Source organism: Toxorhynchites rutilus, chromosome 2, assembly GCF_029784135.1.
Source record: "Toxorhynchites rutilus septentrionalis strain SRP chromosome 2, ASM2978413v1, whole genome shotgun sequence".
NCBI lineage: Eukaryota > Metazoa > Arthropoda > Insecta > Diptera > Culicidae > Toxorhynchites > Toxorhynchites rutilus.
Window position 1 is genome coordinate 54,622,902 of NC_073745.1, and position 72,089 is coordinate 54,694,990.

Genomic DNA, 72,089 nt, shown 5'->3' on the forward strand with positions numbered 1-72,089 from the left:
TTTTGGAAAAAGTCATTTTTGGAAAAAAGAGGAAAAAGTTGATTTTTCGGACAACCCTAAAATGGAAATGGTCTTCCTACTGAAAAAATAAAACAATACGGGTCTAATGTTTTGCGATAAAGAACAAAACTACCACTTTTCAGGAAAATCTGAGAACCACTATATCGGTTTGGCATGGAATAATTGTATATAAAGATTGGTAATTTAAATTTCAAACAAATCGCGTCAAATACAGGCTATCTGTAATAAGAATGCAGTGTTCCGTACCCGCCGAAACCCTTTGGCACTAATGTCCCAGGGGAAACTTAATCTTCCAAGCATAGTATCAGTAAACCCGCCTTAACTGTGTTCTGAGTCACAGTTGAATGGAATCGCTGGCTCTATTAATCGGTAAACCGTGGAATCACCCAATTTAAAATTAAAATTCAATTTGTGTCATTTGTAAACATATCACCCTTCGCAACGAATCAATCACCATACAAAATCCGTACGGTAATTATGGCGGCAAATTGAACCTTTGTGAGATTAATATATAACCTGAGCCACTGTCCACTGTTACTTACTGCTGGTGAAAATGAAACTACTTCTTCTCGCGCTCCTGGTTTTGTCATCGGCCTGGCAAATAATGGCCAAGGTATGTGCAACAAAAAAATCCGGAAATCTTTTTCAATAGCTGAAAATCTTATTTTTTGTTTATCAGGTCATTGATGCTCGTCCAACAGCGCCGGGAATGTTGGTAAGCTCATTGATATACGCATATTTAAAAAGACGAAGTTTAGTTATAATTATCACCAAGGCGCATACAAGTATATCCTAAGGTGAGGTTTGTTGGTTAGGAGAGCGGCATATGGAAACAGTACGGAAGAAAGCAGAAGGGGAATTATTTGCTTGAAGCGTGACAGACAGACAAACTGATCACGAGCGAGCTTGGGCACAAGCGTATTGTGTTTTGTTTACATACAAAACACAGTAGACTTCCAAGATGACTGAAGAGTGGTTTTAGGAAGTTGGCCCACCTTAGGATATACTTCTAGGCGCCTTGATTATCATAATATAGTAAAACCTGTTTTTGTGCGGTTTTTTTGAGCGAATTTTTTATGCGATTTTTTTGTGTGTGGTTTTCTGTTCTTGTGCTTTTTTTGTGTGAAAAGAAGCATGTTTGACGTAGTTATCGTCCATTTTGTTTTTTTCGATGGTTTATATGCATTTCAGTGCGAAAAAAGCATATTTGCGTCTCAATTATCCACTTCTGAAATAATTCCCCTCCTCCCATCAAATGCTCTGAGTTTTTCTAAGTTTTTGCATGACATGATATGTAACAGCATCACGTTTCGACATGCAACTAAAAGCACAAAACAGCCACGCGCAACCGAAAAGGCAAATGTCCCATCGCAAAGCAGGGAAACAAAAGGTAATTGAACGGTGAACGGCGTGGATTTGAGTTATTTTCTAGGGGGAAACTTTTTTATGCGGTCCCTATCTACCGCACAAAAAAAGTTTTATCAAAAATGTGTATTTAACACGGCTTTTTAAAACTACTGGTGAAGTGTTGCACGATTTTTTTAATGCGATTTTTCTATGCGGTCTCTATCCCCCGCACAAAAAAAGGTTTGCCTGTACCGTGATTTGTTTTATTGTGTGTTGCAATTGATCCTTCATCACAGATTGTGGTAAAACGATCGCCCCCAATGAAGGCATGCATGATGAACCCAATCTGCATTGGGAGTAAATATCGGGTCGCATTTGGAGTGATTATTTCATAAATTCATCTCATTCGGCTTCGCGAATCGATATTTCTTGGCTACATGTTGAGCAAAGGTAATCTTCTTGATTATTTCCGATGCTGAATAATGATTGACTGGAATACTTGAAAACTTTTGGACGATTGCAACGAAATTTACTCTGAAACTGATCAAACCGATTTTACATCATATTGATTTCTATTCGATTGAAACCGTAACCGTCCACTTTAATGGTATAGATGTCTATACTTCATTGATCCTTATTCTCACATAATAGCCATTCCGGATGATTGTGACGCAACTCTTGCATCTCTTAAGTTTTCTGTTACATTCAGAAGCGGAGCTTAAAAGCCGGTGATATGGAATTTCGGGGTTTCCAAGAACCTTCAATTTATGTTGTTTCTAATTCGAAATCTTTACTCATTTCAGCATATCAGCAAGCGACAAGTGACATGCGACAATTATCAATGTTGTGATGATGAAGGCGAATGTTTTAGTAGAATCGATTGATAATCTCTTGCTGCTTGATTATCTTAGTTAATACAGTGAAATACAAACATTTGTGAGATGTAAATAAATTTTGTACATTTTCTCGATCAAATTTTGAAATTTTTCGAATCCTACTGGCGGATGCTAGTGCTGAATATATTATGTTGACGGAAATAAAAACATTATCTCTCTTCATTTCTGATATGACTTTGTCCCAAAATATGGTAACCAGTGCAGTGTTGCGAGCAATTTCAACAGTCTTTTCAAGTTTCCGCCTCGTAACTGATCAAACCGATTTTATATCAATAAAATTTATTGAATTCTATTTGATTATAACCATAACTGTCCACTTCAAAGATATAGCAACAGATGAAAAAGTCTATACTTCATTGATCCTTACCTTCAATGGACCCTTGGGATGATTGCGACGAAACTCATGGATCTCTCACGTTTTTGTTACTTTCAGTACAGGAGCTAGAAAGCCGACCAAGAAATTTCAATTTATGTTGTTTTTAATTCGAAACATTTATTGATTTCAGCAAATCAGCAAGCGTTCGGATCCAAAGATGACACGGCGAAGGATTTCAATGTTGTGATGTTAAAGGCGATTATTTTAGAATAGTAATTTAAATAATCGATTGCTGCTTACTTGTCTTAGCACAGTGAAATACCACATTTGAGGTACAAGTAAATGTTGTACATTTTCTCGAAAGTCCCAATATTGACTGCACACTGCCACTGTAAAATGAGAAAACTCACTGAAAATTTGCTTTTTCACATCAGCTGTAGCCAACAAGTTGTAAACTCGATTTTCCATGTCTCCAGGTTTCAAGTAGTTGTGAAATAGCAGCTATTAGCTTCGAACAATACATAGAACCACAAATTTTAACCCCCATACCCTATTTTTAATCACGATTTTAGTAATATTGTGCGAATAATATTGAAATAATTAAACCGTCGGTCGTTTTTCAAACAGAACGAATTTATTTATGTTGTGGAATGACAGATGGTGCTACATCGAATTTTCATCCACACATTCGCAAGTAACCTCACTTCGTCTAAAGCCAGGCGTATCGCCGGCGAGCTGGAAGTATTTCTGAATGAGCACAACGAATTATTGAAATACTTCAAATCACACTTGCTCGGTTTACAAAATGACAATCACATTATTGTCATCAATTGTGATAAAACATCTGCTGGAGAGCACGTGTCTAGATTCAGTGCGCAAGCGTTACCAAAATCATGGAAGGTGTCTGCACAATGATGCGAGAAATTATGATTCGAGGGAAAAAAACAATATTCTGGAATCCATCGTTAACGCACATTCATACGCTTCACTCCATGTTCTTCTTCAATAGCACTAACGTTCCCAATGTTCGCCTTCTAATCGTAGTATTACTTGCATCATTTTTAGTAGTACTTAGTTGAGATTTCTATACCAAACAATATGCCTTGAATGTATTCTGAGTGGCAAGTTCTAGAATGCGTGTGACCACAATACAAGTCAGAAGAAATATCTTTGACGAAAAATGCCCGACCGTTCTGAAAGAACAAGATAAATATTGCAAAAAACATTAGACAACGCGATCCTGCCTTAGGTAACTAGAAGGGGTACAGTTATTCTGCTCGTTAACTGGGCTGACTTTTTGAACGTCAAAAATACCATAGGGAGCGTCAATGGATGCACTCAAGAAATAATAACTGAAGAATATGGAAGTGCAAAATAAAAATAGAAACAGAAACACTTATTGCATCCTAAAACCTCCACATGCAAAATTTAGTTTCGCTTGCTTGATTAATTCTCGAGTAATGCAGAAATTTGTGTTTCATTTGCATGGCAGCCCCACCTTAGAGAGGGGGAGGGGTCTCGAACTGTCATAAGAACCTTCCCCGACCCCAAAAACCCCTACATACAAATATCGATCGGTTCTGTAGTTTTCGAGTCCATAAGAATCAGACAGACAGACAGACAGACAGACAGAAATCCACTTTTATAGATATAGATTTATTTTTTGACGTAGAACAACGTTTTCATTAAGGGTGCCAAATCAGAAAACAGGTCACGTTTTTATGAAATAAAGTTAACGTTAATAACTATTTTTGCCACGAACGGACTTTAGCGATTTACATACCAAACGAATCGGAAATTATCTAAGATTTGCTTGATATGCTATACATTATAATCCCATATTCTGTATATGGTTTAAGTTAATGAAAATTGGAAGCATTCCCATTTCCTCATACATTTGTTCCGTCCATTTGTGTTCTTTCCCGAACAGAGCTGTCAATAATGAACAACTTATAGACGAGCAACTAAGGGGAAATCGTGAGATGAAAAGTCTCCGTGAACAAAGGAAAAGAATAAGAACGAAGGGGAATATTTGCCTAGAGTATAAACAGTGGATCTCGCTGAGGCAAGCTTTCATTCTTCGTGAGGAAATCGACTGAACAACATCGTTGCTGGGCGAGCTGGATGGCGAGGGATCGAATGACTGTCTCAAGGCTATGGGGGTGGAGGAGGAATATAATGGATAAAGTAAAGTGTCCAATGGCCTTTTTGAAGGTTACAGACGAATGAACTGAAGAAGCTTAAAATATCAAGCAAGGAAGGAGGGCAAACTTTCAGTACCGTTCTGTATTCAAAGCAATGAATATCGCTTGTTCTTCCTTGTTTTGCGTCATCACATGTCTCCGTTTCGGATTGAGCTCTGGATGCGACCAAATTACTCACTCGCTGATGTCTCTGGCATTGCAATCAGGAAAACTCTCTCCACAAAGGATGACAGCTAAGCTAATCTAGACTGGCAATATTAACAGAAAGGGCTTCTGTTGAGAAAATGTTGAGCTATGATTGACGATTGTTTGGAGTTACAAATTATGCAGTCGTAATGATAAACATAGGAGGGGAGATAGCGGGAGGAAAATATTTACGCTAGGGTATTGGTAATGAATCTCTGCTGAGGCATATATTCAGCCTTTTTCCAGGCATTTACATTTATTTGTTTTCTGTCATCAGTGCATTGAACTGACGCTATGGTGAAGCAGGTATTGAGGTTGTGCACCAAAAAATTATTTGGGGAATACCAAGTTATTCAATAAGTTATATTAAGTTATTAATTTATTTGGGCTCGCGTGCCAGTCGCAAAGCTGCTTTTAACTAGGATTGCATTTGCGCTAATCTTGATCATAATGAAGCAGTGCTACTCTTTTCGAGGTTGTTGAGATTAAGAGCTAGAGTTTATTTCGTTTATTTAGTCACCAAGAAAGTGAATGTCGTACTGAAATGTTGTATGAGATTTGGTTTTGCTTGCCAGTAGCAAAACTTTGTCCACTAAGGATGACAGCTGCGCTTATCTCGAGCATGTATTGTTATGTGAGCACAAGAATGAATTATCAAACAATTATCGTCAAATGGTTCTACAATAAAAAACAATTCAGGGCGACCAAATTGGTAGAATGGTTATTTCAAAATTTTCGTAGCATTAAAAAATAATATCCGCAGTTATAAACAAGCGACTTGAATTAAGCTACAGCACAGTTCTACGTCAACAATGCGGTCGTGTCTTGAACACAACCTCCTTTAATTTTTCATGTTGGATTGGCTTTCTGCAATGAAAAAAGAAAAAAAAACTTAAGTCCAATAAAATATTGAAAAAGTTTTTCTTAGAAAAACTTTTTTGCCTTAAATATGCACAAGTTGCAACGTATGGAAGAGTTGCAGGGCACATATTTATCTACCATGTTACCAGTGGTTAGCGTCTCACATTATCATGCCGGGTGTTCGGGTATGATTCCCGTTCTGGCCGGGGGATTTTTTGTCAGAGAAATTTCCTTCGACTTGCACTGTGGTCACGCGTATTCTAGAGCTTGCCCCTCGGAATACATTCAAGGCGTGTTATTTGGCTTAAGAAATCTCAACTAAGTATTAATAAATGACGCTAGTTGATGCATACGTTGAGACGGCAAATGTTCCACAGGGAACGTTAACGCCATTCAAGAAGAAGATCTACCATTTCATCAAAATCTGAGATGAACATTTTGAGAAAATTGACTTGTTGATTTTTTTCAGTGCAGGATTTCAAAAAAAAAATTCAGTATGTTTTACTGAAAACTCAATTATTTTCCTAAAACTCTTCCATAGATCACTTTTTTGTAGGATTTACCATTTAAGAGTAAAGAAAATTTATAAAAAAAATTGTCAAAAATATTTGGCCCTTTTCCATATGTTAGTGTAGATAAAATTTCGGAAAACTAAGTATGCCAAGTTGCTTATTTAGGTAAGGTCTTCACGCCCAGAAAGTTTCATTAAGTTCTGAGAGGGTCATGCCAACATCCGTTCGAGTTAGCACGAAATCCGTCCAATGGCAAATGGCTATGTACAAAGTATAACCAAAATCCGCGAAGGTTGAGTCAAATCGGGTGTGTTTTGATGAATTTCATGTTCATTCCTCAGAAATCTATGTCATAGAATGTAGCTTTCCACAGCTAACAAATTGAAAGGATCGAAACTTATCAAAACCCAGGAAATTAAGTCTCGTAAGAAAACTTTTATATCTACTAGGATTAGAAAAGCTGTCCAAATGGCCACACAAAGATCCGTATCTCAAACCTAAACGTGAAGTCTGTGTTCTATAAATTTTCATACAGACATCCCATGCCAAACCGATGTAGTGGTTCTCAGATTTTCGCGAAAAGTGGTAGTTTTGATGTTTATCGCAAAACATTAGACTTGTATTTTTCATTTTTTTTTTATTAGCTTGCCCATTTCCATTTTAAATATATATAATTATATAATAAAATATATAAAAAAAAATATAACGCCCTCTAGTCCAAACCCATGTAAAGAGCAAAAAACAAATACAATCAATAATTACAAAAACAAAATCAGAATATTTTGGAAGTGTAATATTTTTCCAAGAAGACTAGCTGATTGTATTAAATTTGACATGATTTAGGAGTGCCTCAAAGCACTCAAAGTTTAGATTTTTTTTGCCAGTCAGGCTAAGTCCCAAAAGATCGATTTTCGGTCAAAAATTTGTTTCGAGATGACACCAGATCTCTGTACGTTTGATGCATTTCTAAATCATTTGGAATCGAAAAAAAATTCGATTTTCCAAATTTCCTTTACTCTCGCTTAATTTTATTTTTGTTTTGTTTAATTTTTCCAAGATGGTATTATTCTTCCTAGAAGAACTTCGTCTCCTCAGGAAGGTTTTGTCTGCGTCACTTTTTGGAGCAAGCCTTAAATGTATTTTAATGACAAGTTCAAATATGCGCTTTGATTAGCTAAGAGGGAAATTTCTCCACTTTAACAATATGCGTATTAGCAGTCACCTATTGTTAAAATTAATTTTGTATTTTGTTTGTAAATAAATTCTAACCGTCTATAATCAATATCGGAAAAAAATCAGCGTAAACATTGAAGTGGAACATGACCCTTGTTAAAATAGTATATAAAATCAACGAGCTTCCAACGTTAGAAGTAGATTGTTAAAAATGAAACTATTTCTTATCGCACTTATAGCTTTGGTTTCGACCTGGCAAATACTAGCTGAGGTGAGTGCTGTGTGTACAATTGGAAATCCTTTTTTCAACAGCTGAAAACCTTTATTCTTCATTTTTCAGGACTATGAAGAAACTTCAATTGAACAAGATCTGGTGGTAGGTTAATAAATGTGAGAAATATGTGAAACATAGATTAAAAGTGAGCAACCTTGGAGAATTTTGTAATCTTGGCATCCTAACACTAACCGATATGTCGGTAACTGTCAGTGAGTTTCTACGAGTAATGAATAGAAATTACCCATCCTATCTCTTAGTCTGGCAGTCCTGTTAACCGATCCAACCATTATAATTATCAAAAAATACCGTTCGTTTATGGAATGGATCCTTCATTTCAGACTCTGTCGAAACGATCACCCGATATGAAAGCCTGCATGATGGATCCAGTCTGCAGAGACAATCATTCGGAGGTAAATTTTCGACACGAGCACATATCAAATACAAATTCGAAAGATGTTTACATTGATATTGCAAGCCTTCGAGAACGTTCCATTAATACTATTATTTTCACCTTTTCAGCATTTTGGACACATGCCGAGGTCGATTACGAAGGATGATTATAAAAACGTTTTTGTGAGACAAGCGATGCCTTGTAAATGGAAATGTGTTCACTGTTTTAATTAGGACAGTCTAATGACAAACAGGTTTTGTTCACATTGACACAGATTCAATAAATTTTTCGCTAGATTGCTCTCGAATTCGATCGAGGACTTTTCTTCATGTTCATCCTTGGAAACGTGCTGTCTCATATGCCACTCTACATTATATGCCGTCTCATGTAAATGTGAGGCTCACACAGACTGAATTCGAAAACTTCAAATCAAAAAATCAAACAAATCCAATGCTAAAATTCAAATGTCTAAAATCCGAAAATCTAAATTTAGAAAATCAAAATATAAAAATTTTGTGCCCAAATTTTGCAATCAGAAGCTCTAGAATCGGAATAAATTTTCATCCAAAATTCCATTTCAATTCATTCCAAATTCCAATAATTTGAAATCCATTCCATTAAAATTCCAAGATCTATTTTTTTGAAGTACTATGATCGAAAGTTTCAAAAAACTAAAAGACTAAAATATAAAAAAACTAAAAAACTAAAAAACTAAACTAAACTAAAATACACTCGACAAAACAATTCGAGAAACAGAATGCGAAGATGAAATGTTTAGGTGATTTTTGAAAAGCAGTAACTTCGTAAAAATCAATACATCAAGATGGGATATACATCATTTTGAAGCCCAAACTTTCAACTTTTGAAATATTTTACGAACAAATTTCTGTCTGGGTGTGATTTCAGATGTAGTGCACAAAAATATAAGAAATAAATAAAAAATTGGTCCTTGCTTCTTTTTTCAAATATTTTGTGGACTAACACAGTTTTTTGCCAACTAAGTCAAAAGTAAATCCAATTAACTTTGTCAACTACCGCTCATTTGTTCCCTATAACGCTCCTGTAGCACCTTTCAGTCCAGATATATTTTTGTTTGAATGAAAACTTTCCCCTTCGTATTTTATGATGAATAGTTCAACGAATAATGATCGCACTGCAAATCGGAAGGCAGTTCTGAAAAATCCAATAAATGTTGTGCAATTATAGTGTGTATATGTGGGGATGCGTGTATATATGTGTGAGTATCATCACTTCTTGCAATCCTCGAACCCACAAATGCATGAAAACGACAGTTACGAATCGTTCGTCTCGAATGGACGCATAGCGTTTTATACTTCTGGTAAAATATTTCACTTTGAGGGATTTTTCAAAGAAAACATGAGAAAGTTGTTGGTAGAACTCTTTCCCTGTAACAGTACTTTTCTTCCGATATATAGATGACTTTTTGGGTATTCATATTTTTTTTCAAAATTAAAAAAAACATATTTTTTTGGAAAAATGAATTTTAATTTTTTTTTTCAATGATGATATTTTTAATTCAAAACAAAAATAATTTCTTATATTTAATTTTTTAACCAAAATCTCGTAGGTCTTATTGTTTTTGAATGAATTTTTGTTTAGTTTTAAGTTTTTTTTAACTTTTTTTTTGAAAATTTTAACTCAAAAAGTATAAGGGCTACAAAAAGTTTTATTAACCCTCTACAGCCCAAGCCCGCCTTTAGACGGGCTTCACGGATTCTCTTTTCAAATTAATCAGACATTATTTTCAATGTTCATCCCCACTAGAACGTCTTTAGAATATTTTCATCTATCAGTCATACACGTTGGTTTGATGCTGGCAGCTTTCTTCTAAGAGTATTTTATGTTGAAAGTCGGAAATCCGAGATAAGAGCGGAATAGGTCTTTTTAGAAAAATTAAAAACTTGGGTCTTAGAGGGTTGAATAATGAAATAGAGGAAATTATTTAAGTTTACATTTAAAACTGCTTAAACTCTGTCGAATACATTATATCGCTATACTGATATTGAACAAAATTATGATTTGTTGTAATTAAAAAAAATGAAAAAGTTGTTTTTTAGAATAAGTAAATTTAAATTTTGAAAATATGTTTTTTCAGTGTAATATTTTCAAAGTTTTTTTGCAAATTTCTTTGAAAAATTTGTGAACAATTTCTTATATTTCATCGTTCGAACAAAACAATGTACGTATTACAGTTTTAATAATATTTTTTTGTGTTAAAATAAGAAAAAAAACTCTGGTCCTTCTCAAAAAGCACTCTAATTTTTTTTGCGGAATTTCAGGTATGCAAGGTACTTAAATGACCAATGTCTGTACCTCCACAACATTCCACTGCAATCTGAGATGATAAAATTTACAAATATATGAAAACAAAGAATCCAAAATTCAAAAATTGAAATTTCAAACTTTATGATTTATAAAACTAAAATTTTGAAATTTAAAACCGGCAATTCTAATTAATTTAATTATTCTACAGAACTAAAATTACTAGAAATTTGAAATTCGAAAAACTAAAAAAAAAATCAAGAAAATAAAATGCATAAACATAAAATTCAAAAATCTAAAATTCGAAAACTGAAATCCCAGTTCTAAATTGTAGTGTATCAATTCAAACTTTAAGCGGTCTAAACATAGTTGTGACCACTTTCAGTTTCAGCCAATTCATGATGGTTTTGCCTTTTTTTATTATTACTAATTAGGGCCACCTTAGCGGAAACAATTGAACCACCCTAGTAAAGACTTATAAAGACTTCTACGATTACTTTCAAAGAAGTTAAGGATAGTTTTAAAAATATTCTCGACAACGTTCCTCAGAAACCGTATGTTCTGCCTCGTATTCCGAGGAAATAACTAAGTCCCGTTTTTTGTGCTTGATGTTTCATGCAATTTTAAGATACTTGGCACCAAAAACAATTTTTCTACCATCCCGATTTGATGGTGCTTCCCCCATTGGCTGATTTGTCTGTTTTCAAAAAACTTAAACTTTGACGGCTATGCGACACTTAGTAAACAAAGTCTGATTGAGCTGAAATTTTGCATAGGGTGTTTTTTCGTGAAAATTGACGTTTTACAGGAAGACCCGTTCGAAAATTTACAGTTCATTTTTTCCCCATACATTCATTGGCACCACATTATGCCAATGCGGTGCGATGACTTTCTATTTCTAATTCTCTACATGTTACATGTTTATGGTATCTATAAATTGTAAATTACAAAGAAGCCATTTAGGCGTAAGAGTATTCTTTCTGTTATTCCATTGTTCAGTGAGTTCGGACAACGAAAACAGTTGATATGATCATAGTTGTGTTATTAATAGCACAACAGCTCGATGTTTCTTGCAGAGCTTGCAAAAAAAAATGCTCTAATTATTTTCTATAAGGAACTAGTGTAAATGATCTTGGTTTGTCCAATCGAAAATATGATCATGGTTTGCCCACTTTTTTGAATGCTCTAATTCAGCGCTCCTGTGTCAAATAAGGCCATCGAATGTTTCGAAACATATAAATGAAATTGCCTTTTACATGATTTATAGTAGTTTGATAGTATATTTTTACGAAATCACATGTTTTAAATGTTGGCACGTATTCAGACCTTTTCTGGATTACAACACTTATAAATATTGTAAACATCATGCTTGCTGACCATTTGTATCGGATTTACATAGCTAAACCATTAAATTAACGCATTTTGATGAACTCAATTCTGATCATGAGTTGTCCACATGATTTCTATGGCAACCGCTTGGCGCGCTGCAGTTTGTTTATGGTGTGCTTCGCGCATAGCAGAAGTATGGTTTTTCTGTGTTGATTGTGTTGAGGTGAACACTTCTAAAATGCCCAAGAAAAGGCAATATTCTGAAGAAAGCCTAAATTATGAATGAATCAATATGATGACAGTAAACTCAAGCAATGATAAATGCAACATCTAATTGTGAATTCGAATGTTTTCATTCAAAAATGGAGATTTCTAAAACCGGACAAACCATGATCATTTTTTTGGGCAACCCATGATCAGAGATGGTCAAAATATGATCATAATTCTTCTTTAAGGAAAATCGTTAAAAAACATAAAAATTTGAATAATTTCAACACCTTATGGTAGTATTAGCAACTAGAGACTTGGGGCTTTTCAACAAACCCAAACTCGTATCGATTATGTGTGATTTTTGTGAAGAAAAATCGATTTGCATTTACTAGTTGCGTAAAAACACCCCAAATTGGACAAACCAAGATCATTTACCCTATCCAATTAAAAATTACGAATTTCCGAGAGATAATATAAGTTTTTTTTGTGGAATTTCGGCAAAAGTGGTTACTACCAGTTATTTTTAATGTCATTCCGAATTACGATACCTCAAAATATGTTGCTCCTCAAAATCAATCAATATTTAGTGAACTCAATCAAAATCTGTTCTGCAATTAAACCAACGTTCCTAACTAAGTTACGCCTCCTCAGTGTTGCCTGCCTATTAACAGTGGTTAGTTCAAACAATGCATTCAAGTTACTCCGACATGCACTGACACAAGCGTGTCGGAGTAACTTTTTGAAACGAAATAATCTTTTTCCGCTTAAACGGAAATTACCAACGAATCATGTGATTAGCGCGCCCACCAATTAGAAACCTAATCTATTTTGTTTATAAATATATCGAAACCGTCCATAATCGATATCGGCACGAATCCAGCACGAGTTAACGAGACAAAATGTGACCCTTGTTAAAATAGTATATAAAATCAACAAGGTTCCAACGGTTTGCAGCAGATTGTGAAAATGAAGCTAATTTTTATCGCAATTATAGTTCTGGTTTCAGCCTGGCAAACACTAGCTGAGGTGAGTGCCGTTTTCAAGTGGGCTGCCTTCGTCGATAGTTGTGTCAATTTATATTTTTTCTGGTTTCAGGCCAATGATAGACTTTCAATCGAAAAAGACCTAACGGTAAGTGTGAAGTATGATCCATTATATAATATTTACTAAGCCTAAATGTGAATCGCCAGTGAGTAATAGTGAACCTTACAAGACTTCCCCAGTATCGTTCAAAAACACAAAGAGTACCAATGTTTTGATTGTTCCAAACTTTTTTTTCCTAAAAATACCAAATTTTTATTTCCGAAAAATATTACCACGTTGAGCCCCGTGACCCCGGATCGACACTGTTATTACGCAAATGCTCTTGTTACGGGCTGAATGGGAAGCGTATCAAGAACAATTTGGGGCTCAACGTGTTAACAAGAAAGAAATCGTGAAAACTTATTATTTGTCATATTTTTTTTTCATTTTAGACCATATCGAAACGATCGGCCGAGATAAAAGCATGCATGAGGGACGAAACCTGCAGCAGCAAATATTTGGAGGTAAATTCGACACTATCACTTCATAGTTCAGATTCGAAACAAGCTAAAAGGCACTCTGTGCTCTATTGAAGCGAGAATTTGTCGAAGTGATTTCACTCGACTTCACGTTATGATCGCATTGAAACATTAGGATACGAAAAAAATTGAAGATGCATCGTCCCCAAATCCGTAAATTTCAAAGACCCTTTGACAAAATTGTGATAAATTTCACACATCTCACACGTTGCTTGTTTTCTGCGAAAACAATATTTTGAAAACAATTTACTATCAGATTTCAGACTTTTGATTAGATAATATTGCGTTCATTACTTTCAGCGTTCAATCCCAACGGCAGAGCATAAAAGAGATGTGAAGTACGATCCATGTACATGGAAATGTATTTATTGTATTAGAATTAAAGATTAAACACGAATAAAATATGATTTGTTCACACTGACACAGATTTAATATAATAAAATTCAACAAATTCGATTTCGACGAAGGTTTTTTTTGTGTTCTTTCTTGCACAGCACAGACTAGTAATTCATTGAATCGTATCATACAAATTACTAGTAACTAGTTAATTCAGTTAGAATACTGAAACACAAATTGTCAAAAAATTAGACCCACTCAGGTTCAACGAATCAGTCCATTTTCTCCTATCCTAAATGATGCAACGTTCCGGAGAGAAATTTTCCTTCTTATTGAATGCATCATTTTTCGTTCTTGTCTATGGTTCTAATGTCATATAACATTTGTAATAGATCGAAGCACACATTTTAGGCTTAGTATCTGGACGCAATGTCAATTTTACCATAGAGATCTTAGCGGTTGGTTCTAGAATGCTTCAATGGCAGATTGTTTGGAATGTTATCCTTTTTTTAGTGGTGGAATTATTGTTACGATTTACCTTCTAAATTTGCGTATTACGCTTGACAGCACTGTTAGTGGGCATTAATAAAACACGTACATCCCTTTCAGTTAATAAACTTACATTGTTATCGATCACATGTGTTGCTGCGCTCACTTTGTACACCAAATGCAATCATATTCCGGATTCCAGATCCAAAATTTCAAAAGTTCCAATTAACAAATTAATGAATAACCCGCGAAACATATTTTTATAGCTAGATTTCACATTATAAATATAGGGTCACGTGTTCAAAAAAATGGGTGGACTATATCTATGATATAACCGCAAAGTTGACGTGGGACTAGGTTGGCTTAGCAATTTGCAAATTGTTTGTATTGATTAGATTTTTGATTGAATAAAACAATTTCCGAATTCAATATATTTGCTTTGTGAGTAAACAGATTGAATAAATGCCATGTAAGGTCAATTCATGCATTGTGATAGATTATGTTCTTCGCTACAAGTAAATATAATGACAGACTTTTTTTTGTTTGGTACGATGCCTAGGACAAAATATGTGAACGTTACATTTCCCTGGGAAGTACTTCTCGAACCGCGAATTTGTTTGATTTGATAAACTTCAGGTATTCAGTGCCAGAAATTCAGTGAGTAGAAGATATGAAGGTATATCCTTCAATGCAATCTTGAATAACCGAGCCAAAGCGTTGTGTTCGTTACCGTTTTTGTAATGCGTGTTAGGAAAACATTTTTCGGAATGCAAAAAAAAAACATGCGGGTAGAGAAGTACCCTCGGCTCACATGAATCAACAACTTCAACTTATACCGTGTTCAGGAAGCATATTCTAGCCTGCACAAAGGCAAGCGAATACAAAAGTACTCGCAGTTTGCATTTATTTTCAAAACCGATTTCCCCAGACACCTTGATTTTGAAGTGTGTGTTAGGCAAACACATTTCAGTCGGAACAAAAATACCCCCGACCTGCACGAATTTGCAATGCCAATTCCCCCAGACACCTTGATTCTGAAGTGTGTGTTGGGGAAACACATTTCAGTCGGAACAAAAATACCCCCAACTTTCATGAATTTGCAATGCCGATTTCTCCAACACTGCTTGGTTTTGAAGTATGTGCTAGAGAACACATTTCGGTGAGAACAAAAATCTCCACACTTTCATGTATTTGCAATGCCGATTTCACCAAGGCTGCTTGGTTATGATGGCGTGTTGGGGAAACTGTAAATCGGGCCAATCAAAACAATGTAGTTAGGGCGTTTAGATTACGCTTAACATTTTACAAATATTCAATTGTTTATCTAATGATAAATAACATTTAATTGATAGCGATAGATGCATAGAAATATTCCCTATCAATTGATGCAAACATCTTTCCGATACAGTAAGAAATGTTCGAGTTATAAGCATTTGGAATCTTCCATTTTTTCCTGCATGTTCTGCGTTTAGGTTTTCAGACGCTTATAGTTTGATTAATTTCACCTCGAGGCTACATTTTGAAATTTTCTGCTAAATAATTTCCAAATTAACACTTAAGAATTTTTTTGAACAAAATTTTCCATAATGTTTTGTGGTCTTAGCACAAGTACTGATTTTAAAAATAATTGGGTATTTACGGGGTTTACGGTACTCCAAAGAAGCAGATTTCAAATACAAACCTCTGGATTTAAAATCTGAATTTTTATTCTAAACTAGCTGACCCGGCAAACTTCGTCCCGCCCAAAATTTGATTGTTGTTATCAATACCTTCAAACATTCACGTTTTCTTACTAAGCACAAGTTCATGGGTCCAATCGCAGAACTATTCATTGATTGATCTTCTAATCGACCCCGTTGAATTTACCTTTTACTAAAAAAAATTCTAGTACTTCAACCAAAACACATCATTCTAATATAAGATTATTTTCAGACGCAATTCTCGTTCAAGATTCAACAGGTTTCTCCGTTTCATGGAATAAATATTGTATACAGAAAATATGATATAATAAAGACAGACCCCTCCCCTCTTCACCCCTTAGGAAAAGGGGAGGAATGTCCATTCACCATAGAAACGTTTCGTGCCACCTAAAATCTTCACATGCCAAATTTGGCTCCATTTGCTTGATAAGTTTTCGAGTTATGCAGAAATTTGTTTTTCATTTGTATGACAGCCCACCCTAAGAGAGGGGGAGGAGTGTCGAACCACCATAGAAACATTTATTGCATCCTGAAACCTCCACATGCCAAAATTGGTTTCGTTTGCTTGATTAATTCTCGAGTAATGCAGAAATTTGTATTTCATTTGTATGGCAGTCCCCCTCCCCCCAAAGAAAGGGGGGATGAGCATCTAATCACCGTAAAAACATTTATTGCACCCTAAAACCTTCACATGCCAAATTTGGTTTCGTTTGCTCTAATAATTCTCGAGTAATGTAGAAATTTGTGTTTCATTTGTATGGCAGCCCCCCTTAAAGAGGGTAGTGGAGTGTCTAACCACCATAGAAACATTTATTACACCCTAAAACCTTCATATGCCTAATCTGGTTTAATTTTTTTTGATTAATTCTCGAGTAATGCAGAAATTTGTGTTTCATTTGTATGGCAGCCCCCCCTAAGAGAGGGGGAGGAGTATCTAATCACCGTAAAAACATTTATTGAACCCTAAAACCTTCACACGCCAAATTTGGTTTCGTTTGCTTGCATAATTCTTGAGTAATGCAGAAATTTCTGTTTCATTCGTATGGCATCCCCCCATTGTCATCAGCAGTGTTGCCACATGTACAGATTTTTCTGGAAAGGTACAGATTTTTTGGTTATTTTTGGTACAGATTCCGTACGGTATAGATTACAGATTTTCGTCAAAAAGTACAGATTGGTACAGATTTTTCCGCGTGTGAAATGTGTCTCTTTTTTCGGTCAGTGTTATTACTTGAAATCACTCATTACATTCACCTGAGAATAAATTTCATTACGAAAAAATGAATTCATAAGAAAAATTGCGCCCCGGTGGCTTTAATACGTAAGTATTTGATGTTTGTAAAAGTAGACATAAAGTTAGTAAGTAAATACAATATTTTGTAGTAAATAAATGAGTATTTTTTCATGCATCATGATTTTTCTATATAGTTAATATTAATATAATGATGGTACAGATTTTTGGTACAGATTTTTTGAAGAAAAAGTACAGATGCGAAAGATTTTTTTACCATTCTGGTACAAATGAAAATGTGGCAACACTGATCATCAGGTTTGATTCGTTTCGGTCTGCGTCAGAACTGTGCGCCAAAAAAAAAATTAAAATCAATCATGATGTTGGAAAAACTATAAAATTAAAAAGTTATTTATTTCACGTCATTTTATTCATCTATATAAATGTAAAAGATTTGGAATATGTTTGTCACGATTTAGCTCGAGAACGGATAAACAAAGATTAAAAAATCATAGAAAAAAATTTAAAAATTAAGGTTATAAAACAATTTAACAGAAAACAATTTGCGAGGAAGGACGAAATTATTTAATTCAAAACATCAATAGTGGGCGGGACGAAATTCGTCGGTTCAACTAGCTCAGAATAAAAATTCAGACCGGACCAGAGACACTGAAGACATATATCAATCAAGCTACAGTTTCAAGATTCCCTATATCAGATTAATGGTTACACATTTATATTCCAGACCCCAGTTGAGAACCAGTTCAAGAAGTTATGGTGAATAATCAGAACTAAGCCCGATTTTGTTTTCCTGGTCGAAAGCTTCTCTACACTTTAGTAAAAATTTTGCTTGGGTTCATTTCTGTTATCAGTGAAAGTGAAGTTCATTCAGTCACGTTTGCAAAATTCGGTCCTATTTCCAAGCTTTTTTGATAAGGTACATAAACATTTACAACTCAACAGAGCTCTATTATTTTCAAATATCTTTCTTTTGTTTATAAACACAGCTAGAAACTCTTACAACCAATGCAATGCGATAAGCAATCCATTAGAATGAACATGTGACCATGTAAACATAGTGTATAAAACCAATAAGCTCTCAACGTTAGCAGCAGATGGTAAAAATGAAACTGATTCTTATTGCACTTATAGTTCTGGTTTCGGCCGGGCTAATACTAGCCGAGGTGAGTGCCGTGTGTATGATAAGGAAGCCCTTTTCCAACAGCTGAAAACGTTTACTTTTCGTTTTTCAGCATAGTGATGTGCGCTCAATCGAAACACCCCTGGTGGTAAGTTAATGATTGTAAACATATTTGAAAAAAATAAGGACGAGATTTGGTGTGAGCTGTGAGCTGTGTGAGCTGTGAGCTGTGTGAGCTTATAGTTTGAAATAAGGAGAAACATTTGGTTGTACAGTTATAAAACGCCGAGTTTTAGTTTTCTTTAAATGTTTCGCGCCTGATCGAAACAATGAAGGTTTTTTTATGGACCCCTTTTGCATCTCCAGAAACTCAAAAAAAATCAGCGATTCTAACGTCTTGAAACGGAGTATATATTGGAAATCTTTTCTTTTTCTATCCGTGTGAGATATATTTTTGTTATGTTAAATTTTAATTGTAAATATGTGTTATGTGACAAAACTTCGGCCGATTGAAATAAAAATTATTATTTGCGAATTTCGACTTCTATTTCAGATGTTGGTGAAACGATCACCCCAGATTAAGGCATGCATGATGAAACCACTCTGCAGACGCAGACATTTAGAGGTAAATATCGATACGACCACAAAATTGAATGACGAAACTCTGGGTTCCATATTTGATCGAGAATAGGATTAAATTAAGAACGTAAGATCTTTAGTCGATATTTTCATCATTGGCCTAATTTTATTTCAAAATACAAATTCGAAAATGTTCGCTCTTCCTGATCACCTATTTAATATGGGTTCTAAAAACATATGTTCAATTATTTTCAGCAAATCGGCGGATAGCATTCGATCAGAACGGAAGACTTCAAATCAATGTTGTGTGGAAAGCGACGTCAATTACATGGAATGTATGTAATTGTATTGTGAATTAAATGTCGGCTGTTGGTAATGGAAGAGGCTTTTGTGTTTATTGTATTTTATTTGAGAGCGATCAATAGTAAACAAAATTTGTTCGTATGAAATCTGCTGGGTCGCCTGTTTTTCCAACTCATTTATTTTTAAGGCTCGGTTGCATTAGCTTGTAAGGCCGAAAAATCATTTTGTGTAGAACATACAGTAAATCGAAAAATTGAGTGTATACACATGGTTGGTTCGGTATTTTTTAGTTTTTCGGGGTTAAAAGATAAATTATATATAAAATGAGTAAAAAAAACTTTTTAAGTTAAAACGGATGATGAAACCATTAAATGCGGATAATGGAAATCCAACGTGCCCCACGATTTTATTTTAGTTACATAACTGCTAACTGCTACTTGCCTAATTATTTTCTAGCTTTTAGTACATTATCTGTATTATTCAATCACAAAGAAACCGTTTAAATTAAGCTAAGTTATTTTACTCATTTATTTTCTAGTTTTCAGTACATTATTTGTAGGGGAGAGGGGAGCACATTCGAACTCTTTTTTTTCCTTGATTTTTAATATTTTTTGTAAACTTGAAAAAAAATCATGAATTCATCCTGGTTATCATTTGGACATCAATGTATCATATGAGCGTGTTAGATGTGTGTGTTGATGCGATTACGAATGGTTTATTCGAATTTTTGAGAATTGTCTTTTTGTACGAATGTGCCCCATGTGTGGGGCAGTTTCGGACAGTCCTGGGGCACTTTCGGAGAATGAAAAAATAAATCAAATTTTATGTTTATCAACTTCCTTTTCCTCTTATCTTCAGCATATTCTGCATTTTTCTGTTTATCAGTGTTTTTCTGAAAGGAAACTGCTTGCTATGAGAGTTAGTAAAATTCGCGATTTGGCTTTCTTCCGTTTTCGAGTCGTGGTTTTCACGGTGAAGTTTTTGGAAAAGGTTCACCATTTTTCGGGGACAAAGTTGCCAAAGTAAAATCTATTTGTGCTGTAGACGCAATGTTTTGCAGCATTGTTGTATTACCCGATGAGTCAGTTGCTACCTCTGCTCCAGTAGGTGAAATCATTTTAGCATTCAAAATCCTCCTGTCCGAAAAAACCTTTCCTGAGAATGGATAGCAACCTGTTATTTTGAATCCAGGTAGGATATTACTCAGATTGAAAGAAGCATTATAAGCCGATGCAACTATACCTGAAAGGTCGTGTATAGAAATAGTTTTTCCAGGATGGTTGAGTAGCCATCCTGTAGTTCTGGGAAACTGAGAGCTTTTGCTTGAAAGGGCCCATAACTGAAACATCCAGCGGTTGTAAGCGATTTGTGACATAAGGTGGACAAGATACATGAATTGTGCAATTTTCTCGACAATATTTAATTGTTTCCAAAGTACAATGACTTTTTGAATGAATTTTGATTTTTTGTAATTGATTTGTTTACGTTGCTTTTTGCTATCTTTTCCAAATATTCCAGAACATTGAGAAACAGTTTCCCCGTTATGCAACCGTTAGTTGGGAAATTAGCAAAGACAATGGACCTAGTTGGACCACCTGTGAGCTGGAATCATGAAAACGTTCTATTCGAAACTAGTTCGATAGCCCTTTCCATCTCATCTTTGTTGATGCTGGTTCGAACGGTTTTCTTTTTCTAGTTCCGAACCATCATTAGGTCTGAGAATCAGACTAAATTGATGTTTGTTAGTAAACAACAATCAGACACAAATTTTATGAGGTATTTTTTTTTCCTTTATTAAAATTAATTAGGCACAGCTGTCCCATAGGGCAAATTTTGGCCAATCAACCATTATAGAATATACATAGCATAAACTTAATAATAAAACAATTAGCTATGAGGAAACGATTACCCGCGGCTTACTCGGGGTTAGTTCCAAACACACTCACACACATACTTTCCAAACATTCAATAGCTTTCATTCTCGCATACAAAAGGATGGACAAGGGAAGGGGAACTAACTACCTTATACTAACTAATACTATGTGTTGGTCTAAAAAAGCGAAGCGAACAGTGTACCAAATTATAATTGAATTTTAGATTTCATGATGAATTCGTGTAAGAGCTTCATGGTTTGAATGTCCTTGTTTCCAAGAATATCTCGAATTGGTTGAACAGGAATTCCGGTCAGAATATTGGTTCGATATGCCCCGTAACGTTCGCACTCCCAGACGAGATGGTCAATGATGGCGTATCCCTTGCCGCAGTCGCAGAGATTCGAATCGGTGATGTTGATTCTGAAAAGATGACCGTTTTGAGTATAATGATTTGCCATTAGACGACTCATATTTTTTATGAACATCCGTGAAGAAACGATCTGATCGAACCAAGGTTTTGTTTTAACGGAAGGAAGAATACTGTAGCAGTATCTACCAAGATCACTTGCAGACCACCCTTGCTGCCATGACTCGAGTGCCCTACTACGGAGAATCGGAAGAAAATCGTGTGACTGAATTTCTCTGAAGAAGATCTCGTTAGTATCACAACCGCACTTCGCCAATGTATCAGCCATCTCATTTCCGGCGATCCCAGAATGAGATGGAACCCATAAAAATAGTACAAAGTAGTTGCACGATAAGAGATATGCAACGGTATCTCTTATGTACAACACCAATCGATTTGTCTTTTTTGATGTTTTTGTATTCTTTATAGCGTTCAAAACACTAAAGCTGTCAGAACAAATAAGGTATTTACCAGGAGGGAGACCTTTGATGTAATCTACCACGAATAAAATCGCTGATAATTCCGCCGAGAATATTGAACAGGGGTCAATCAACCGCCTACTAACCTCCAGTTCAGTGCCAAACACTCCAAAACCCGCACACTCATCCTTCAGGGAACCATCTGTGTAAAATACAGCGTCCGCAAAATATGTTGACAACTTTTCTTGGAACAAGCTCTTTACGGAAATTGAAGATCTTCCTCTAAGCATATTTCTTTGCAATGAAGTATCAACCGAGACACAAGATATCGTAGAGGAAAAATCGTAATCAAAGTAACATTTCATCGATGCTTCAGTTGTAGGCAGGGTGAGACATTCTCGATATGAAATAAGAAACCTTGATTGTGGATTCCTGTCGAAAAGAAGATCCAAGCCAATCCTAACGTCACTGGAAGCAATATGACAACTGACAAGGTATCTACAGTTCAACTCGTTAAAACGATTTCTGAGGGGCAAAACGCCAGCTAAAACCTCAACACTTTTTGTATGAGTCGACGTCATCAAACCCAAGCAAATCCTGAGACACCTGAATTGAATGCGTTCAAGTTTGATAAAGTGCGAATTTGCGGTCATACTAAAAACGAAACAACCTTATTCCATCACTGAACGAATAGTGGTCTTGTACAGTTTGACCATTTCAGCGGACTGGGCTCCCCACCAAGAACTCGATATAGTTCGCAAAAAGTTGATCCTTCTCTGGCATTTTTGTACCAAATATTCTATGTGGACTTTCCAAATGCATTTGGTGTCAAACCACACTCCGAGGTATTTGAAGCTGTTTGACTGAGAAATTAACTGTGTATAGAGAGTTAGCTGCAGAGAATTCAAAGCCAATATTCGCAGCCCATTGCTCCAGATTATTCAAGGATGATTGCAAAGCACTTTCTATAAACATAGACTCCTTTCCACGGCACCATAAAGCACTATCATCGGCAAACTGTACCAGTGTACAGCCGATCGAAACACAACTATCGATATCCCTGACATAAATGTTATACAACAAAGGACTGAGAGCAGAACCTTGAGTTAGACCAAGGTAGCTAGTGCGCACTGATTTGACCTCATTGTTGTGGAAAAACTTCATTATTTTTGACGATAGAAGGTGAAACATAAATAGGGCCAGTTGAACGGGAACTCCAATTTGACACAGTTTGTGGCACAAAATATCAATCAAAACCGAGTCGTAGGCTCCCTTAATGTCTAGGAACACAGAGACTAGCTCCTCCTTCGACTCGAAAGCATTCTGAATATCTGTCGCTAAAAGTATTTGACAGTCTCTCGTACTACGCGCCTGACGGAATCCGTACTGGGTTGCGGATAGAAGATTATTCTTCTCCACCCAAAATTCTAGCCGATGTAAAATCATTTTTTCCAATAGTTTCCGGACACACGACAATAGACCTATGGGGCGGTATGAATCAGCAAGTCCTGGTTCTTTTCCAGGTTTGGGAACGGCTACTACCTTCACCTCCTTCCACGAGTACGGAACAGTGAAACTTTGGAAAATCCAATTTAGAGATTTTAATAGGAGACGCATTGCGGACAACGGTAGATTTTTAATGAGAGAAAACTTTATACCATCTGTACCAGGCGAAGAATTATTACTCTGGGTTAAAGCAAGGTTAATTTCGAACAAATCGAAGTCTTTAATCAGATCATTTTAGGTGGTACGTAATTCTCTGAACTCAGGACATGCACAATGGACAAACGACGGACAAGTCTTGTTAGTAAACTCCTGTATCCATTCTGCATCATAATTGTTAACGCACGACGGAGGAGGATAGTAATTACGCAGTTTACGAGCTGTGTTCCACAATGTACGCATGGCTGTCTCTCTTGTCAAAGAGTCTATGAAGTTTTTCCAATAATTACGCTTTTTCGATTTGAACAGTTTTTTGCTACTGGCCTCAAGCCGTTTATATTCCAGGAATAAATGCATCGCACCACGTTTATTGAATTCTCTTAATGCCTTAGAACGTTTCTTTACTATATCAGAACACTCTTTGTCCCACCAAATTGTAGGAGACCTACTAACTGAAGAAGAGGCAGGGGCGGGTTTCGTTTGTGCACGATGAGCAGACTCAACCATTAAATTAGAAATATAATTATGGAGATCTGGTATGGCCACCTCACAGCAGTCCGTGGCTCTGGAAATATGCGATGAATATTGTACCCAATCAATATTTTTGGTGATATCAAAAGGTACTGTAGCTTCAAATGAACCCCTTTCGGAAAATTTGGCATGAATCGGTAGATGATCGCTTCCTGCTGAATCATCCAACACGGACCAGGAGCAATTCAGCGCAAAGCTTGAAGTACAAATTGAAAGATCAACTCGACTACACCTAACCGGTGGGCAAGCCAAACGGGTTATCTCACCTGTGTTTAAAATGGAGAGATCAAACTCATCCAACAGATCGTATATTAAGTTTGGTCTACTATCATCGTAAGCTTCACCCCAAGCACAACCGTGGGAATTGAAGTCCCCGAGTAAAAACATCGGGCGAGGAAGTTGGTTGATCACATTTCTTAGAATCGGAAAACTCAATGGGCGTGACGGAGGAATATATATATCGAAGCAACAGTAATCCACTGGCCACAGACATCAATAGAGCACGCCACTGCTTCAATTGGACCCAAGTTCACCAACCGAACACGGTTGTATGAATAATTGTTTTTGATACCCAACAGAACCCCACCAGCCCGACTATCGCGATTGGCACGAATGATGTTAAACCTCGGAACAACAAAGTTCAACTCCTCGACCAGAAAAGTTTCGGATAATGCAAAACAATCAGCATCGACACAATTCAAAAAGTTTCTAAGATTTGCTTGTTTCGGCAAAACGCTTCTGCAGTTCCACTGGAACAAGGAAAAATTCTTTCTCGGCCGACCGGAATTAGCCATCGATAGACAAGAATAACCAAGGAGGGGCCAAGAAACGATGATTTTCGCGAGAATGGTGTTCAAGAGAGGAGATAACTTCATCAGTGTATCTGTCCATACAGGATTTAATACAAAAATATCAGCAATTAGTTGAATCAGACCTGTGATGTTCAGTTTACCTGAAGTTTGATCTTTATTATTTCGTTCATACTGCTGTGAAAATCCATGAGGACGGGGAGCTTTCGTTGGTGAAATCATGGGTTTGGGAGTAGAGACCGTAGGGCTTAACGGGGGAAAGTCTTCTATGTGAATGACAGGCGAGGACTGCTTCGGTTTTCTGGCGTGTTTTGGCATGGAAACATTTTTTCGTTTTGGTGCCGCATTCTGACTACAATGTGGAACCTCTTCATCCAAGTCCGTAAGTTCTCTGAGGGAATCGTACGGATTGTCATCGTTGACAGCAGGGGCGACCTGCCGAAGCATCTCGGCGTAACTCAATTTTGACTTATGAATCACTCTGTCACGAGCAAACCATTCCCGTTCCTTATATAAGGGACAATTCTTTACATCAATATGAACACCATTACAATGTAGACATATGGCTTCCAATATGGTGCACTGCCCATCTGAATGAGACTGTCCGCATTTGCCACAGCGAGCTTTATTAGCACAAAACTGTTCTGTGTGACCAAATCGTTTGCACTTCTGGCAGAGCATCAACTTCGGAGAAAAAAATCGAACTGGAATCAGAACATTATGAATACAAAGATAGTCTGGCATCGAAGAACCACTGAATGTAACCCGAACTTCGTGTGATGGAATAAAACTCTTCTTTCCATCCAAAATGGCAGTCACACCTAAGCGATTACACTCTAGAACCGGCACCGAAGGGAGCCGAGGATCTTTAAACTTTCCTTTGCCATGTTTAACAACATATTCTATCTCTAGATCAGCCTGATTAATTACTCCATCGATCTCAACACGGTCGCTCGGTACGTAAACCCGGTAAAGGCGAGATAGAAGCTCATTTGAAACGACTTCATTTGCCTCCTCCCGATTGGCAAACATAACCCTTAACTTACTAAAGTTTATCTTTTTTATTTCCTTAATGGATTTAAAGTTTTTCTTAAGCTCAGCCGAAACAAGAAGTACATTAATCGGCCTCTCTTTCTGGCGAATAAAGACTTCAAACGGCCCCTTTGCCGTGTCGGAGTAGCAGCGGATTCGAATTTTTTCATCCGGAGTTAACTTAGCCCTATTCTCTGAGGATGTAGGGTTAGGATCATCAGCGGACTCGATCCCTTCCATCACTCACCAACCAACCGAAACCAGAACTCAAAAGAGAAAAAAAAACAATTCATACTTAGCTTCAGAATTGATGAACAATGATCTGCACTTATGCACAATAGCAAATTGATTTTCTTTGAAATTCTTTTATATGAGCTTGAAAATTATTTCGGGAGCAGAAATAGTTACGTCAGCTCTCGGACGTGACTTGCTATGAACTGTTTTATGAGGTATTAAACAGTGTCCGAATGTGCCCCACCATCCGAAGACAAATAATAATTTTATCTAATAAATAGACCTTTATTTCCGAGTTGTATGCACGTATTTTTCATTTATATTAGTACAACTGAGGTGATGTACTTAAATTTCTAAATCGTTCACAGAGAAATTAGGGAAATACTTACAACTTCAAGCTCAAAAGTTTCGAAACGTGTATGAAAAAGGGCACTGTGTTGTTTTCGTAAGTATTAAACGACCAGGAGATGTCAAACCATATGACAGCTGCTGGTGGAAGGGCTGTTAACTTACTTATATTTTTAATTTGGTTGAAAATTGTACCACTTAATTTTTACAAGCGTTGTCCGAAACTGCCCCCGCCCGAAAGTGCCCCCCTTTCCCCTATGATTAGCACATTTCTTCAATATAAAACCATTCAAATTTTAAATTTTTTTTTCTTTCTTACCTAATTTTCCTCGGAATATTTTTATGATCTACTGTATTCTACTAGTCAAATCATTTCATTTAATACCGACATTGAGGGGATTGCAAAAATACATGGTACCTACCCAATGAGGTACATATAGAGGTGGAGCAGTAGGCGAAGTGTATCTGTATTGGCAAGCAAAATATCGTGTCGTAATTATTTGCATTCAATATGGAATGTATATGGAAGAAACAAAACAATGTTGAGAGTACTCACGGTTGCATGCTTATTTGAGCAAAAATTCTCAAGAAATCATTCAACTGTTTTTTTTTTAATTAATTCGTTTATTTTTACAGGCTCAGTTACTTAAGTTTAAAGGAGCCGAATTCTTAAATATAATTTTAAAACTATATATATACACAATTTTCTTACATCTATGGTTAGTAAGGTGGAAAACCGATTACTCGCGGTGTACTCGAGTTTAGAAGGGTGACATATTTTTAGGAGAAGGATGGGGTATAAGGAAACTGTAACAATGTTGATGAACACTCAATTCTTAAATCTGTTCGTATATCTATAGTGTTTTTACATTTCAACTTATTCTACTGTTTATAGCAAGGGGACGAATTACCCGCAAAGGAAGGAAAGGAGGGTATAAGGACATAGGGACAATCACACACGAAGATCGATAGCTTTAAGGAAAACATATATATGGGACATGTAATCAAGGTCTAACCGAGCCAACACATCTCTCACCGGTATATTGGGCTGTCTTCCTCGGGCCCGAAGGGAGTTTTCTAAATTCGATCTGACGACCAGATACACCTCGCACGACCAAAAAACGTGCTCGATGTCGCGATAACCTTGGCCACAAACACAGAGATTGCTTCAACTGGTTGTTTTTTAACAGATGACAATGGTATCTTGACATATTTCGAATATTCATGGGGTAAAAAGGTCCAGAGAGCAGTCGTATGCTTAGTTCTTGAAAGCAGTAACATTTTCGGTGAAATTTTGATTAATTGGCGATTATTATCTCACAACATACACACCGACACTGAGAGCCTTCGAAACATTAACGGTAAAATAATGAAACTTCGTTTGATTCTATGAACGTAGGGGAGTGAAAATGCCACATGGAAATATCACTTCAATCCGTCTTTTTCGACGGGGTTTCACAAATATTCACTCCACGCTGTCACATTAGCCTCACATTCAGCGGGAGCTCTACAAAAATGTACGTTTTTAATTGATAAATTACTTCCTGAAAATAGCATTTTTGCATGAATGCGGTGGACAATAAAAGATAAACACAACGACAGACGTCACTATTTGCGAAATAGTTATGGCAGCGCATGCTATGTCGCTCGAAACTCGACCATCTTCATTACCTTTTTTCCAGGACATTGGTACCTACCCCACAGACATTCGAATATACATACAAACAGGTCTAGCTGAATGAAACAAATTAAAAAAGTAATTGGTTATTCGGGGATTGCGGCCATCTTGGGTTTGGATTTTTCATGATCTACTACGTTCAAATAGCACTTTCATTTGATATCCATATTGATGGGGTACTGCAAAAAAATATTCACTGTTTCACCGTTTTGTAGTGGTGGTCATTTTGGATTTAAATTTTTTAGAAATAACCGCCATCTTGGATTTCAAGATCATGGAATACGTAGTTTTATAATGACTGCAAAGATAAAGCTGTGTTCCAAATTTCAGATCGGTCAATAGGGAAGGGGTTAAATTTGTATTAATGCGGGAAAGCACTAAAAGACGAATTTTTGTAGAATTCGTTTGTACAGGGTTTTCCATTTCGGGCTTCCGAAAGTATACAGCCCTGCGCTGACAACCGTTTGACATAGCTGTCAACCAAAGCGTCATATCGTTAGTTGAATGTCTGCCATTTTACAATATGGATCGTTTTAGCATCGCACAACGTGTTAATTTTGTTAAATTATACTATAAATATGATGAAAAACCGGCAAATGTTTTTCGTGCATTACGGACGGATTTTGGTCGTCATGGACGGCCTACAGAGCACACAATCGCTAATGTAATGCGTAAATTCGAACAAACTGGATCCGTTGCGGATATTGTGGAACCTGTGCATCAAAATATTGCTGCTGTTGCTGCCAGTGTGGAGGATGACCCGAATGTTTCGATTCCACGGCGTGCTCAGCAATTGGGCTTGTCAAATACATCATTGTGGCGAATTTTGCATTTGGACTTGCACCTACATCCATATAAAGTCCAACTGGTACAAAAATTAGAGCGTGGTGACCATGGAATGCGTCGGGCATACGTCGATTGGGTGAACGAACAACAGCAGCAAAATGCTGAATTTTCGCATCAAATTTTCTTCAGCGATGAGGCACATTTCGAACTCGGTGGCTATGCGAACACCCAAAATTTCTGTATATGGGGCTCAGAAAATCCACACTTGATTGTTGAGAGGCCATTGCATCCGCCCGAAGTCACTGTTTGGTGCGCATTATGGTCTGGTGGAGTCATCGGGCCGTATTTCTTTGAAAATGAGGACGGCGAGACGGTAACTGTGAATGGTGAGCGCTATGGCCGCATGTTAACCGATTTTTTTGCCACAAATTGAAGATATGGATACGGATGACATGTGGTTTCAGCAGGACGGCGCCACGTGCCACAAAACACGACCGAACATGGCCATATTGCGAACGAAATTTGAGGGACGCATAATTTCGCGTTTTGGTGATGCGATTTGAACCCGCTAGACTTTTTTTTGTGGGGTTATGCGAAAGACCGTGTCTATGCCAACCCTCCGCAAACTCTTGAACATTTGAAAGACAACATTCGTGAAGTTATGACCGAGATACCGCCCCATATGTGCCGACAAGTCATCGAAAATTACCTGTTCCGGATCAAGGTGTGCGAGGAAGCCCTAGGTGGACATTTGAATGATGTTGTATTTCACACATAATGGCATAAACCAAACTTTAATTTGAAATAAAAGTTTCATCGAAATTCGAATTCTAAGTGTGTTTTATTTCAATTTACTTTCGGAATTTAAAGTTGGAAAACCCTACTAGACTAGACTAGACTAGAAAATTTGTACTAGACAATTTATAGTAAAAAGAAATTGTAAAGGGTCAAAGGGTAATCAATCAATGAAGAGTTCAGTGATTGGACCCAGTAACGTTCACTAAGTAAGAAAACGTGGATGTTTGAAAGTATTCAAATCAAAAAATCTATTTTGGGCGGGACGAAGTTCGTCGGGTCAGCTATTTTATAATAGAAATGTGAGGCATTCATACTCATGATGATTTTCCCGCTCCACAATATTTCTAGCCTACTACACTTTTTCTAAGCGGTTGTTTCTGTTGCCGTTGTTTACTTCGGCGATTTATTCCGGTCACGAGTATTTCATGTAGAATTCATTTTTCATATTACAACATATTACAGACATCTTGATTTCGTGTTACGGTTTAAAAAGAAAGAAAAATAGGTCGCAAATTTAAATTGCTGATATGATAATGGAAATTGTGGTTTTGGGTGACTGCTCCAAAATTTCAAAAAAAAAAATTGGAGAAAGTCGAGCCAACGGTTAGCTAATTTGACGTGGAATTGCTTTATATATATATGACCGTTTGTTTATTTTGGCACGGAGATAAGATCAACATAAAAAATGTCTCAAAACCAATTTCCAATATGTTTTTAAAATTTGCATTAGATAAATATTTCTATTTGATGTTGTATAATTTACGTTGCTTTCATATACTTGCCAATCGCTACTGATCGCTTAGTCATGTGAGCCACAAATTACAAATTTAATTTGTTTTATTTGTAAACATATCCATTTCCGTAACTACACAATATTTGTACCGGTTACACGTTAAACGTAACTCGTTGAAACAGTATATAAACTCAATAAAGCCAACAACTTCCATTCGTTTGTACCAGGTGGTTAAAAATGAAACTATTTTTTATTGCGCTTGTAGTTTTAATTTCGGCTTGGGAAGCACTAGCCGAGGTGAGTGCTGTATTCAGTCATAAAGTCTAAGTTAACAACTGAAAGCATTACTTTTATTTTGTTTTTTTTTCAGCAAAATACCTACGATCGCCCAATCATACCAGAAATGGTGGTAAGCTAATGCATATAAAGATGTTTAGCAAACGGACAATGTTCAGTATGAGCTGTTCTGCCATTCTACGCATAGTTGGCCCATGTTCCAAAATCAGCAACTGAGAAAAACGCCATCAAAGTTTTGTCGCATATGTGTCTACCAAAAGCTTTAAGCATTTCAATTTAGCAACACACCGGGTTTCTTATAAACACTATACTATTGATTAATGAAATGTGATAAGATCTCCTCACTGAACAATCAAGTTTGATTACGGGTTTGAAAATTCATGGTGGGACTGTTATGCCTAGAATATCAACACGGGACAATTGAACTTGATGTTGTTTTTTGATATAATGGCAATAAACAATAAGTTTTTTTGTGTTTTTCCAAATTATTATGCATAAAAACATCATTATATGAGTGATCGGCAACAACGTCGCAGAATATAAATCTTATTGTTATTAGGCATTCGCTAACAAGGTGTACACGTGTTCTGTTAAACTTTTTCTGATTTGTTTGAGAATTAGTTCGTTCTTCCAAACCAGAAATGAGTGCATAAGCCCTGCTGAAAGTGTGACTTGAAACTCTTGTACTTGAACCGATTTATTCGATATGGATCTAAGAAAATGCATGGTGGGACAGTTATGAATATAATATCAACATGGGACAATTGAGCTGAGCTGAGCTGAGCTTTAAAGGCTGGGAACAAACTATAAGTTTTTTTTGTGTTTTTCCGTAAGATTATGCATAAAAACAACGTTTCAAGAAGGAAAGTGAAAATCGTTAAAAAGTAACATGGAGCAACTATGCGTAGAACGGTAGAACGGAATTTCGCTAGGATGCATCATATGATTTACAACATCAGATGAAAATGTCAGTTATTGCAAGAACCAGATCATACACAGTGTGGCAATTGTGGTTTGGGAAAATCAGTGAAAATAAGTTTCAAACGAGTTATTTTTTTTGTTGGTTGTCTTTATTATTCAAAGAAGTTGTCTAGCTCATTTTGAGATTGACGCATTTGACGCTTCCGTTGAAGTCCATTTTTTAAGTCGTAAGTATCAAATATTCTTACCTTAATTCTTGGGGAAGGAGAAAAGTCACCTAGTACCAAATCTGGTGAATATCGCGGATGATTCATGACAAAGGCGTGATTTTGCCCAAAAAATCGTGTATAAAACCATACTGGACTGAGATATTCGGGTCAAATTCAGTGGGTTCTGCTCATCGAACACTTCGACAAAGAAATTGAACGTGTGAATTTATCTACGCGAGGCGAAATTTTATGCTTCTTTTCCAACGACATTACTTGATTTCAAAACGGAAAACCGACATTAGCTTAGGGGCTGTCCACATACCACGTGGACAGAATAAGCACGATTTTAGACTCCCCCCTTCCCCTCCGTGGACAAGCGTGGACATTTTTATACCCCTACCCCCTTTGTCCACGTGGAAATTTTTCCTTTTTTAATTAAAATAATTAAGGAAATAACTGAATTGCGCCTAAATTCTATTTAAGTTTATTTTATTTCAAACTTTACTAGCTGTACCCTGTTGTACCAGCTTTGCTGTGGTTTCATTTAATTTTGAAATTATTGTGAGTAAACTATATTTTTTTGTTTTACCATTACCAGCGAAGATATGCAGGCTATCTAGTTTGCTAACACGCAAACTCGTAATGTACAGTTGACCAGGTGAAGAACAATTCGTATCTGAATATAAACTACACAACTTTAAAGATTGATTTTGAGCTTTACTAATTGTGATTGCAAACGCCAATCGAATAAAAATAAATGGATTGAAAATCATTTTTTAATACAATTCAGGATGTTTTCAACACTTGCAATAAAATGTGATGATATCACATAGAATACATAGATACAATAATGTTAATTCAAGTTCACAGCTTTATTTCAGAAGTGTACTTATTCCATCTGGAACATATTCACCAGTAATAATCCAATTAACCTGATTGATTCGCTTCCATTCGTATCATATGAAATTCCAGTAGAACCTTTTTCACATAGATATTCTCGATCGGATGAAAAATTATCCTCTCATTCTGGATTATGAATTTTTCATCGCACAGCAAATCGATGGGCAGTTGTGAAATGTTCTATACAAGACCCAGTAATTGCTTTGACAAATGCATCGTTTTATGACAGAGTTACAGAGTTCCAAAACCCACTCAAAATTTTCGATGTCGCATTCTGGTCCTTTTTTTTTTTGTTGAGTGCAGATCTTTGCCCACTCCGGAATAGTTTGTAAAATTTTCAGAGGGTATTGAAAGCGTATTTATAATTTTATCGACCATTCTGCAATTCATTAACTCTTTGCGGTCGTATGTCTGCTATCAGCCACCACAGCAAGCAATCATACTAAATACTTTATCCTACCACATGCAATAATTTACACTTCATTTGTACGAATTCCAATGTCTAGAGAATTTGATCACGAATCAATACGCAGTTTCTATGGATAATAGATAACGGACTCGGTGTGAACAAAAGATTATTAGCGTGGAGAGATAATACGATCTCATTCAAGGGAAATTATGACTACTTGTGGTGCATGAATCATCATACACAATTTACACTTACACATTAAATCCTAGGAATTGAAAACAAATTTTCCAATGTTTTGAAAAATTGTAACTTTTCGAGAAAAGTAATACAACAAATTTATTTTACACGTCATTCCGCATGAAAAACTATACAGACATTTTTATTCTAAGACTAACTGTTTTCGAAATAGAACAAAATCTATAGAAAATTATATTTGGTGAAAAAAACCATATTCGTAATATCATGAAAACTCGCCCATTATGGAATTGTTTAATTTTTATAGTTTTTGACTATAAACGTCTATGAGTAGCCTGTCACTATAAAAGTCATAGGATCATAGGAAATAGCTCGGTCGTTCACAGTTTACGTGAGTCATTTCCAGAATATGGATTTCAGTGAAGAAGTCCAATGATTTAGTAGAAATATATGAAGCACTCTCAGTCAACTCAATCATTTTATTGATACTTATGGAATACTCTGGTTGGGTGGTGTTTTAAAATTCTTGATCACGGAACAGTTTTTATTTATTTTAGAATGTATCGGTGATTATATTTGAAAAAATATTTATTATTCGTGTCCACGTGGATATAGTTTATACGCCCTCCCCCCTCTCCGTGGACAAGCGTCGACATTTTAATACCCCCTACCACCCCCCTAAAGTTGTCCACGTGGTATGTGGACGGCTCCTTACGAGTTGGGATCAAAGTTTTTTTGAATACACTATAAATTTTATTTTCAGAGAATCGGCAAACGCTCGATCACATCAGAAAATGTGCATAACATTGTGGAGAGGAGCGCAGAGTCAATGCCATGCATCAACCTAAACGTTTGTATGCCCGACGGATCAACGCGGGGGTAATGTGGGTCCGTTTTATCCATAGAAGATAAATATAAATGTGCGTGAGCACATAGAATTTACCCCTTCATCAATATTTAAATTTCTCTCGTGTTTCATCAGTTCTCATCATCGTTATCAGGTTACTGTGATTGATTGGTAAGTGTTTCGCAGTTGATTATAAAATAAAGGGTGTGTCACATCAAATTGCATCACGGAAAAAACGCTGTAGAAATTTAATTTTTAGGAATTATATCTTTAGCTTTCGCTTATAATCAGATAAGAGTGTATAGATCACGTTGGCCATGCTTCACTGTCAATTTTTCGTAAATTTGGAAAAATGTCGTCGAACGAAAAAGAGCGTCGTGAATTAATCCTGTGCACTCATTTCGAGAATCCGGAGTTGTCACATCGGGACATCGGTAAGATGCTGGGAATCGTCCAATCCACGGTCAGCAGAGTACTAAAACGATACTTCGAGAACCTAACCATCGACCGGAAGGTGAAAAACGGCAAAAATGGATGCTCCGTCAGTGAAAAAGATCACAAGCGCGTAGTTAAGCAGTTTAGACGTGATCCGAGAAGTTCGGTCCGGGATGTCGCCAATAAGCTGAATTTGTCAAGTTCATTCATCCAGCGGACCAAGCTACGGGAGGGCCTGCGTACATACAAGGTTCAGAAGGCTCCTAACCGCGACGAAAGGCAAAACATGGTGGGGAAGACGCGAGCCCGGAAGCTGTACACCGAAATGCTGACGAAGCCACATTGCCTGGTAATGCACGACGAAACCTACGTCAAAGCGGACTTTCGTCAGCTGCCGGGCCTGTTGTTCTTCTCCGCAGAGGACAAATTCAGCGTTCCGGAGGAGATTCGCAAGCAGAAACTATCCAAGTTTGCCAAAAAGTACATGGTGTGGCAAGCGAACGGCTCTTGCGGAAAGCGAAGTGCCCCCTTCGTGATGACCGGCACGGTAAACGGGCAGGTTTACCTTAAGGAGTGCCTACACAAGCGCTTACTACCACTATTGAAGCAGCACGAGGGCCCGACCATCTTATGGCCGGATCTCGCTTCGTGCCACTATTCAAAGGACGTGTTGGAGTGGTACGAAGCCAACGGGCTCACCTTCGTGCCAAAGGAAATGAACCCGCCCAACGCGCCGGAGCTTCGCCCAATAGAGAAATATTGGGCGATTATGAAGCAGGCCCTCCGGAAGAACCCAAAAGTTGTCAAATCGGAGGCGGACTTCAAGAGAAAATGGATTTCTGTTCAAAAAAACTACAACCTGACGTTGTACAGAACCTTATGGACGGGGTAAAGAGAAAGGTGCGAGCATACGGGCTTGGGCTCGAAGTATGAATAAAAAGAAAATGCCAAAAGTTGTTTAGTAGTTTTTATTTTACTGTCTAAAATTTTCAAAAGGATCGGTCTACTGGGCGAATTTCTACAGCGTTTTTTCCGTGATGCAATTTGATGTGACACACCCTTTATAATCAAGTGTAATGTAATTTTCGTTCAAAATATTACAAAGTAAAGTGTCCGAAATTTGATTTTTTTTATAAATAGTGTTTGATTCTTATTCGCTTCATTTGAATAGCTCGATTGTCTTGCGTTGCTTTCTTCAGAAATTCAAATGGCTTACGCCGAAAAAAACAAATGGCTTCAGTATTCTTGGACATAAAGGGGGCCTTTGATTCTGTTTCAATAGAGGTTTTGTCAGACAAATTACACTCTCGGGGTCTGCCGCCTCTATTGAATAATATTTTATATAACTTGCTTTGTGAGAAACATTTGAACTTTTCTCACGGAGATTCGGCAGTAAGTCGGTTCTCTTACATGGGCCTCCCCCAGGGCTCATGTTTAAGCCCCCTTTTATACAACTTCTATGTAAGCGACATCGACAATTGCCTTACACAAAATTGCAGCCTAAGACAACTTGCAGATGATGGAGTGGTGTCTGTCGTAGGATCAAACGAATTCGACCTGCTAGAACCCTTACAAGATACTGAACGATTTTTCAACCTGGTCCATTGGGCTAGGGATCGAATTCTCCACGAAGAAAACAGAGATGGTGTTTTTTTTCTAAGAAGCATAGACCAGCAAAATCAAAAAGCTTCAACTTTTGGGTAAACCGATCACTCATGCTATGTCATTCAAGTATCTTGGGGTATGGTTCGACTCCAAATGTACTTGGGGGGCCCATATTAGGTATCTGAGTAAAAATGCCAACAAAGAATAAACTTTCTCTGTACAATTACCGGCACCTGGTTCGATACAACATTATAAGATCTTCGGGATGGGCGAAGATCTTATAATGTTGTATCGAACAACTATTCTCTCAGTGATGGAGTATGGCAGTTTCTGTTTTCAATCAGCTGCCAAAACACACCTCATTAAACTCGAGCGAATTCAGTATCTTTGTCTCCGTATTGCGTTGGGATGTATGCCCTCAACGCATACCATGAGTCTCGAGGTTTTGGCAGGCGTACTCCCACTAAAAGATCGCTTCAATTTATTATCTCTTCGGTTCCTCATCCGGTGTAAGGTTATGAACCTATTGGTGATCGGAAATTTTGAGCAGCTGATCGGGCTAAATTTTCATTCTGGATTCATGACTTCATATCATGAATTCATCTCCATGCAGGTTGATCTATATTCCCAACCGTGTTTGTTTTCCTGACTACGTCAATTCCTCTGTACACTTTGATCTGTTCATGAAGGAGAAAATCCATGAAAATCCAGATTATCTTAGATTGGGGTTCGTTCCTACGATCTTCAATGCAAAGTATGGGCGTGTCAATTGTGATAATATGTACTTTACTGATGGGTCATCTATGAATGAGTCCACAAGATTTGGAGTGTTCAACGAATTTTTTAGCACCTCACATAGTCTTCAGAATCCTTGCTCAGTGTATATTGCTGAATTGGCAGCAATTCATTGGGCGTTGGACAGCGTCGCCTCACGACCTGTTGAACACTATTACATTGTAACGGATAGTCTTAGCTCTGTCGAAGCTATCCGTTCAGTGAGGCCGGAAAAGCACTCGCCGTACTTCCTTGAGAGAATACGAGAAATTTTGAGTGCTTTATCCAGATGCTGTTATGTCATTACCTTTGTCTGGGTCCCATCACATTGCTCAATTCCGGGTAACGAGAGGGCTGACTCATTGGCAAAGGTAGGTGCAATTGAAGGCGATATTTATCAGCGTCAAATCGCCTTCAATGAATTTTATTCTTTAGTCCGCAAAAATACCATCGCTAACTGGCAACGCAAGTGGGATGAAGATGAATTGGGCCGTTGGTTTCACTCGATTATCCCTCAGGTTAGCCTCAATCCGTGGTTCAAAAGTCTGGAATTGAGTCGGGACTTTATTCGCACCTTCTCCCGACTCATTTCCTGTTCGTTAGATGCACTACTCTTTCGTTTCAATCTTGCCAGCAACAATCTCTGTGTTTGTGGCCAAGGTTATCGCGACATCGAGCACGTTGTTTGGTCGTGTGAGGTTTATCTGGTCGCCAGATCGAATTTAGAAAACTCCCTTCGGGCCCGAGGAAGACAGCCCAATGTGCCGGTGAGAGATGTGTTGGCTCGGTTAGACCTTGATTACATGTCCCATATATATGTTTTCCTTAAAGCTATCGATCTTCGTGTGTGATTGTCCCTACATCCTTATACCCTCCTTTCCTTCCTTTGCGGGTAATTCGTCCCCTAGCTATGAATAGTAGAATAAGTTGAAATGTAAATAATCTATAGATATACGAATAGATTTAAGAATTGAGTGTTCATCAACATTGTTACAATTTCCTTATGTCCCATCCTTCTCCTAAAAATATGTCACCCTTCTAAACTCGAGTACACCGCGAGTAATCGGTTTTCCACCTTACTAACCATAGATGTAAGAAAATTGTTTATATATATATAGTTTTAAAATTATATTTAAGAATTCGGCTCCTTTAAACTTAAGTTACTGAGCCTGCATAAAAAACTAATTAATAAAAAAAAATTTGAATAGCATTTTATTCGATGATTTTTTTTTATGTTTTTAATCAAATAGGTACCAAAGTAGAAAGCTTAAAAGCACATTGAACTAATATATTACAAATATCAATCAAATAATACCTGTGCATAAAGTTGAGATCTGTTTTCAGCATCAAACACCTTAAGTGTCCGAAATATGATCCAGGACGGTAATTGATTGGTAAAGTAATTGTTTATTCAGCGATAGCAAGCAAGCATATACACTGTAGTAAAAATACAATGCAAAAATACTAATTGATCGAGGTGTAATGGAACTTTATAAAGTTACCATGTTTGTTTACATTGCGCTACGTAGACAACTTAATTATAATTAATTTAGGGTATACACAAAAAAGAAATGCTTGTAATGAATCAAAAGTAGTATAATAAGATAACAATTCATAAACTCGGATCCCTTAAAAAAGATGATAAAGTTGCTATGAATAAACTGATCAGACGTCCTGCGTTACGCGGAACAGTCCCGCATTTCAACAAAATGTCCCGCGTAAGATTACGTCCCGCGAAACGTCCCGCATTTGGCAAAAGGAACGAAAATGTCCCGCGATATCAATATATTTCAATATTACAATTTGATCATGTTGATTTTCTTAAATGGATGAACCACAAAATGAAACTTTTATTCGTCAGACTGTTCAAGGGCGCTTCCAATGCATTCAACGATTAATACGTTGAGCTGGTTTCATCGCACCGACAGTGGACTTTTTGTTTAGAGAGTGTCAACAGGAAACGACAGCAACAAAATCGGAAAATTGATTTTTATAAAGATTTGATTTTTATAAAGATCTATTTTTAAGATTTTTATAAAGATTTATAATGATTTTTATAAAAGTCCCCTATTGATCCGCAGGGACCAACGTGAGTCAAACGAAAAGTTCATCTTTGGCCTTCTAGCTCGGTCAGGGCTTAACGTAAGCTCTAGTGTATGCTGGACAGGAAGAGGCAGGGTTATTTGATGAAGTATCGCAAATGAAACAAATGTTGGCCGGAACCTCAATCATCGCTGATGAAAAGATGTATGTCGACATGTTCTTTTACCTTTCCGTGACTTTGGTAGTCAGCTATCTCTCCATTTTGGCCATTCGCTTAAAAGTTTTCTATAGGCCGCAGCTGGGGTATGTTGAGAAGGTTGGCGGTCTACGCGACAATGTTTATCTCCAGCTTTTAGTCTTCCATTATGAGCACGAAAAGAAGTTTTTCACTTCTTTCGCAGGAAAGAAGTTTTTCACCAGCACTTGAAGCTACTCCTTCTGGGTGATTGCCTGCTGCTCAGATTTCCTGCTGCCGGTCTCGTCTGACGCTTCCGCATTAAAATGTCCATTTTGGCCAGATTCTCCTTCACCGTTTGGTCGGTTGTTTCAATCTCCCGCCTTAAGGAGCGACAGGGAGAGGATGTTGTAAATACCAGATCGGCTATATCTGGCGGACACAAAGTGTCTCAGGATGTCCAACTCCTTTGCCGTGGGGTGAAGCTTATAGTACGAAAAAATCATGAAGTTGCTTGACAGTGCTGCTGCTGCTTACCAACAGCCCTGAATAATTTTTGTTGTAGTCTTAATAAGCGTAATATTTAAGGAAAAATTTGTTCCATTAAATTATTTTTTGTAGTTTTTTTTTCATCGCCATCCGAAAATAGTCCATTTTTTTAATGCATATGGTAACACTAAATTGGATGAAAACTGGATTGAAATTTTCGAGCATTCCATTCGGTAATTTAAAGAAAATTGTTGAATTTGAATCGTGCCTGCCAGGCTTTAATGCTCTAACTGAGCGAGTAATTTTCAGGCGTAAACAAAACCTAAACCTCCGAAAAATCACAACTGAATGACGATACTTAGAAAGAAATAATACAGATCAGGTTTAATTGCAAGGACACATGTTAAGTGTTTCACGAATTAATGAGACTCGCTAAACTGTGGTTTATTTTCACATAACGTATATACATAACGTTTTGTTTTTTGTGTCCCGCGTTAGACCTTTGACCATCTGGTCACTTTAGCTATGAAGTCAAATTCTTAGGATACGGGTTTCTGATAGAATTATGTCTTCCTAAATAAATTAATCATGTACATTTTAATTTAAATTTATATTTCTGCTCTCGCCCAGTTCAGTAGCTTCTGTTTCTACAGCTTCAACACCTACGAAGATAGTTTGTGGCCTTTTCAGATCCAATTCAGAATCTCCAATGTCTTCCTGATACCTTATATATGATGTATTATTCTGTGCATATATTGCTGAAGTATTAACGAGTTTGGGCGTTTCATTATGTTTTGTTCAAAAAAATAATAAAGTGCAAAACGTTGAACAAGAAATATCAAAATATCGGTCATCGAGTCGATAAACCATTCAAAGTCCGTTTCGATCTTCGGTTTCGGTCGTGGTTGAACCTTTCTAGATTACATTTAACAACGAATTACAGTGAAAGCCATCTTGTTTCAAACGAATTCAGTATTTTCAATTTTTTTGAGCTTCAATATTTGCTTCAATTCCTTTAATTTAGTTAGTCTCATTTGTTCACTTTATGCTGTACGAAAGATATCTTTAAATGTGTAGACCGAAATGCGTTTTCCTAACACGGACAAGACCGATTGGAAATTTTATAATTCTTATGATTCTTTTAGATATATTTTAAATCCTTAAAATATGAACTATCCAAGCAAAACGGTTTCCTTGGACAGTATGAGTGCTCTTTTGAAATTCACATTCTCTGTGCTTTAGTAAGAAAAAGAGAAAACAGTGTAGTTTATTCATTGTAACGATATTCAATGACACAGACTTTTGCATTTTATGCCCTGGATCAAACATGAGAAAGCAGGACATCACGCTACATATGAATGTCAAAACCAAACCCATTCAGACTGATTTTATTGTTATATTTTTCAAATATCTAAAACGCAAAAAATTATTTTTGACATCTAGCTCTGACTAATTTTTGTTTTAAAGTTTTGAAACATCTGTAAAATCTGCATGAAACCCAAAAAATCTGTAATCTGTATCTACAGATTCTTCGCCCTAAAAAGTCTGAGTCTGAGTATAAATACAGAATTCTGTAGATACGACCAGTCACTGAAAATTCGATGACGGTGTTTGTTCAATTCGTGAATGGAATGTTTCTTGTTGTAAATAATTTTTTATCAAGTATACATTGATTAAAATTTATTTTAAATAAAGGAAAATTTCTTTCAAAAATTCAACAAAAACCTTCTTAAATTACCTAATATATAAAAATCTGACCAGTATCCGTACAAAGATTCAGAAAACGCGAAGGAAGTTGAAGCAGATTATACTTCATGGAATTGTCCGAACCCCGTTTGTGAAAGCGTGAGTAAGTAAGAACCGGTAACCAAGATGAAACCCTGTAATAGTAATCAATGATTTCATACAAATCTTAGCAATGTCCTAATAAATCATAAAACACAAACAAAAATTCCACAGTGCAACTATATTCGGTTGACGTCACAAAACCGAACTTGTCCTGAAAATTTCCACGTGTTCCCCTCCTCGGTATCTCATTTCCACCAACAGACACCTGTATGAGTAAACAATCCTCTCCACCGGAAATGGCCGGTTACATCCGATGTAACTCAGCGCGCTCACACGTAACTCACACTTTGGGGCCAGTACTTGGCAACTCGGATAAGCCACCCACCACCGAAAGCCGATGGAAAATCCACCGGAAAGTTTGTTAGCGCTCAGAAAACAAAACACAACACAACAAAAATGGTTTATAATAACAAAGTGCGGAAATAGCGAACGAAAATGTCTCTCACAAATCTGCCGCCACAAACTCCCCCCGGGACCTGTCTCTCGGTGGTTGTGAGCGAAAATAGGAAAATAGACTTCGCTCGTTGCGGTTGTCTCGAAATATTCTGTGAGCAGCCCGACCGACTGGAAATACTCCGAGGCGAGGTCAGTTTGAATAATTCATGAGAAGCGGAAGCGGAAAATGGATCCGATATTTAGTTGTGACCAGCCTGAGAGTGCACAACACCATTGTCGGCTTCGCTGCACCTCTCGTTTTCGTTCGGTTTTGTTGTTGGCCCACCCACCGGAGCGGGAATAATTTATTCTGCAGAAAGTGGGAAAATCGTGACCGCGAGAAACAGAACATAACTCGGTCAAGGGGAGATGTGTAAACAAACAAACAAACAGAGAAAAAAAACTGTTGTGACTGCTATTGTGTGTTGGGAGTAACATGATATTGCTGTTGGGTTTGTTTTTTTCCTGACATTTGTGGAGCGGCGATGACAATTCGATTCTCGGGTGTACTATTTTTTATTCTTTAGTGTAAGTATGTGAATTACGGTACATTTATATTTCATGCATTTCATATTTTATATAGATTTCCGCAAAGGTAACATGTTTTACACTAAGAGGAGCTTCATCGCAATAGTTTCAATATTCAACATTCAATATTTAACTCTAATTACGTATACCGTTTTGAATCATATTTCAGACGCTCAAGGCATGTGATGCAGAAAACCAGTTCTAAACTTTATGCACAGGTATTATTTCGTTGATATTTTTTAATAAATTAGTTCACTATGCTTTTAAGCTTTCTACTTTGGTACCTATTTAATTGAAAACATAAAAAGACGGGTGGGTAATGTCGGGACTCGAGCACTCCGACGGCCGAAACTCTATAATCGCTGTTAGGTATACTGGTGCTCCGGCACCAATCCGTTCGGCCTAGTTACCCTTGCGGAGCAATCAGTGAATGCGACCAACAGGGAACTGGAGACTTGCACGGTTCGAGTGAGACTTTGCCTTTCCCTTAACTTGTCCTCCTTTGTTACGCCCACGATGCCGATGCCGTACAACCACACGGGTTTACGGTTTGAAAGAAAATAATTTTTTTTTTTGCATAAATTCATTTATATTTCTTATACGTTTTTGGTTAATACAAAGTTCTATACATTTTAATTGGCCAGCTAACGCTTCACATCTTTGTTCATCTTAATTTGCATAATAGAATGCTAGGTACTGTTTGTATTTACTATATCTAATTTTTTTTTAATTATAAACATTTGTATTTTTTTAATTGTTATAATAAAACTACCTACTTAACCTAAGACCTTAAACTACTATATACAAATTCCGTACAATTTCATGCACGGAAGAGGAGCACCTCTCTCCAAATTTTTGTATGACGTTGTCAAACTTTATTTCTAGGGTATTCAGACAGGCTCTTTCATGACTGTCTAATGTGAGTCCTAGATAGGTGACTTCTTTGGACCATTCAATAAGGGAGTCTCCGAACCGAATTCTCACGTTGTCAGTGGGAACAAGTTTAGGAGACCTTGAATGCGGGAAAAGGATAGTCTGGGTCTTCCCCGCATTGATTACAATTTTCCAACTTGTGTAATATTCTGTTAAAGCATCCAGACCGCACTGTAGTTTGCGAGTCAGAGCGCTGATTATACGACCCTTAAACATAATCGCGGCGTCATCAGCAAATTGAGACAGTGTTCCATCACCGGGAAGCGGTGGAATGTCTGCAGTGTATATGTTATATGAAATGGGCCCAAGGATACTTCCTTGGGGCACACCTGCATTTATGTTGAATTGCTCTGAACACACATTATACAGGGACACCCGGAATGATCTATCAGAGAGATAATTTTTAATTATCTTTATCAAATACATCGGAAAATTGTATTGATGTAGCTTGAACACCAGACCATCATGCCATACGTTGTCGAAGGCCTTTTCAATGTCCAAGAGCGCCATTGCTGTCGTCTTGGATACCGACTTGTTCCGCTGAATGATGTATGGTGGATCTTCCCTTACGGAACCCAAACTGTTCCTCAGGAAAGATACCATGTTCATCTGCGAAAGAAAGAATTCGGGATTGAATACACTTCTCGAAAAGCTTGGAGAGGGCAGAGAGTAAACTGATGGGTCGGTAACTCTTGGGGACAGAAGGATCTTTTCCCGGTTTCAGGACTGGGATGACTTTTGCTAACTTCCACACAGAAGGGAAGTAGCTAAGCTCCCAGCATCTATTTAAAATTTTTGCTACAAAAGCAAATGAGCCGTGGCTCAAATGCTTGAGCTCGATGTTAAAAGTGTTGTCAAAACCGGGGGCCTTCATGTTCTTTGATCCTCTGATAAGACCAATCAGCTCATCAGCAGTGACTTCTGACCCCTCCGGAATAAAACTTTCTGATCGTTCGACCACAGAGACTCCCTCAATGACGTCATGCTCGTGAGGACTGATGATGTTATGCCCGAGGTTGTGAGACGACACAAACTGTTGCCCCAACGCATTCGTTTTTGCTATGGGTGTTAATAAAATGTTACCTTCATGTGGACCTCCAGATGAGAAAAGCGGAGGCACAGGCTTTGGTTTCTTTTTTAGAACTTTAGTCAAAGACCAGAAGGGTTTCGAATGAGGAGGAATTTGACGGAGTTTATCACGAAATTCTCTATTTCGAAGCTCTCGAATCCTATCCTGGATTACCCTAGTCAGATTGGTATACGTTATCTTTTTGTTCCGATCGCCAGTACGCTGGTACTGACGTCGATACATATTTCGTAAACGAATAATGTGTTTGGTTGTGCTATCTATTTGGAGAGAGGTACTCACCTGATGTTGTTGAAGCGGAACCGCCCTGTCACGAGCTGTGGTAATCGCTCGTTGAAAGGATTCCAGCGCCAGGTCAATATTCTCCGGAGAATCTAAAGGCTGATTGGGAGTGATGTTGTTATCAACAACATGTTGGAACTCGCCCCAATTTGGTCGGTGATAGTTTCGTCGGGAATGATTGGCCACCGTATCAGCAGAGGCACCCAACTTAAGCACCACCGGGAAGTGGTCGGATGACAGTTCCTCGAAGACGAGTGGATCCTCGGAAATGGCCATATTGGTCAGGAAAATGTCCAGAATAGAGTGAACTCCCGATCTGGAAATTCTTGTTGGACTGTTCGGCGCCTAAGATATTTTTTTGGGGTCCGCGTGTTTTATACTCTAGCGGTACACACTCACAGGATAGAGACAAATCGGCAGACTCAGCCAGAGGGGCGAATCCAACGAGACGAACGAATGAGCGTGCAAAGGGAGCGATGGCAAAAAAATACATTCATTACGATTTGTTCGCTCGTTGGATTCACATGCAGGCTAAAAAGGGTCCTTTTCAGGATCACAAAATTATCTTCAATCTAAAGAGTTTATTGTTTTGTTGTCACTCGATATCCCCATCTTGTTCGGCTAAACCTTTCTGTTTAGCGATTGCATTTACCACTCGCCACAGCTTTCACAGTTGGAAAATTTCTTCCCATCCAGCTTGTGACATATTTTACAGTAAATTACATTCAATGGCACGTCGCATTACCACCACTCAGTATCGGATTGGAGGTAATTTTAACCTGTAATTGAACATTTGCGATGACAGTGGTACAGTGTCGACCTTCAATGTGGGGTCATAATTTGGACCCCGAACTCTATGTTTACAAAAATGTCCAACTAAATATGTCGCATTACAGGTCCGTCCAATTAGCTAAATGTCGAGATAAGTGTAAATTACTGTACTTTCAATCTAGAAGCAATTTAAGAATTGGTGATAATCAATAAGCTCAGAACAACTGCCAAATTCACATACTCATCAGATCCTGGCAAACAAATTACGAAAAAATCAATTTGTGTTTTATTATTATTTTGGATAATGTTTTATAAAGCATTGAACTGTATTTCCTAAACTCTTTTTTGGAAGGTTTAATGGCCCTGAAAAGCGCCTTGTTTTATGGAATGGTTCTAATTTAGAAAACTTAGTACTCGTGGTTTTGAAAAAAAACCATTTCGAACGCCCTCGATGCCGCCTTGTTCTGGATTTACCACCAAAGCAGTTTATATAAAGAACAAACTTTTTTCTTCTGCTATCTGATGCCGTTTTGCGATTGCGTTTGCCACTCGCCACTCGCTGCAACTGCCTGTTGTCTTGATGTCCACCGAACCGAATGTGTTCTGTTCCGAATGCGGGTTTTCTTATCGTCGGGGGCAGCTTTGCCAGCTAACTCGATCACTTCGGCGGCCGAAACTATATAACGCCGGCTAGGTGGACTGGTGCACTGGTACTAACGCGCTCGGCCTAGCTACCCTTGCGGGGAACTCCAGATCAACACGGTTCGAGCGGGATTTTGCCTTTCCCTTCACTTTTCCTCCTTTACCATGTCCAGACATGGCTGCTTGGGTTGGTTTGTTGATGTGTTGTGATGCGAACCGATGTGGTGTACGGTTTGAATGAGAATGATCGTTACGGCAGCGGAGCGGGGATTTTTAAGCTGACTGGCTGGCTCGAGAATTACGCATGTGTGAGACTGCGACCAACGTTTCGTTCATTTTTTTCTTTTTCCTTTCCAATCGTGCTTCATTCTATTTCGCTGCTGCTCTGGTTGACCGTTTTGGTCGGTACGATTTGAGGAGCACAAAATGGACCAATCAAAAATGGGCACATAGTGCATTTTGACAATGCTTGATATTTCACAATTATTCAATTATTTATCTCAAGAAAAATGAAATGTTATTCGTTATGATAGATGCGTAGATATATTTCCTATCAATTGATGCAAAAACCTTTGCGATCTATTGAGAAATGCTCGAGTTATAAGCGTTCCAAATCTTGCATTTTTTCCTACTTGTTCAGTGCCTAGATTTCCATTTCACCCCCTATATCTTCTGGTTAGACGTAGTCCTACGTCTAAAAATATTGTAAAGCGTTGTATCTAGGACACTACCGCATATTTTCGACGTAGAACTACGCAATTACATTGCAATCCACTTGTTCACCACTTCGAATATTATTTTAGAATGCATCGAAATTCTAGTAATAGATTATGTTCTTCGTTACAAATAAATTTGATAAACGTCCTTTTACGTTTGATATGATGCCTAGGACTACCAAAATATATGAACGGAAGAATTGTCAAACGATCATTGTATTTTACATTTCCCTCTGAAATTATAGCACCTCTCATGCTTACGTAGTTCTCGAACCGCGAAAGTTATTTTACCTTTAGTATCTGAAATGACGATTTTCCCATGCTTCTCAGTTAAAAAGTACGTTTTAGGAAAACATATTCTAGTCTGCACAACGACAAGCGAGTGCAAAAGTACTCAACACCAAAAAATAACCCCGACTTGCATGTATATTTGCAAAGCGGATTTCCACAGGTACATCGATTTTGAAGTCTGTGTTGCAGAAACCGTAAATCGGGCAGTTAGGGCGTTTAGATAACGCTTGACATTTTACTGTTATTCAATAGTTCTGTTCAGTTCCACACCGACCGAACTGAAGTGACAGCATCTCGCGGCATGCAGAATTTGCACACCACACCACACACCACGAGTTACCCTTCCCACATTGCAACTATGAGCCAGCCATCGCTAAAGCACGCTGTGCTCGACGGCATAAAAATGCAATGCTTGTCGCGGCACTGGATTCAGTTTTGCGTGAGCCGTGGTGCAGTGTAAATCGGAGACCAGCAGAAAGAGGAAGAAAACAACATCAGCAGCAGCAGCAGCAATGAAACTGCACCGTCGGCAGTAAGAAGTTGCACCGCCGGCAAGAAGAAGATCGTTTCGGTGCTACTCCATAAAAGTAATGCGCCCACAGCGGAGCGCATCAGTCATCATCCAACCATCGAACAGTGAAGATCGAAGTGGATTAGAAATAGGAAATATAAAGAGAAAACAGTAGTAATAAAAATGATAGTGTGAAAAACCATTGTTTCCGGTGTTTGCGTCCGACCGCCGGAACATCCAGTCCTCCATCTCTGCCGCAATTAGAGATGGGCAAAACAGTTCACTTTGATGAACGGTTCACTCACTAACCGTTCATCTACGTGAATCAGTTCTTTTGAACCGTTCTTTCGCTCTTTCGTTCAGCGGTATTAAGAACAACATAGAATGTTGGCTGGAACCCAACATCAATAGACAGCTATTAATTGATATCGTTGGATTGTATAGTGTACGTATACGTGATTTATGTAATAATTTGATGCGCACAAAATATGTGCAATTTTTCATATTCTCCTTTTGGACAACACACTGGTTCCATGTAAGATTACATATTTCATAATGTTCATTCAGGGAAAAAAATCAACAGCGATTTTCACTAACAATCAATCACAATAACACGCAATAGGCAAATCAATGAATTGAAAGCAACGAAAAAACTTTTTTCTCAACATGCCCTCACTATAAAATTTTATGTTTACCTAATCCATGAATCGCCCCAGCTTCCCCCAGATTTTTTCTGATAATCACGAAATATATGAATGTTAGGCGGAATTGAAAGAATACATGTAATTGTAAATATATAGTTTTGCTTTTAAAACTATGAAAATCTAATTTAATTTTGAGCTTGAGCTTGAGCTTGAGCTTGGGTAGACTGTACACTTCGTAGTTGCTCTCCGTGATTGACCTGAACCAACCAAATTGCACAAAGAACACACAGAATGACGCTTGGGACTAGCAAATCATTCTCGTTGTGCAATTTTCGGTGATTCGAGCTTTAAACGGTCAATAACGACGCCGGCCACGTCCTTACAGTAAACTATGAAAATTTAATTTAATTTTTAACACAAAATTGAGTATACATTAACAAAATAAACCCTGCGTTAGATGTATTTTGCTCATCATGACAATATCGTTTTATTTTCCTTACAAGCGTTATCGTTATATTTGTTCATTTCGTCCAGCGCAAATCAGTTCAGCTGCACTAGTTCGTTCGCAAACAGTTCGCCCGCAAACACTTCGTTCTCAAACAGTTCGTTCCCAATAAGTTCACTCTCAATCAGTTCTTTCTCATACAGTTCACTCGCAAACAGTTCGTTCTGAACCAGTTCGTTCACAAGCAGTTCACTCTCCATCAGTTCACTCTCAAACAGTTCACTCGCAAACCGTTCTTTCGGAATCAGTTCGTTCACAAACCGTTCGCTCGCAATCAGTTCGTGGGGAGAACTACCGTTCTTTGAAAAAGAACGACCGTTCGTTCACTCTTTTCGGCGAACTAGTTCGTTCGTACCGTTCGTGAACGGTTTGCCCATCTCTAGCCGCAATAAATAGAGTAAATAGAGTTTTCAAGAGAAAGCCTTTCTCAAGGCTCATCGAGTTCAAGCGGTTGCTGCTAGCCATGCTAGTCCAGTCTAACTGCGACGTTGGCTTCATGAGGCGAAGCCAACCCAAGGAGTCTGGCCCAGTTGCCCTCCTGGGAAGGAACACAGCGGTTCCTGCTCCCACCCGGCTCGGTTCCCGCTGGGAACGCGAAGACCCTTATCGACCGGCGCAATTACAGTCCACTGCAGCCCCAACAAGTTCATTTCAACTAAAATAACATTTTATTAATTGCGATAGACGCGTAGAAATATTTTCTATCAATTGATGCAAAAATCTTTCCGATCTGTTAAGAAATGTTCGAGTTATAAGCATTCGAAATACGGGTAGGGTTAGCACACAAATCGGTATAACAAATGCATGGAAAAAAAAGGAAATTCTTCAGTTTTCGTGAATTTAAACCGTTTAGAGATTGGCGAATTGTAATGTACAGTATATCCAACAAATCTTAGAGAATTTCCGATTCGATTGGTATGTAAATCATGAGAATTCGTTCACAGTGAAAATAGTCATTAACGTTAACTTCATTTCATAAAAACGTGACCTGTTTTCTGATTTGGCACCCTTCCTGAAAGACGTAGTTCATCGTCAAAATCATCGAATGAAATGCTTTTCAAATGAAGCTAATAAGAACTAAACTTCGAACACTATTTATAAAAAAAAAATCAGACAGATAAAATTCAAATTTCCTTTAGTTTGTAGACGTTTTAATATTGCTAATTTAACTTTATGTGGTATACCTTTTTTAGCTGGATATTATTCAAAATATTTAATTTTATAAGTTGTTATACTTTCTTATGTAAATTTTAGACGTAGGATTACGTCTTTCAAGAACATATTGAACAAATTTGTCAAATTTCAAACGCTTATTGCTCAGTCATTTGATGATGGATTGATGATATTTTTGCGTCAATCGATTTCGGCACTCCATAACAATTTTTCACATCGAATAAAATAATATATATGTCATGAAACTAACTATCGAACAATTGAAAAATCTCAACCCCTATCCTAACCGAAATATCAACTTCTGATTGGTCGAAATTGACGACACATGCTGCGGCTCATGTACTTACAGCTATTGGTCCGTTATTTCCTAATGGATTTACGATATATTTGCATCAATCGACCTGAGCACTCCATAACAATCCATTACAACGAATAAAATAATATATTATACGAAACTTGCTATCAAACAATCGAAAAATGTCCAAACGAAAATACCTCTTTCGGATTGGTCGAAATTGAAATTGAAGTAGAGGGGACCTTTGTTCCCACCCTAACAGAGACATCAAAACCAAGATGCCTGAGAGAAATCGGCATTGCAAATACATGAAAGTAGGGGGAGCTTTCGTTCCCACCGAAATGTGTTCCCCAACAGAGACATTAAAACCTAGGTGCCCGGCGGAGATCGGCATTGCAAATATATGCAAGTCGGGGGCATTTTTATATTGCAAGAAGAGTAAGGGATACGATTATTTCCAGCACATAAAATTCAAATTTGGAACTTTAACGTTGGTTGCTTCGTGAAAGGGTCTGGCCGGGTAAAGGAGGAAAAAATGCCCCCAAACCAAATCACCAGCTGTATAACAAAAATTGCATAGGATATTAAATAAGAAAGGCGGTTTTTTTGATCCCCTAATGTGGTTTAACATAGGATCTATAGTGAAAAACGTACTTTTTCGTTTATTTCACGCCATCCTCGAAAACTTCGAGATCAAAATTTGCAAAAAATACTGAATGTGCATCTTACTACGGTGTATCAAGAAAAATTATCAAAAAAAACTCATAAAAAATTGAAGTATTAAAAAAATATTGAAATTTTTAAATTTTTTGTTTTTTGATTTGGAGATTCAGTACTACTTTAATTCATATTTAAATGTGTTCCTAGGGTTTTTCTAGATATGTGTGATTTTTTCCAGATTTTTTCAGTGTTGCGCGGTACAAAAAAAATTTTTTTTTTATATTCCCGAAGCGTCTGCCTGGGTAAGGGAGTAAAAGGTGCCCCCAACCCAAATCACCAGTTATATGAAAAATATTGTATAGGGTACTAAATATGAAATTATGATAGTAGTACCATGTATTTGAGTATATTATTATATGGTACAACATAGGATCTATGGTGAAACATGCACCTTTTCATTTTTTTCACGCCATTCTCAGTAGCTTTGAGCGAAAATATGAAAAAAAATACTGAAAGTACATCTTACTAAGGTGTATCGATCAATATTTTCAAACAATTTTTCATAAAAAAATATCAAATCCTTAAAAAAAATTAAATAATTTTAATTTTAATTTTAAACTAAATTTTATTTTTTTTATTTTGTGATTCAGTGCTACTCTAGTTTGTATGCAAATTTCTTCCTAGGTCTATTTTAGGTACGTGTGATTTTTTTCCGAATTTATAAATATATAGTATAATATAAATATATTTTCAGGCATTTCGAAATTTTGAAAAAAAAATTCTTTCAGAATCACTTTTGCTCTAATTTATATTTAACTGCGTTCGTATGTGTTGTTTTCTCCACATGTAGCGTAACTTTTTCTTGAATTTTCAAGAGGATTGCACAAAAAAAATTTTTTTTTGCCTTTGGGCATTTTTAGTTTGATTTTAGAGATCCAGTACTGCTCTAATATTTATTTGAATTTTGTCGGTATATTTAGAGCATTGTGCTGTACAAAGATTTGTTTTCTCGTATCTTCAAATATATGAGATTATCTTTACATTGGATTTAGATGGTTTACCAAATTTATAGGAGTCAGCAGTACGATAGAGCTATGTGAGAAAAAATAAAGTCCTTGTGAAAAGATCATTCGGATTAATGAGAAGAACACTCAATCCGAATTATTTTTTTTTATCTCACAATTGAAAACCACGAATACAACAAAATAATCGGTTTCAAGAAAATAAAAATAATAATGCAGTCAATTAAGAAAATTATTTCTGTATCTCAAAACGCTCTTAAAAATTCAGGAAAAATTACGCCACGTGTTGAAAAAAAGACAAATACGAACGCATTGAAATGAAAAATAAAGCCTCAAAGTTTTTTTTTTACAAAACTACAAAATGCCAGAAAATATATATTTTTTTTTGTACCGCGCATTTAAATTTGTATATATCATTAGATTTTTTGAAGAAAAAATTGTTTGATGATATTTATCGATACACCTTAGTAAGATGTATTTTCAGTATTTTTTCTTATTTTTGTATCAAAGCTATTGAGAATGGCGTGAAAAAAAAAACAAAGGGTAAATTTTTAACCATAGATTCTATGGTGTACCATATAAGGACTCAAATATATGGTACTACTGCCAAAATGTTTTATTTAGTACCCTTTACAATATATTCCATACAGCTGGTGATTTGGTTTGGGTGCACTTTTCACTCCCTTACCCGGTCAGGCCCTTTCATAGGAATGACCGATCGTGTATTGTAAAAAATGTAGCCCAAGTGTAAATGTTAAATTGTGTATATAAATTACTTGAAAAATAAAACGATTCATTTCAATTTTCATAAATAAAAAACCAATGTTTGTTCCCACTCGAGAACGGATCGTCTGGTTTAAGCTGCTTGTATAGCATCGTGTTGTTGGGTTTGATGCGAAAATGGAAATGGGCTGAGTAAACACTCAGAAAGTAAAAATTATAAAATGAAATTACCTTTCAAATATATTTTCTCTACAATAAAATGACATGTGTTTACTGATGAGAAAAATTGATATTTGTGATCGATATTGATGATCATCTTATAATACATAGGTGAGTTTTTTTTTCCTTCATTTCATCCTTACAGAACACAGGAGGCATTTCGTCTAGGGTCACAGAGGGCGGTTTTCATCATATCTCATTCCACTTCGGAATCTTTTATCGTGATACGCACCACCCAACGAATAAATACCATCCTTCTGTCATTATCACTCTGTTGTAAACACTGTTGGAGTGACTAACAATACCCAACAACCAAGCAAAACGATCCTTTTCAGGGCCACCAAATCATCATCAAAGAGTTTAACGACGTAATTCTTCAAACATATCCAAAATCGGCATGCAACAGATATCCTAACGGAATCCTACGTCAACTATGTGGTCGTGTCTCGGACACAACCCTCCTGTGACTTTTTTTGTTAGGGTGACCATTTCCATTTTAGAGTGGTCCGAAAAATCATTTTTTCGCATTTTTGTCAAAAATGACTTTTTTCTAAAATTCATAACTTTCGAACCAGTGGACCAATTCAGATGTTCGACATATTAAAAAAAAAAGCCAATTAGCTGGTCTTTTTTGGAAAAATACTACAGTTTCGTTATTATTGATTGTATTTGTTTTTTATAATTTTCATGGTCTCAGGACCAAAGGCACTATATTTTTTAATATTTTTTCTGGAGAGCTGAGAATTTTTCACATAACATATCTGGAAACCACGGAGGCGCTTTTTTTCGTTTTTGGGTTATGATTTTTCAAAGTTAACCGGTAGTCCGAAAAATCATGAATAGAACTGATGAAACAGGGGAGAAATTTAAATATTGATGACGTAAATTCTACGTGCTCACGCTAAGCAAACGTCAAACTCAAACGATAATGAGTAGTGCTGTTGGATTTTTTCCTACTATGTAATAATTCAAATGTAATTCTCATATGAAATGATAGTGAAAATCTCTTTAGATTATTACCATGGCCATACCATACCATGGATTTTGTTCTGTTCTATTTGCCAAACTATGCGGCAAGTTTGATGACTGAAAACCCCCTTCTAGAATACGAGATAGCGAACACACCAGGAAATGTTTTTACAGTAGGGTTACTAACGAAGGAGAATGGAGAGTATCTATTCAAACAGATAGGCGATATTACATTTTCTTAACACAAGCAAAACCTAAGATTTTCCAGTCGATTTGTTCCACGATTTCTAGGAGAATGCTTCATTAGTGCTGGTGCATAAGAAAAATCAAATTATCAACGCTAATGGAGCGAAACAAGGTAAATATTTCCACCTCGCAATTGATAAGGTATAAAATTTTTCCCAAGTCATTTTACCAGTTCCTATGAGCTCTAATCATGAACTGATGATACGTTTTAGAGTTAAATATGTATGACCTATAAACGGGATCTCCGTTGCTCACACTAGCAAAAAATTGATCCGAGATTCGTTTTCGAGGAATTATATGGACGGTTATAGATAGAGACCTGCATCTGTTTATCTCTATAACTCAAACGAAACCAGAAGTGTTTCTCCGTTGATGATATGTTATGACAATTGACAACTAGAAGTAACAACGGATATTTAGCATTTTCTGTACTTACTGTGTTATTGTCACATGGTCAAATACATTGATTAGTGATTGAGACTTACCTGAAACGAGAAATTGAATTAATTATGTTAAGTTTTGAATATTTTACAGTTAATTTTATGACACGAATTGAATAAAATTAACAAATTGTTAAAAAAAAAATCTAAACAATGAATCGGAAATAGAGATTTTTGAGATATAATACTTATTAATATTGAATTCAATTTTGAGTGAGATTTTTTAACAGCGTAAAATGTTATTCTTTCCTAACAGTTCATTGATTTTCCAACAACTTCGTCAAATAGCATATTTTATTAAGGCATCTGAGTTTCGAGTTACGATTTTGCGAAAAAAAGGTCAATGATTTTAAATACCGTAAATCGGGGGAGAATTGATGACGGTTTTCAGAAAAATGTAAATATCTTAGAAATTTCTCATTCAAATTATACCCAATTATTTTTAAGCCAGTACTGGTGTTAAGATCACAAAACTTTAAGAAAATTTCTGTTGTCAAATTTCCGTAAGCGTTAGTATGGAAAGTTTTATGCGGAATATTTTAAAACATAGCTTTGGGGTGAAATTAATAAATCTATTTTTCATTATTTTCCAGTGTAATATGCACAAAAATGTATATAAATTCACTGTTTCCTTTATCTACGGCCATTCAAGTTGTAATTCAAGGGTTTCAGTGTACAACATTCTAATCTAATCCACCTAAAGGTGCTGTCGTGCCTTTCTCATATCTCGATTTGATGATTGATTTGCAGGTCATCCAGAGATCCAGGTTCTGCTGGGCGAAAACTCTTAAAAAGGTCACCAATGTGCTAGTTTCGATAAATTGTTAAGTTCGATATGTCGCATTCGTGTTCTATTTCTGTAAAATTGACGGAATTTTGGGTGGAATAAACACACTTTTTAAACGAAAAATATTGATGGAAATTTGCTATACTCTTTCAAATATGTTTTGTATGTAACAAAGTGATACATTTTCTACAAGTGGGTAGTGTACAAAAATTCTGTCTGATAAGTTTTTTATACTATGGATAAAGTTTTAGCGGAAATGTAGTTAAAAAATATAGAAAAAAAATGTTGAGTTAGATTCAGGACTATGTCATCTAAGTATTCAAGTAACATGAAATAATAATCTGTATTCAAATGTAACCAATGTGAAATTGTTTTCGGTTTGCTAATCGGATAGAGAGTAGATTGCTCCACAACTTCTGTTTTTGATTAAGGCAAGGTTGCCGCATTTCCATTGATCGATTAAATTTGAGTCGAACAGATTTCAGAATGCAAAAGCCGATTTCGTTCAAATCGTGGAATCCGATCGGCTTTCAGACCAATCGGATTCCGGAATATGGGTTAGTGTTTGATATTGTTACCCCCAAAACATGGTTCATGGCCTATGCGGTGATCTGAGGCTTTTACCGCCTTGCGTTGCAGATGGAAAACACGATCACAAGGGTAGTTGAATATCCAATGTAAAAACGAAGAAATGGACAACCATTGACAAATATCAGTAACGCAAACTTTGACGGACTGAAAATCGTTGGGTATTACCACATTCGCCTCAGCTGAGCAAAACGTTCAATGTTTATATTAGTGTTGAGTTTCGCTGTTCAGCGAAAAGCAGTATAAAAGTCCGTGAATAAGGCAAGCAATATGGCTGTGTTTCAAATTCAGAATATCGATGTGACTACTTCTCGATTGAATGACAACGACGAAATAATGCGCCAACAAATTGGCCAGTATATCAACACCAATGAAGTTGTCATATCTTTGGTTTCACAATTCATGAACGGGACCCAACAGTCATGATTTTGGCTATTCATTCAGAAAACCTATTTTTCACTAACGAAACCGTAATTGAATAAAATGAATATTGATTTTCTTTATTTCGTTTTAAACTTTTAGATAAAAATATATTACTTTCTTTCACTTCACATTTTATATATTAACATTATTCTTTTTTTACTTATTTATATATTTTACATCAAACACATCAGTTACGTAAATGAAATACCTTGAAATAAGATGGTTTGATTTTTTTTATTGCTGGCGGTCATCGTCCAAAGCGCTCAATTCCTCTATATGGCATAGCTCTTATCGCCACATATTCGTTTAATCTTCATCAACGAATGGATCAAAAACGTAAAACCATTAAACCATTCAAACATACGTACAATATATTAGTTATTGTTTATTCAATTACCAAAATATTCACTAGAAACAATTTATTTGGCAGAACAACGCTTGCCGGGATATATATATATATATATATATATATATATATATATATATATATATATATATATATATATATATATATATATATATATATATATATATATATATATATATATATATATATATATATATATATATATATATATATGGATTCCTGTCTGTCTGTCTGATTCTTATGGACTCGGAAACTACTGAACCGATCAACATGAAAATTGGTATGTAGGGGTTTTTGAAGCCGGGGAAGGTTTTCGTGATAGTTTGAGATCCCTCTCCCCTCTACAATGTGGAGGGGGGGGGACGGTGGCGCGGTGTCTGCCAAACAAATTAAACACAAATTTCTACATTACTCGGGAATTAATCAAGCAAATGAAATTAAATTTAGCAAATGGAGGTTTTAAGGTGCAATAAATGATTCTATGGTAGTTAGACTCTCCACCCCATTCGCTATCCAACTCTTGACGAGTAAAGTTCAGTGTCGGTATTGTGCGTTGCCACTTTTGCTATTGTGCTATTGGTATAGTGTACGAGTGAAGGTCATTGCTGTCCGCTTTCGAATTGACCTTTTGTGAAGTGGAACAAAGGAAGCAGCGCTCTTGCAGCTTGCAGCCCTTGGCGGCTGTTGAACATCGGCATAACGGGATCGCCATCGTGTGGCTGTCGTTAACGGAAATTATCATCGCGTGACCGTGTGAGCTGTTCTTGCGCTATTGTGTTGATCCATAGCGCGTAGCCTCTGTCTCTCCCTGGTAAGGGCATAAGAGCGCAGTATCGGAACAAATTTTATATTAAGGTACACATATTTAATATTAATATTATTATTCAACTCATATGTTCATTGCTTAATATTATCATAATTTTTTTTTGTTTGTTTTGTTATTTTTTTTTTGAGATTATTGTTAAAATCAATAATAGATTAAAAATAAGACACAATTTTTTGTAAAATGGAGAATAGTGGAGAATCTCCAGAGATGGAGATCTCCGATAATGAATCCCATACAAGATCTGGGAAAAAACATAAACGAGTCCCTCAAAAAGAAGATAATTCTTCTGGGGACGAATCTGCTCATCCTTCCAAGCCCCCCTCTAAGAAAATAGCAAGCCTCCCTTCTGAACCCACTGTTACTTCCACTCCCCCTCTCCCATCATCGATTTCGCTTCCCCCTTCTGATGTTTCCGATCCAACCCAATCCTCGTCCTCGTCCTCGTCTTCTCCCTCTGTTGTCTCCGCTCCACGTGTCAGAGTTTATCCAGAAGATGCACCTGGAACTGGCCCGTGGGTTGTTTTCCTCCGGCCAAAACCAAAAGGAAAAAGCCTTAACGTGATTCAGATCATGAAAGATCTGGCCAGATACTCTTCTGTATCTGAAATTCGCAGGGTTAGACCGAACAAATTGCGGGTTGTCGTGAATGAACGGAAACACGCAAACGAGATTGTTGCTGACCAACACTTCACTCTCGAATATAGAACATTTATACCCTCCCATAACGTAGAAATTGAGGGGGTGATAACTGAAACGGGTCTGACGAGCGAACAAATAAAAAAAGAAGGAAAAGGCAAGTTCAAGAAGCTTCCCTCAATGGAAGTAAAGATCTTGGACTGTCGCCAACTCGGGAAACTCTCCCATGATGCGGACCAAACGAAATTTACGCCGTCCGACTCGTTTCGAGTCACCTTTGCTGGTGCCGCCCTCCCTGACTACGTTATGGTGGACAAATTGAGACTACCTGTGCGACTCTTCGTGCCAAAGCCCATGACTTGCAATAAATGCAAGTCAGTTGGTCACACTTCAGATTATTGTGCCAACAAGGAGCGTTTTGCCACTTGCGGAGAGCAACATGAGGGGAAATCCCGCAGTGCGACTGAGCATAAGTGTCCATATTGCGGAGGATCCCCACACGCGCTCTCAGCTTGTGAAACTTACAAGAGTCGCTGGGAGAAACAGAAGCGCTCTTTAAACGAACGCTCGAAGCACACTTTTGCGGAAATTTTAAAGGGCGCTTCTCCACTGGCCCAACAACAACAACAACCAATCTCAACACACAATACCTTTTCCACGTTGCCAGTTGATGAAATGGAAGCGGACACAGCTAGCGGGGGCACACCGTTTATTTTCAAAGGGAATATCCGGCGCAAAAATGTGACCACTCCCAAAGTTCAAGAACAAGTCCCCCCGGTGATACCCCCTGTTAGCTTGCCTAAAAAATCGAGTGCAGCGGACAAGCAAAATCAGGTTCCTCCTGGCTTCCGTGGGAATAGTTCACCTTCGAACGACCCAGCACTCGAGGGGACATCAAAAACCCCAACTGTCCCTGTTTTTCCGTCCAGCTCAACTTCCCAATCGGGATTTATAAAGTTGTCTGACCTTTTGGATCAAATCTTCAAGTGTTTTAATGTTTCCGACTCCATCAGAACCATTGTCATCTCAATGCTTCCAGTATTAAAGACAATTTTGCAACAATTGATGCAAACATGGCCCCTCCTTGCAATGATTATCTCTCTTGATGTCTAATTTAAATAGAGAGGTCGGAGATATCACTGTTTTACAGTGGAATTGTCGTAGTCTTATCCCTAAATTGGATACATTCAAATTTTTAATTCATAACTTCAATTGTGATGTTTTTGCTCTGTCCGAAACTTGGCTTTCTTCGCGAGATGATATCTCTTTCCACGATTTTAATATTATACGCTTGGACCGCGATGACAGATACGGAGGGGTACTATTGGGGATCAATAAGTGCCACTCATTTTTTCGAATCGACCTTCCACCTATTGGAGGAATCGAAGCTGTTGCTTGTCATGCAAACATCAGAGACAAAGACCTCTGTATTGTCAGCTTGTATTGGCCTCCGAGAGCTGCGGTTAGCCACAAACAACTTGATGACATGTGCTCACTCCTTCCTGAGCCACGATTGATCTTGGGAGACTTCAACTCTCACGGAACTGCCTGGGGGGAATAGTACGACGACAATCTTCATTGTTGATATATGACCTTTGTAACAGCTTCAATATGACCGTTTTGAACACTGGGGAAACAACACGTGTGCCTAAACCTCCTGCTAACCCAAGTGCTCTTGACCTCTCGCTTTGCTCGAATTCACTATCGTTAGATTGCAAGTGGAATGTAATCCAGGATCCCAACGGTAGTGATCACTTGCCAATCGAAATTTCCATCACCATTGGGTCGAATTCTTCTGAATCTATAAACATGGCATATGACCTCACAAGACACATTGACTGGAAAAAATATGCGGACGCGTTTACTCTAGCCATCAACTCCAGAGATGGTTTACCTTCATTGGAGGAGTATAACTTCCTTTCTCGTTTGATCTATGACAGCGCGGTTCTCGCTCAAACGAAACCCATCCCAGGTTCCACTATTCGTCGAAGGCCTCCCAATCTATGGTGGGATAGCATATGTTCCAAGCTTTATGTAGAAAAATCGAATGCATTTAAAGCTTTTCGAAAACGTGGAACCCCTGAAAATTTTCAGACGTATTTGGACCTTGAAAATCAATTTAAAAACTTGATTAAAGGGAAAAAACGTGCTTATTGGCGAAATTTCGTGGGAGGTTTGTCACGAGAAACGTCAATGAAAAAATTATGGAAAGTGGCTCGAAACATGAGAAATCGCTCTTCAACGAATGAAAGCGAAGAATATTCACATCGATGGATTTTTAATTTTGCACGGAAGGTTTGTCCTGATTTCGCTCCTGTGCAAAAAATTGTTCGAGACATACCACAAGATAGGTGCGATCTTGATTCCGAGTTATCGATGGTAGAATTCTCTCTTGCTCTCCTTTCATGTAACAATTCTGCTCCGGGATCGGATAGAATTAAGTTCAACTTGCTGAAAAATCTCCCTGATGTGGCGAAACATCGCTCAATCGGTTTCTGGAGCATAATATTGTTCCAGATGATTGGAGACAAGTGCGAATTATAGCTATTCAAAAACCCGGAAAACCCGCGTCCGACTTCAATTCGTGCCGCCCAATAGCAATGCTGTCTTGTATACGGAAATTGTTGGAGAAAATTATCTTGTTTCGCCTTGATCGATGGGTTGAAACGAATGGCCTACTCTCAGATACACAATATGGGTTCCGCAGGGGCAAGGGGACGAATGATTGTCTTGCGTTGCTTTCTTCAGAAATTCAAATGGCTTACGCCGAAAAAAAAACAAATGGCTTCAGTATTCTTGGACATAAAGGGGGCCTTTGATTCTGTTTCAATAAAGGTTTTGTCAGACAAATTACACTCTCGGGGTCTGCCGCCTCTATTGAATAATATGTTATATAACTTGCTTTGTGAGAAACATTTGAACTTCTCTCACGGAGATTCGGCAGTAAGTCGGGTCTCTTACATGGGCCTGCCCCAGGGCTCATGTTTAAGTCCCCTTTTGTACAACTTCTACATAAGCGACATTGACAATTGCCTTACACAAAATTGCAGCCTAAGACAACTTGCAGATGATGGAGTAGTGTCTGTCGTAGGATCAAACGAATCCGACCTGCAAGGACCCTTACAAGATACTTTGAACAATTTTTCAACCTGGGCCATTGGGCTAGGGATCGAATTCTCCACGGAGAAAACAGAGATGGTGGTTTTTTCTAGGAAGCATAAACCATCAAAACCAAAGCTTCAACTTTTGGGTAAACCGATCACTCATGCTATGTCATTCAAGTATCTTGGGGTCTGGTTCGACTCCAAATGCACTTGGGGGGCCCATATTAGGTATCTGAATAAAAAATGCCAACAAAGAATAAACTTTCTCCGTACAATTACCGGCACCTGGTGGGGAGCCCATCCCGAAGATCTTATAATGTTGTATCGAACAACTATTCTCTCAGTGATGGAGTATGGCAGTTTCTGTTTTCAATCAGCTGCCAAAACACACCTCATTAAACTCGAGCGAATTCAGTATCTTTGTCTCCGTATCGCGTTGGGATGTATGCCCTCAACGCATACCATGAGTCTCGAGGTTTTGGCAGGCGTACTCCCACTAAAAGATCGCTTCAATTTATTATCTCTTCGGTTCCTCATCCGGTGTAAGGTTATGAATCCATTGGTGATCGGAAATTTTGAGCAATTGATCGAGCTAAATTTTCATTCTGGATTCATGAGTTCATATCATGAATTCACCTCTATGCAGGTTGTTCCTTCTTCGTATATTCCCAACCGTGTTTGTTTTCCTGACTACATCAATTCCTCTGTACATTTCGATCTGTTCATGAAGGAGAAAATCCATGAAAATCCAGATTATCTTAGATTGGGGTTCGTTCCTACGATCTTCAATGCAAAGTATGGGCGTATCAATTGTGATAATATGTACTTTACTGATGGGTCCTCTATGAATGAGTCCACAGGATTTGGAGTGTTCAACGTATTTTTTAGCACCTTACACAGTCTTCAGAATCCTTGCTCGGTATATATTGCTGAATTGGCAGCGATACACTGGGCGCTGAACAGCGTCGCCTCACGACCTGTTGAACACTATTACATTGTAACGGATAGTCTTAGCTCTGTCGAAGCTATCCGTTCAGTGAGGCCGGAAAAGCACTCGCCGTACTTCCTTGAGAGAATACGAGAAATTTTGAGTGCTTTATCCAGACGCTGTTATGTCATTACCTTTGTCTGGGTCCCTTCACATTGCTCAATTCCGGGTAACGAGAGGGCTGACTCATTGGCAAAGGTAGGTGCAATTGAAGGCGATATATATCAGCGTCAAATCGCCTTCAATGAATTTTATTCTTTAGAAGAAGATGAATTGGGCCGGTGGTTTCACTCGATTATCCCTAAGGTTAGCCTCAAACCGTGGTTCAAAAGTCTGGACTTGAGTCGGGACTTTATTCGCACCTTCTCCCGACTCATGTCCAATCACTGTTCGTTAGATGCACTACTCTTCCGTTTCAATCTTGCCAGCAGCAATCTCTGCGTTTGTGGCCAAGGTTATCACGACATCGAGCACATTGTTTGGTCGTGCGAGCTGTATCTTGTCGCCAGATCGAATTTAGAAAACTCCCTTCGGGCCCGAGGAAGACAGCCCAATGTGCCGGTGAGAGATGTGTTGGCTCGGTTAGACCTTGATTACATGTCCCATATATATGTTTTCCTTAAAGCTATAGATCTTCGTGTGTGATTGTCCCTACATCCTTATACCCTCCTTTCCTTCCTTTGCGGGTAATTCGTCCCCTTGCTATGAATAGTAAAATAAGTTGAAATGTAAATAAACTATAGTTATACGAATAGATTTAAGAATTGAGTGTTCATCAACATTGTTACAATTTCCTTATATCACATCCTTCTCCTAAAAATATGTCAACCTTCTAAACTCGAGTACACCGCGAGTAATCGGTTTTCCACCTTACTAACCATAGATGTAAGAAAATTGTTTATATATATATAGTTTTAAAATTATATTTAAGAATTCGACTCCGTTAAACTTAAGTAACTGAGCCTGTAAAAATAAACGAATTAATAAAAAAAGACTCTCCACCCCCCTCTCTAAGGGGGGGCTGACATACAAATGAAACACAAATGACCCGGCAAACGTTGTTCTGCCATAAAAAATATTTCTAGTGAATATGTTGATTGTAAAATAAAAAATAACTAATGTATTGTAAGTGTGTTTAAATGTTTTAAATATCTACACATAATTGAAACGTTCGTTACTCTTTCTTTCATACTTGTGTTTGACATACCGAGGTATAGAGTGCCAAGTCGATGACAAAAATTTAAAAAAATTATAGCTGGTAGTGCCCAAGACACGACCGCATTGTTGACGTAAAATTACGCTGTAGTTTAATTCAAGCCACTTGTTTATAACTGCGGATATTATTTTATAATACTACGAAAATACACATGGGAGCAGATACAAATGGGGTTTCAGCGTAGCGAAGATGCACTATTTTTAGGCACGGGTTATGAAGCACGCACGTATGCATACAAATATCCATATATCGATGGTTGAAGCAACTAAATATACACACACTTATCTCCGTTTTGCGCTGCTCTCAACAGAAGCCTTTTCTGTTAATATTGCCAGTCTATATTGGCTTAGCTGTCATCCTTTGTGGAAAGAGTTTTCCTACCGTCATGCGAAACCAAATCATTGACAAAATTCCAGAACATTTAATTTCTTGGTTGAGCTTGATGATTCCCTACACAATTGTGTAGCTCAGAACCTTAATGCAATGGCGTCAGTTTGATGCAATGATTGTAATGCCAGAGACATCGAAAGATACTGAAAGTTTTCCTTCCTTCATTGCTTGAGACTCCAAGCATCTTCAGTTCATTCATCTCTAATCTTCAAAAAGGCCCTTGGAAATCTTTACTTTATCCATAATATTACTCCTCCACCGCATTGCCTTGAGAAAGGCATTCGAGCCCTCGCCGTCCAGCTCGCTCAGCAACAATGTTGTCCAGACGGTGTCCGGTGTCCTCACGAAGAATGAAAGTTTGCCTCAGCGAAATCCACTGTTTATCTTCTAGGCAAATATTCCCCTTCGTTCTTCTTCTTTTCCTCTGTTCACGGAGACGTTGCATCTTATGATTTCCCCTTTGTTGCTCGTCGATAAGTAGCTCGTTATTGACAGCTCTGTTCGGGAAAGCACACAAATGGACAGAACAAATGTATGAGAAAATGGAAATGCTTCCAATTTTCATCAATTTAAACCATATACCGAATATGGGATTGTGATGTATAGCATATCAAACAAATCTTAGGGAATTCCCGATTCGTTTGGTATGTAAATCGCCAAAATCCGTTCGTGGCAAAAATAGTTATTAACGTTAACTTTATTTCATAAAAACGTGACCAGTTTTCTGATTATGCACCCTTAATGAAAGACATAGTTTTACGCCAAAAAAAAAACACAAAACATTCCTTGTATTCCATTCCCGATGTATTTCATTCACGAATCTGACATGTTTGTTCTCTTGAACGTTAAATGTAAATTGAAAAAAAGGAATAAATTTCGTTGTTGCAAATTTGTTGCTCTTCATCGAATGTTTTGCTCAGCTGAGGCGAATATGGCACTACTGAACGGTTTTCCATGTCAATGTCTGCGTTGTTAATTTTTATGAATGATTGTCCGTCATTATCAGTTTTTATTCGTTGATATATTGGACATCCACCTAGGCTTGCGGTCGTGTCGTTGGTGAAATCTTTAAGAAAATGCATTGTACAGTTTCCATCTGCCATGCAAGGCTATAAAAAAAGGCTATGTTTGTGGTAACAATATCGAACAATCACCCATATTTCGTCATTAGCAGGCCCGAAAGCAATTTAAAATGTTGAAATTTGAATGGAAATGTTTATTCGATGTTGTTTGAATACTTAGTAGACATAGCCTTGACCCTAACTCAACTATTTTTCTATAAATCTCCTCGCATTTCAGCCAAAATATTATCCAGAATATAAAATAATTATCAGAGACTATTTTCGTCCGATATTTTCCCTACCTGTAAAGAATGTGTTGTTATGTTACACAGAACACACAATAGAGCCATAGTTCATTTCAAACAATCTACGGATCGATTATTTGGATATTATTTATACCAAAATACTAAAATCGCCATTAAAAATAGGAAATGGAGGTAAACCTTCGAGGTTATATGTACTTTTATGCTAAATTTATAAAAAAAGAAATAAAAATTATTTTGAGTTTTTTTTGGACCACCCTAATCGGTATAAAACATATGGTAATCGGTATCCTAGCGGTATCATATATAGTTTACGTCCTATTCTCATGCCTACCAAGTTTTCAGTGCATAACTTCATGAAAATCGGTCGAGCCGTTTCGGAGGAGTTCGACCACGAACATCGTGACACGAGAATTTTATATATAAGATAGCTGACCCGGCAAACGTTGTTCTGCCATATAAATTACTTCTAGTGAGTATTTTTAGTTAAAATAATAAAAAATAACTAATGTATTGCAATACATGTGTGTTCATATGTTTCAACGATCTATAAAATTATTTGATTAAGATCGATGAAGGATAGATTCCACGTGGATATCGAGCAGATACGTGAAGATTTGACCGTGTATTGCATTGGACCGTGGGAACTTCCCGAACCTGAGTGTGATGTGGAGATGGAGATGAGATCTATGATGTACAGAGAAATGGACCGGATCGATCGGATCTCAGGATTCGTCTTTTACATTCAGAAATCTGATCATTCGTGCTATGAAATGTAGCAACCTTGCCTCGGCGCAAAATAAACTTCAAAATAAGTAATCCGTATTCGTGGAGCAATTTAATCTGTATCAGATTAGCAGACACGAAAATAATTTTAAATTGCTTAAATTTGGATGAAAATCATTACTCGATGTTGTTACTGTCGTTTGAACAAATGCTGTGTAGGTGTTACTCATGATAGCGTCTCGCTATCATTCCTCTAACCGCTTCTGTTGATTGTCTCATAGGAATCGCAGTCGTTCGCTCTCTACCTTTGCGAATATGTTGACCATGGATTATTGACACAGTTCAAGACATCCTAGAATGACGTTGTCCTGACTGCGCCAATTCATCAAACGACACACATAAGAATCCATCGAGGGCACTCTTTTGTTTGTTTCGTCTCCTCCAACCACATAATATTAAAATATGAATTCAAAATCAGTAATGATGTTCCTAATAAATAAAGTAACTGTGGAGCATTGGATCTACACACGTGCTCTTCAATCGGTGTTTTATCAGTATTGACGACAATAGCGTGACTGTTATTTTGCATTCCGAGCATGGGTGTGATTAGAATAATTTCAATAATTCATTGTGCTCATCCAAAAGGGCTTCCAGCTCGCCGGCGATATTCCTAGTTTTAGTCGAATTGAGCTTACTTGCGTATGTGTAGGGTGAAATTCGATGAAGAGGACGAAGTGCCATCTGGCATTAAACAACGTAAATAAATTTGTCCTGTTTATAAAACGAACGACGAATCAATTATTTGGTATCGTTTATATAAAAATACATATATCGCGATAAAAAAAGGAGATGAGGGTGAAAATTGGTTATATATGGTTATAATTTTTTTTTCGAGCTAAATTTATGCAAAAAAATACGAAAACAAAGTTATTCAGATTTTATTTGCAAGGGACCACCCTAATCGGTATCAAATATAAAGTAAAAGGTATCCTAGCGGTATCATATATAGTTTACGACCTATTCTCATGCCTACCAAGTTTTTTGAGTATAATATCATTAAAATCGGTCGAGCCGTTTCGGAGGAGTTTGACCACGACGATGTTCGTGGTCGAAATTTTTATATATAAGATTACACGTATTTCAACCAAAAATATTCCAACCAAACATGACAATTGAGAATTTTCGGAAAACTCTGACGGAAAAAGGGAAAATTCGGAAAATGAAATTCCCATATGTTCTACAATTACATAGTGACAAGCGTTGTTAGTCCATTTGATATTTGCGCTAACGAAATTGATCTTTGTTCGAAACTGGAAATGGATTTTAATGTGATGAAACGCACTCCTATACCTTCTTCTATCTATACCAATAAAAAGTATCGCCGAATGTGTTGATAAGAGCAGAACTCGAGGAAGGAATTGTCCGATTTAGGCCTGTCTTTATTCTATCATATTTTCTGTATAAAACATTTATTCCATGTAACGGAGAAACATGTTATTTGCAAGTGGTTGAAAAATCTTGAACGAGAATTGTGTCTGAAAATTATCTAATATTATAATGATGAGTTCTATTAGAAAAACTAGGAATTTTATAGCAAAAGGTAAATTCAACGGGGTCGATTAAAAGATCAATCAATGAACAGTTCTGCGATTGGACCCAATGTCGTGGAAAAAAGGTAATGCAGATGGTCGTGTTTCGAGCGACATAGCATGCGCTGCCATAACTATTTCGCAAATAGTGACGTCAGTCGTTGTGTTTATCTTTGATTGCCCACCGCATCTATATAAAAATGCTATTTTCAGGAAGTAATTTATCAATTAAAAACGTACGTTTTTGTAGAGCTCCCGCGAAATATGAAGCTAATGTGTTAGCGTGAAGTGAATAGTTGTGAAATCACGTCGAAAAACACGGATAAAAGTGATATTTCCATGTGCCATTTTCACTCCCCCACGTTCATAGAAACAAACGAAGTTTTATTATTTTACCGTTATGAAGTTGATTTTTCGAAGGCTATCAGTGTCGGTGTGTATGTTGTGAGATAATAATCGTCAATTAATCAAAATTTCACCGAAAATGTTACTGGTGTCGAGAACTAAGCATACGACTGCTCTCTGGACCTTTTTACCACATGAATAATCGAAATGAACCACGAAATAATTGTCATCTGTTAAAAAACAACCAGTTGAATGATTTCATGAGAATTTTGACTCAAATTATCATCCAACCGTAAGTACTTTAAACATTGTTTTGTTTCTTCCATATACATTCCATATTAAATGCAAATAATTACGACACGATATTTGGTTTGCCAATACAGATACACTTCGCCTACTGCTCCACCTCTATATGTACCTCATTGGATTGGACCCATGAACTTGCTCATAGTAAGAAAACGTGAATGTTTGAAGGTATTGATAACAAAAAACAAATGTTCATATAGCAGCAAGCCTTGGGAATAAGGTGACGTATATTTCAAATCATCACGAATAAAAACGTATTTTCCGTTCCTTTTTCTTTCTCTGTGATTTTCAGTAATATTCAAGACTATTTTTGACGGTATTTCGAAAGAAGCCGGGACGATATACTGAGAAGAAAGGATTTTTCTTGATGTCGGAATTATTTTTCAAGTGTTTTTGGAGTGTGAAGTTGCCATTGGACCCGCTTCAAGGATTTTAGAAGTTCTCTATCATTCATCTAGATACATTTAAGATAAGTTTTCGTTTTATTTTTCTTTCACGCATACGTATACATATACATATACATACACATATTTAATTTTATTAATATTTTTTATTTTTATTTTATCATTTAATATTTACGTGTTCTAAAGAATCTTCTCTCTCATTTTTACGACTCTTTCGACTCTTTTTTTTTTTGAAAATGGAGGGTAATGAACCCTCTTAGACCCTCCTCCAGATGATTTTACGGTTTCTTCAGGAAAAAAACAAAAACAATCGCAGTCAAACTCTTCGTCTGTACCAAATAGTGACTCTGTTCTTCGCTCTTCGACACAATATCTGCCTAATTCTGCTCAACTTCCACGTATTAGACAATACCAGAGCGCCCCGTCCGAAAGGGAAACCTCTAAGAGTATCTCAAATTTGCAAAGACCTGACGTCTAACTACTCAGGTGTCTTAGAAATGACGAAAGTCAATAAAGATAAACTTCGTGTTGTTCTCTCAAATTACAAAGACGCTAACGCGATAGTGAAAAACTCTTTGTTCACTAATGAATATAGAGTTTATATTCCGGCTCACATTGTTGAAATCGATGGTGTAGTTACGGAAAAATCTCTTCAACTTCAAGATTTTGTAAAAGCTAAGGGTATCTTCCACAATGCAAATATTCCACATGCTAAAGTTTTGGAGGTGAGATCTCTGAACTCTTTGAAATCTGAGGGTACAGAAAAAAAGTATTATCCTTCTGGCTCTTTTAGAATTTCCTTCGAAGGCACAGCACTTCCAAATTATGTGCTTATTGACAAACTTCGTCTTCCAGTTCGGTTATATATCCCTAAAATAATGACTTGCTTAAATTGCAATCAGTTAGGTCACACTAAAACCTACTGTTGTAATAAAACGAAATGCTCAAAATGTGGTGACGACCATGACGAAGTCACTTGTAACAAAGATGTTGATAAATGTATTTTTTGTGGAGATGTTCCTCATACAATTAAGGATTGTCCGAAATACAAATTACGTTCGATGAAACTCAAGCAATCACTTAAGGATCGTTCTAATCGATCCTTCGTTGATATGCTCAAGGCCAGTCTTCCGAAAAACACTTACACATGTCCACGCGATGTGAAAATTCCATGTTTTTGTTTTAATTCGAACATGATTCTCGCTAGTGTTGAGTGTCTATCCCCAACACGAACAATGATACACAAACATAAACATGTGAAAACAAACACGATGTTTATAATTCAAGAACATCATGTACAAACATATCACCCGATGTCGCAGTATTCATTGCTTTCGTTTCGTTTCTTTTCATACACGGAAAGAAATTAGTCATCCCAAAACATTTCTTCGTGGAATACTTTTTCACAGAAACGAACTTGAAATTTAGTGGTGCGTCTTTTTCGACTCGAGGAATCCAGGATAGAATGATCACTAGCCGGCGCAATCATCAGCTCGTGTAGAGTTGTCATGAGCGGTACAACCTTTGGCTCTTGTTGAATCATCAGTGGACTGCACAACCTTCGGCCCGTGTATCTGTAAAGAGTGTGTGTATGTATTGCCGCGAATAAGTAAAAGTTTACAGATCATTCATGTACATTTTGCAAGTCTGATTAAATAATCCTTGGTTTAGTTCAAAGAAAACATTCTCTGAATAGAAAGAAGCTTTCATTTTTTTTTTTGCGTGCAGGTTGGCAATTAAAGTCTGGGGAGCTGACTGCACAGCGGGCGACGTCGTACAAATGCTGACCAAAAAAATAAATACCCAAAAATTAGTTTTAGATGCAACCTTCAGCGGCACATAGCAGAGAAATTTCAGCGGCTAAAACACACCATTAATTTCTCAATGTTATCACAATCTGAATGAAGGAAAAAACTAAAAGCTACACTTACACTGCACTACATATGCTATGTGTGCATGCGATTGCATCATCCTTTCTTCTCCTCTTCTCCGCTCGTTTTATAGCTCGGGTCGCAATCGTCGCGAACAAGCAGTATTGGCCATTTGTATTCAAAGATCCAGCCAAAATTGTTGCTCCCGTGGTCGAGTGTTTAGCGTCACGCCTAACATGTCACTGCTGAATAATTCAGTTTTAGTACTTGTTCAAATAGCTAATAATAGCGAATGTTACATGAATTCAATATATAAATTGTTGCGTGCACTAAATAATGATATCAAATGTGAAATACTCTCATATCAATCGATGTTTATTTTGTTCAGAACAGAAAAAGAGGTTTATTTTATTTGCCCAATATTTTTGATGAAGCACCCATTGTCATGAAAGGAAAGCATTTTTACCCATGTCAACATACCAACACACCACGCGTTGAGTGGTGGTGGTGTGGTGTCCGATTCGCTTCTTCTACTCTACGCACTGCCGGTGCTCGGGGTGAAAATGCAAGAAAAACTGTACACCATGTTCGAACATCATGTGAAACATTGGGATTAAACATCGTTTGTCCAAACATACCACGAATACAAACATGTCACATTTTCTAACATAGGTACGAAAAAATCATGTTTGTACTCAAACACAAAACTGTGAACAGCAGCGTGGACATGTTTATTCCGGACGCAGTGTTTTTTGTGAAACATGGAAGACTGCTCAAGGCAGCTTCACCTCAGGTATCCGAGGCTTCAGAAAATCCTTTCTCTGTTTTATCAGAGGATGATGATTCGGATTCTCAATTTGATCCAGTAATCACAGGAAGAGTCAGGAAGAGAAAAATTGCTTCTTCATCTAAGCCATCTAAAAAAAGAGGATTGATCTCTAATAATCCAGAATCTTCTAATTATTCTGCTCCACCCAAGAATAACCCTCCTGGTTGGAGATCTTCAAATTATGACGTTCATTTCCCTGAATTGTCAAGCCATTCTCAATTTACTTCTCAATCGGTTCCTGAATCCTCATCTTTTTCAGGAGGTATATCCTTTTCATCAGTTGTTCAATGGATTCTTGATTTTTTCGGAATATCAGATTCAATGAAAGGTTTAATTTTTGCTTGGCTTCCTTCTATCAGCCAGATAGCTAAACAAATGACTTCAAAATGGCCCCTCCTCTCGTTCATTAATTTCGATGTCTAATTTATTGGATGAGTCAGGAAAATCCTCTATTTTGCAGTGGAATTGTAGAAG

At 37.3% G+C, this 72,089-nt stretch overlaps 1 protein-coding gene and 2 long non-coding RNA genes across 5 annotated transcripts; all 3 read left to right on the forward strand.

Annotated features, from left to right (window-relative positions):
* The first annotated feature begins 563 nt into the window (after positions 1 to 563).
* LOC129771414 (uncharacterized) lies at positions 564 to 2,411 on the forward strand. Its single transcript, XR_008742365.1, has 3 exons — positions 564 to 634; positions 701 to 736; positions 2,172 to 2,411. It is a non-coding gene; the product is annotated as an uncharacterized LOC129771414 (long non-coding RNA).
* A 15,988-nt stretch (positions 2,412 to 18,399) lies between these two features.
* LOC129771945 (uncharacterized) lies at positions 18,400 to 19,493 on the forward strand. The gene is made up of 4 exons (XR_008742510.1): positions 18,400 to 18,508; positions 18,578 to 18,613; positions 19,019 to 19,090; positions 19,300 to 19,493. It is a non-coding gene; the product is annotated as an uncharacterized LOC129771945 (long non-coding RNA).
* An 11,387-nt stretch (positions 19,494 to 30,880) lies between these two features.
* LOC129771355 (uncharacterized) lies at positions 30,881 to 42,985 on the forward strand. 3 transcript variants are annotated; one of them, XR_008742351.1, is made up of 4 exons: positions 30,881 to 30,954; positions 31,028 to 31,066; positions 34,352 to 34,606; positions 42,937 to 42,985. XR_008742351.1 is itself a non-coding variant. In XM_055774905.1 (3 exons), exon 3 carries the CDS (start codon positions 37,069 to 37,071, stop codon positions 38,098 to 38,100), a length of 1,032 nt encoding a protein of 343 aa, XP_055630880.1. In that variant the 5' UTR covers positions 30,881 to 30,954; positions 31,028 to 31,066; positions 34,352 to 37,068; the 3' UTR covers positions 38,101 to 40,049. The 3 variants fall into 2 exon arrangements, 2 of the variants coding, with proteins under 2 accessions (XP_055630880.1, XP_055630881.1); XM_055774905.1 differs by lacking the exon at positions 42,937 to 42,985 and having other exon boundaries at positions 34,352 to 40,049.
* The last annotated feature ends 29,104 nt before the right edge of the window (positions 42,986 to 72,089 follow it).

Excerpts from the sequence above, each read along its gene's own strand:
- LOC129771355 (XM_055774905.1), top strand. The coding sequence starts at position 37,069 with ATGAATTCATCTCCATGCAGGTTGATCTATATTCCCAACCGTGTTTGT.